Source organism: Lipophrys pholis (assembly GCF_963383615.2).
Source record: "Lipophrys pholis genome assembly, chromosome: 18".
NCBI lineage: Eukaryota > Metazoa > Chordata > Actinopteri > Blenniiformes > Blenniidae > Lipophrys > Lipophrys pholis.
In genome coordinates this window covers 16330987-16401423 of record NC_137646.1, presented here as the reverse complement: position 1 = coordinate 16401423, position 70437 = coordinate 16330987, and the positions used below count along the sequence as shown (strand labels likewise).

Genomic DNA, 70437 nt, shown 5'->3' with positions numbered 1-70437 from the left:
GGTGACTTGTCTGAATCACATCTTACACTTGAACGGCATCCATCACCATAGTCTGTGGGTGAGTTAATACAACAGGTTGTGTGAACCACGTTGAGCTGTTTACTGTATTAAAGTCTGTTTAATTTAATGAGTTACTTTAAAATATTTAACTCGTTGAAATAAAATGCTGCACATTTAATCCAGTTTTGTCCAGCACCCTGGCCACAGAGCAGCAGAATACCAAGCAACTATCGAACAATATCAAGGCAGAAAGTTTCACTTTGAAAAGTTGCCTGACGGCTTGTTGAAGTCAGCGAAATGAAAGTAATTTGCCTCCTTTGTAATTTAAGGAATTTAAGGCTCACAGAAACATTTCTGCTAAACAAAAGAGCAGGCTGCCATGTTGACTGACGAGTAGCTCATCAAACTGCTTGAACTGGATAAAATACTTGAAACTTGCCAGTAAATGATTCATTTTCTCCTCTGTTGGAACCCGGCCTTAAGCCCGCTGGTTCCTCCCGATCATTTGATCCTATACTTGGTTGTTTAAAAAGGGTCGCAAGACAGCAAGATACATTTTACCATTTATTTAGCAAAGAAAGTAAAGATAGCCATATCATTTTATGCACCAAACTAATTCAGCCAAGTGAACTTTCAGTCAAACTCAAATCCCACAAGGTCAACATCTTTTACTGTTTATGTCGACATATGTTTTATAAAGCTGAACTTTGGTCAAGTTTGCTTCTGGGTTAACATTTTCATTATCAACTTCATTCTTGAGTTGGTACTCGACACCTTAGTTAACTTCTCATTTAACATGGCACATGTTGCATAATTTAACACAACTTTAATTTTACGACAACAATTAAATAAGGCAGTTTTTACCCCTTTTTAATAGTTTTTAACTAAGTCTGCACTCCACTTTTGAACAAGAAAAAATTTTATATTTTAGGAGAAGTGTCGCGGCTAAGCATTGCTGGGCTGGCCTTTAACCTGCTGCGGCCTAGAAATATCATAGGAAATATTATTATTTCTTTTGTATTAACAGACATATTGGTTTCTTTTGTCAATATGGTATGTTTCTTTATTAACCTAAGTTAAAAAGTAAAAAGTCTAGTCTTTTATTGCGACAGCACGACACATTATACGGCATTCGAAAGCATAGTTTTAGGCAGCGAGCCGTCCAGCCGTCGTTTGGAAGGTAATTTTTCAGAAAAGATGGATGAAAAAATAAAGGACGGGTTTGATCAAAGCCGTCTAAAATATGCGTATAATGGCCATCACTACTTGTCACCATCTAATTTTGCTTAAATTCACCTTTTTTCGCCAAAATGTAATGAATTATCTGCTCGAGTGGACAACTTGCGACTGACTTCCAGTTTGTATTACACCTAGTAACCAGCAACGTGATTGGTCAAATGATACCATGTGGTATATGTGTATTGAAAGGCGGCCTCTGATTGGTTCGTAATTCTCTGACTCATCCTGACGCGTTAAAATGCTGGGGCAGAGCCGAGGAATTTGGACGAATTTTCTTTTCCAAAATGCTGAGAAATTATATCTGCAGAATCTACACAGGTGGGACAAATTCTATAGACCTATGATTGATCTCATTTTTAATTTCCAAAATGTTGACACAGGTTTGGATAACCGCACATTATTCAAGCTTTTCGTTGAAGAATAAAATATTCTTTGCTGTGAAAACAATCATGCTTGTTCCATCACCAATTTATGTGTGATGGTGACATTCTAAAGTTTTGGGAACGAGCTATAGGTGGAATGCAGATAACAAATAAGCATCTAATGTTCAATTAAAAACTAACTGGAGGAAAATTGAAGCTATTTCAGAGTTCAAAGTTTACAGGTGTACAGTTTCGGGATGCAGACAGAAGCAATGTGTCAGCTACAGGGGGCATAAAGAAGTACATGTAGTGAAGTTTGGGGTGAGGCGAGTCAGGTGCAGGTTCAAGTGAAAACCATCACCAATGAAAAGAAGCTATGACCTTAAAAGAAAAAAAACTTTTTAACAAAGCAAGAAAGTATATTAGATGCAACAAAAATGTCAATGAGAAAAGGAAATATATAACTTTTAAGAAGAAAAATCTACATGTCACAATGTAGTATTTAGTAGTCCAGAATGCATTTGAATGAACCATTTAAGGTCCATCTCCATCATTTATCTTTTTTTTTTTTTTTTTTTCCTTGGTTCCGCTGATAGGCGAGAAAACACAGAGAATCAGACGACCCACTGTTGCTAATCGACATTTATTTGATGTTGAAAGTCGCCTGTTGGTAGGTAGACGGACACACAACACGTGTTTCACACAACCCATGAAAAAGGACATTCCCGGGGTTCACGGTGACAGCACGAGTCTGGGTAATACGACACCAAATGCATGAACTAATTAGGAAAGTAAAAACTATTTTCAGAACTGATCTGGATTCGGTGGAATTTCAAAAAGATATAAGAATATATACTAATTCCATTATTGACATGGTTACAGAAGAAATGCAAGACGTGTATAAATACTATACATTTAAAAGGCTTTGGTTTGGCCTCTGGGACTTGAAAATGACACATGGTGTTTGGAAAAGAAGGCGTGTGTTGTGTAAAGTATGTAATTGCACACAATTATTCTCAAACATGAACCCCAAGCCACAAACCAGCCTGCAGGATAAAAAGGTGTGGGAAACCAGATGGCTGGCTGACAACTACTCAGTTGACTTGTTTTACTTGCAGATAACAAAGGAACGATAGATTTTGGAGGCAGTCTTTTTCAGTTTCGTTTCCTTTGAAAAGGAAGGTGAACAGTGTTTCAAATGAGCCATTATCAAGCAGGATTAACATCAGCTCTACTTGTATGTAGTCTTTGTATTAAATGTAAATTATTCCCATATTTTACTATATATCGGGTCGTATGGAAAAATCACACAGCACTTAAGTACAACTTAATTATTTCTCCTCCTTTTACGAACAACTGATGAATACAATGTATTAATGAAAAACAGTCCCCCCAAAAAAACTGCCACACAATTAATATCAGCGCACATTTGTCCCCTTCTTTAAATTAATTTCCCTCATTTATACATTTATACAAAACAAATGAATCTCAGTCTACATTTGCATGACATCCATCGCCATAGTGTGGTGGCTGCGATTCATAAAAGTCTGTTTAACAGCTCGCATCACTTGGCATGAGACAAGAGGACGTGTGGTGGTGGAGTAATCCAAGAGTCATATGTGGCCATTCACGTCTTTGCCCATGCTGAACGCACTATACGTCAGACTGAAGGATTATATGCTGCTTGTCCGTGACACTCGTCTCCAGCGGACAAATAACCAGCGGTGCCGCGTTTTTCCCGTCCTTCTCAGGGCCGAGGTTGAAGTATGGGTACAAAGGCTCGGTGAAGCTGCACCCGCTGAAAGAGTAAATGTGAGTCCCTGCTTCGGGGTTGAAGAATGACACCGTGCCCTCGTCATAGTCCAGTAATACACCCACTTTCTGGGGGAAATCCTTGAGGTGGAGGGTGACGGTGGGGCCGGTGCAGGCGCTCAGGCTGCCGCCATTCCTCCTGCAGACCGCCCAGTAACCGCTGTCAGGACGAACCATGATGGAACCCTTTCTGTTGATCGACTTGCGGGCCACGCCGATGTCCCAGTCTGTTTTATCTCCCACCTGAAAGAGAAAACAGTGAAACCCGTTCATGATCACTTTTTAGTTATACGACTCATTCATATTGTAAAGCTTTCAGCAATAATATTTTTATTATAATAGTTGTATTGTGCCGCCGTGAAGGGATCAATGAAGTAAATCTCATCTCATCTCTTCTCATCTCATCTCTTCTAAGGCCAATTGTCGGAGTTAACTTCAGAACAAATGAGGTGCTTCTCCTTCAGTAAACAGGAGCTTAGTGAAACAGCAACAGAGCTGGAGTCAAGAGCATTAACGCAAAGTTGGAAGGTGATTGCTGTGATGGGTCTATGTTAATGAAACAGCGTTGTTTTGCATAAAAGTTGCAGGGTTACATTGTGTATGATTGTAACTTTTAACATGTGTTATTTCGGTGGGAATATTACAGCTGAGCTGAAAGGTAGTAATTCCAGATAGATAGAGCTGTACTGTCTTGAGGGTGTGAGGACGACAAAGAAAGAAAACGCTATGTACAGATGGTGTCGAGGTAGAATGTACAGTACATTCGGTGATTAATCATAGCCTACTATAATGAACAATGAGTAAACGATGTAAAGGCAGTATAACATGTGTCATATTCTCTGTGAGTCTTGTAGAAGTTTCCGATACCAGACAGCAGACTGAATCATGCCAAGTCACTCTCAAACTTGAAGTTTCCTTAGTCAGAGACTCTTAAGTGGGATTTGCTTAAGTCCGCAGAGTGTGTTTTTATTTTCTCTTTGGAGTCTCCTACCTGAACGACCCAGCAATGTCTTCCAGATTTGAAGCTCTGTTTGCCCAAAACACAGGTGCAGGTGTCAAAACGCAGAGCGCTGTCTGGGCGTGGCGTCTTCTTCTTCTGGCAGCTCCCCTGGTCAATAAATGTCACGTCATTAAATGGTAATCAGCCTCCTGCAAACTAAACTTAAACCTAATCAAGTTGTCACCAATAAGGGCAGCCTTTGACTTATAGGCTCCGCCTCAAAAACATCTCACTGTTTTTGCAAGTAGAAACAGGTTATTAAGATTCCGACCTCTTTTCCGTCCGGAGACAGGACCAACCAGCCGGACGCAGTCTCCGGATCAAAGGTGATACTCACTGTGAGAAGAGGAGCACAATGAGCCAGGTCATGGAAACACACTATCCTATTGTTACGCACTAAGGTGTGAATATATCGGTTGTGACTCAGGTAGGTATTGAAAGTGCCTTTGCATATCATTTAGCATTTATCGACAATAAAAAGTTTTCAGAAACATCATTGCCTTGGAATTGGCTTACTGACTTCTGGTATTGAACAATCTGGTTTTTATCTAAGTTTTTTTGTTTTTTTTAAACAATAAAAAAGTGAGTATGGGATTTTTTTTATTTTATTAAATTTTTTTAACGTACCTTGATGCTTATGCACCTTTTCAGCCTCTGGGGGGAAAAAAGAGTGTAAAAATGTTATATCAAAGTATTTTTTACAGCATTCTCATGAATTATTAGATAGATTGCAACGTGACAACCAACCCTCAGCTGACAGTTGGTTTGTCAGTCCCTGGGTGATGTCAACGAGTTTAGCGAAGCCTCTCCTGACTATTCCCAAGCAGCTTTCTGAGTAGATCGACGGCTCAGGCCACTCTCTGGTCGGCGGGAGTCCTCTGAGAGACTGGAAGTTCTAAAACAGGGAGTGTGTGTGGGTTTAGAAACAGATCAGGTTTTTAAGTGTTGATCAAATCAAAACAGAAGTTAAGACGGCTAGACACCAACAATAGAAGGGAATAGCATTTCATTCCATTCATCCAGCTGAGCCGGATACCATCCATGACAATGCAGTCATACAAAGTCACACGCTCACAAAAACTCCACTCACTCTATAGATTTCCACGATAGTCCATTTTATTATAGCTTATTTTTCCAACTCGTCTTAGATTTTTACGTCACATTCAGTTTTAAATGAATGAAATGACTATATAAATAAAACAATGACAAAATAAAAAAGTTACAAAATTATACAATTAAGGGTCACTGGACAATGAAAATGCCATTATTATTATTATTATTATTATTATTATTATTATTATTATTATTATTATTATTATTATTATTATTATTATTATTATTATTATTATTACCCTCCTTTCCCACTCACGCAAAAAGCATACATCTAGATTAGAACATTTCAATTCTAACCTGCAGGACGTCCAGGGGACTTTTATTGAGCTCCAGGTGCTGCAGCTCGATGCTCCTCGTCTGCAGTTGGTTGATTTCGCCCCGGAGCTCCTCCAAGAGCTTTTGAGCCGTCCTCTCGGCTTCTTGTTGCCTCTCTTCGAGCTCCTGGACGAGGGCGGTTTGCTGTTTGTCGATGGCAACTTTCAGCCTGGTGCAGACCTGCTGACTCCTCAGGATCTCGCTCTCTGTGGTTTTCTGTAAGTTAAGATAATGGAACAAAAGTCAATATAGGAATTTTTCCTTTTTAAATGCAGATCTACACACCAATGAGGAACTTACTTTTCCAACATCGAGGGAATATCGGATCTCTGCTATTTTTCCTTTCCTCATCTGGATCATTTGTGCAATGTTGTCCTTTATGTCCCTCACCTTGGTCTGGCAAAAAAGTCAAGAAATTTTTAATTTCCTTTTGACCAGATCAAAAAAAAAAAACAACTGCAAATTCCCACACATCAAAAAAAAAAAATCCCTTTTTCTCACCTTGATCCTCCGGCCCTGTTTCTCTATGGGGACGACCTTGTGGTGATTGTGATCTCTCACACTGCATTTTGCGCACACAGGCTTGCGATCTTGCCTACAGTACATCGTCAGGGGCTTGTTGTGTTCTGCACACAGCTGAAAGGCAGAGGGGGTCGTGTCTGTCAACTGGTGACGCTTCAGGGCCGGGTCCATCTGGTGGGGCCCCAGATGATGTCCGCAGTAAGAAGCAAGGCACACCATGCACGACTTGACCGCTGCTGAGCTTTTACAGACATCACAGGGCACTTCTTCCTCTGCTGGGGCTTGTTTCACGATTTCCGCGTCCTCCTCGTGCCTTTGTGTTGACCTTTAAAAGTCGATTAATTCAGTCAGCAGTCACTCAGATCTCAGTGCGACTGACTTCAGAAGATGTGCGTACCTTTTCAAGAACTCAAGGATGCTTGAAAATTCCCGGTTGACCTTCAGTTTGGGCCGAGTATTGAACGTCTTTTTGCACAGTGGACAGTCTGGCGTCTCCTTCGTGTCCCAGTATCCTTCAATGCAGTCCTGGCAGAAGTTGTGTGCACATGGGATGGACACGGGGTCGATGTAGATGTCCAGACAGACACAGCACCGGAACTGATCCTCAAACCCCTCTTGGGCCATGTTTCTGACTAGAAATGAAATACAACGGGATTCAACACATTTCTCCATAACTTTAATCTAACTTTGCTTTTGCTTTGCTTTATTTTACTATGATTATTATTGTATAACTGCCTTTAGGTCAGTCTTTAAAGAAAACGCATGTACAAAATTGGCTCAGCTTTCCTTTAATAAATTGAGTTTTGAGTTGTTTGCTGGTACATTAGCAGTTCTATCCACAGTACAAATCCACAGGTATTAGATGAGTTGATTTAACAATTTGTAAAATCTTATAAAACATTTTTTTATTTTTTAAAGACACAATTTTTGGGGGGTTTTGACTCAGAAAGAAAATGTATGCACGGATTAACAATGTAAATGTAAAACCTAACTCAAAACAACTCACACAGTCCAATTTATTGAACAATTATCAGGAAAAAACCTGACAAAATGTAATGGCATTCACAACTATTTGTGTTTTTCCATGTGTTGTTTGAGAGAGTTTTCTAGTCGCATTAGTGCAGCAGCATTCATAGCCTCCTACCTATTTGAGTTGACATGTAGCGCGTCCTCACTCTCTTGCAGATGCAGCATGCACAGACACATTAGAGGTTTGAGAACTCACAGTAACTATCTTTTTACTCCACCCCTCAAGGTTTAACTTAGCTTCCTGACACATCCCCCTTTTTTATTCCCTCGTCTAGTTTTTCTGGTCCTTCAGCTACAACGTTTTCTTTGTTGTGGGAAACCTGATAGACCCTTTGCAGCTTTTCAATGTTTTACTCTGTTTTGCTTCTTCATGAGCAATGTGCATATTTAAGTAGGATGTAGATCATGGTCTTGTAGTCATTTTTTCTTTAAATTAATTTGTTAGCCTGTCTTCACGCCGCAAGAAATCCCCTCCATGGGTTCCTTCCTTCTGGGGGAACTCAAGAACTCCAGACGTCCGTGCAATAAAGTATTTTTTTAATTTCAGTTATGCTTGTGTCCCCTGGCTAGCTCAGTTGGTAGAGCATGAGACTCACAATCTCAGGGTAGTGGGTTCGTGTCCCATGCCGGGCGCCACCTTCCCGTGGGCTCACCACCTGCAGGAAGGTTCTTAAATGGTGCATTGTGATCTGGGTAACGGTGTTCAGACTGTCACCCCCGTGACCTGGAAACAGATAAGCGGAAGAAAATGAATGAATGAATGAGTTATGCTTGTTGGGAAAGGCTGTGTGACTCATTGCAGAGAAGATTATGGGCATATACTTGTATAACAGGAAGTGATTTGTGTTTTGTAACTTCGAAACTTTCCAGAGGCGACAGGTTTTAGCCTTCTTTACCTTCTTTAGTCCATATTAAGGTGTTGAGGAAGACGCTAAATTACAGGTTTACTTCCACTATAAAAGAAACACGCAATGAGTGGAAGCGAAAAGCAGAAAATTACAAATGACTTCTAAACATACTTCCCAATCATATAAGGATGGTTATAATAGAAGCAAATACCATTATTTAAAGACTTCTCTTCAAACTGGCATAATAAGAATAGAAATAATAATTAAAAGGGGAGGTTTTTCCTCTGGATGAGTGGCATACTAAAGGGTTTGCTTCACAACACATGGGGAACTTTTATTGCTTTTGTCAAGTCCACAAATTTAGCAGATGACAGTGATGAGTGGAATAAATATTTGTGACGTAAACCTTGTGGAGTTGGCAGAATGACAGTGACAGACTACAGTATCTTGAGCAAACATCTTTGACTTCAATACTTAAAGTCTGTGTGAAGATACAAACTTGAATTGTTACTGCTGATGTCACAGATTCAATTATGTTCAGTTTACTTCTCAGATATACTTAATATATATAATCTCAGTGTAACCTTAGAATGCTAAAAGTTGTAGTACAATAGCAAAGATCATTTTATCCAATTTATCCCATAGTTCAATAAGTATTTCTTATAATGTGACTTCATGAGTCAACAGCATGGCCACAAATAGAAACCTTCTAATAGTTCTGTACTGTATTTGTGCTTTGCATTGCAAAAAAAAAAAACCCAATATTTTACATAAGAAATAGTTTTGAAGAGACGCCAGTTTGGATGCTTGTTCCAACCAGTCAGGATTCAATCTGTGCATCAGGGTCTCACGAGGCCTGTCCCACTTCAAAATGCTCCCCCGCACACGGCCATCTTTTGTCCAAATTTGTCACAACTGTTGTACATTTCTGCAACCGTCAAGGTCTTTTATATTCACAACAACTCTCACAGGAGGAGTCGGGCGTCCATTGTCTGGAGATGTCGTGTCAGGTATTTCCGTTCCGTTCTGACAGCTGTACGCGATGAAAACACAAGCTGAAACGTAATGGAGAGAAACAGATTGTACCCAGCTGGATGACGAACCAACATGAGCTGCAGTACAACTGTGACTAAAACCAAAATTCGTCCAACTGGCAGGATGTACCTAAAAGAGAGCTATTATTAGTATTTTTTTCAGACAATATTGGAAGACTGCATTTAACGATATAATGACAGAACAATGTGTTGAGAGCTTCAGTGTCTGTGAATCAAGTCAGCTGAAGAATCCTAACCCACAAGCGGGCTTGGTATTTCTTCAAATGCTGAACTCTAGGTAACAGAGTCGTGACCAAGTCATGCAAGTCTCAAATCTTTGCATTCAAATCCAAGTTCCAAGTCCTTAACTTTCAGATTCTATTTACCAGAACCACAGAAGAATTATTATCTTTTCCGGGGGGTGGGGGGGCACCACTAAGTAGGATGTGGAGAAGTGGTGTGATGCAAAGATCTCCAGAACTATCTTACCAACAAGTGGAAAAAATAGCACCAATTTTCAGTAAATTATTGTCTTTTTTTAAATTGTATTAACATTGAGTTCAACATGTTTGTCGGAGTAGACATGGCTGGTGAAGTGTCAAAGACCCGCAGTGGCGCCTCGACTCCTGGCGACCGCAGTGCTAATGGCCGACAACTTCAGGAAGGAGTTACTGGCGTCGCGACGCCAGGACATCAGACTCATTGTCAGACAAGAGATAAGACGGGTGCTGCAGAAGGAGATGTCGCAGCTCAGAAACAATTATTTAAATCTTTTTTCTTTATCTTTTCTAGTCTTCTTTTTTTCCCTAACATGTCAATTGTTATTACTCAGTAATATGATTGTTTGTATTTATTACTGCTGCGCTACACTGTTGTTATCTTGTTCTGGAGATCTTAGTAGTTAGTTTGGAGTTAAACTTATTCGTAAACTTTAGTTTTATTTACCTCTCAGTAACTGACATTTTGGGAAACACTGGTCACCACTATTAACTACGAGCAGTTAAATTGAGCTGGTGACGGTGCTGTAAAGGCGCCATCTAGCGTTCAAAAAAGTGTACTGCTCCTAATCAATTTGTTAGAAAATTGAAGTATTTCATTTGTCATCATGTATTCCAGAAAATGCGCTTGTAATACTACCAATTGTCTGATGAACTTTATACTTTAAGGGCTTGATCAGCTATTTGTATCATGACACAAAAATGACCTTTTAAACTTGAAGAAGCTTGATATTTTTCGTTGCACCCTTCTAATACAACCTCTAAAACGAACACTCTTTTATTACAGCTTTTGTAGGCATTGTTGACATAGAAATACAAATCATTTTGCATGATTACACAGTCCTTTCAAGGTAGGAATCTTATTTTTTAAGGAACACCTGATTCCATTAGTTGAGTTACTGCGTGATATTTCACTTCAACTGAGAATGAATACAACACCTGATGAATGTCATTGAGTTCCCTTAAGTCCCGGAGAAAACTGAGACATGTACAGTGTGCATAAAATAGAACTGTAGAAGTAACGTATTTCATTGATGTAATGTTAAAAACCAAATACAACTTTAAAAAAAACAAAAAAAACACATCCATTCATCTTCAAAAGCAATATGAAACATTTAACCACCTTATCATTACAGTTTGACAGTTTTCCACAGAGGGAAACCTTTAGTGATTTAAATTAAAAGAATTACCATTTGGTGAGGATGCCGAGCCATCAGTGAGAGAAAACAAGAATTCCTCATGGCAATGTACAGCCACACCGCTATGTTAATATAAAGTATTTTTTCACAATGCAATTTAAGATGAGAGAGAAACCCCCACATATTAATCCTCACAAGTCTATGAAACAGGATTCGTTTTCATAAGATACTCTTGGACTGAAGTATTTGCCATTTTATTGAAGACATCAAATCAAATTGTGATTTAAGTCTGAGAATTAATGACAAAGCATTTGATTAAACGAAAGAGAATAATTTTATACCTCACTGATTTATTTATTTTTTTAACATTAAATGTATCTAAAACAACATAGTCTCCTCTGAGAACCTGACATTGACCGGACAGATGATCAGAGGCATGGTGTTCTTCCCATTGTCTTGCAGACAGGGGTTGAAGTATGGATACAGGGGCTCGGTGAAGCAGCACCCCCGGTAGCTGTAAATGTGAGTCTTTGCTTCGGTATTGTAGAAGGACACCTGCCCTCCCTCGTAGTCCAGGAACACGCTGACTTTCTTGGGGGTCTCGCGGAGTGCGAGGTTGACGGAGGGCCCGGCGCAGGCATGCAGACTGCCGCCCTTCCTCCTGCAGATCGCCCAGTAGCCCTTGTCGGGGCAAACCGTTATGGCGCCCTTCCTGTTGATGGACTCTCGGGCCACGCCGAGATCCCAGTCTGTTTTGTCTCCAACCTGAAACACAAGGTACAGCAGAGGAACAAAGTGGCAGGAACACAACTATAAGACCCCAAGAGACAATGTTGAAGTCAAGCTTGACTGGTGTATTTTTATGTATAATCAAGTTTGGAAGTAAATTTGTATTAGCCAGTGTCACTCTACTTGCAGTACAATACTTTCCAGTAACTGAGTTAAAGCCAATATCTGAAGCCGGTATGCTGGTGCAGCAGACGCACCCACCTCAGCTAGATATAATTCACAATGGAGAGAGCATTCAGATATTCATACGTTTCTTATTGATAAATAACCTCAAACGGACATTGAGTCATCAGCAGCGTGACACTGTTTTTGGGGTAATTTGTTCCATATTTCAACAGGTCTTTCAAGACCCCATATTATGCAAAATTCACTTTATAATGGTTTTCTAGCAGTGATGTGTTTGCCCATTTTTTTTTAATTCTCCTCACAAAAGTGACTCATTAGCATTTAAAGGTACAGACTCAGAAACAGCCTGTTTTCAGTCGAGACACTCAGAGGGACTTTTAGACTGGCTGAAATTCAAGACCTAGGCTGGATTTGGGGCAATGCACTTTGAACACAATGATGTTGGATCTTTGGCACCGATGTGAAATTCTTTTAAAAAATTGTATGATGACCTTTAAGGCCCTTGCAAAAATGGTTTGAATGACAGACCACTTCTACCATGAAACAGTATAGAAAATGGATGAAAAAAGGAATATATATAAGAAAATTTATAGGCAGCATTAATGCAAAACTAAACATGAGGTGAAAAATGTTCACTGATTGCATGTCGGTCACATCTCACTTTCATTAAAAAAAATAAAGTGAAGTCAGTTGAAATTGTGATAAATAATGGCATTTTTAATCCAATACTGTATTAAGCTGCTTGCTTCAAATTATACCCGTCGTCCTACCTGAACTACCCAGTAGTGTCTCCCACAGGTGAGGCTTTGCCGCCCCAGGACGGAGACACATGCGTCGAACCTGCGTGGGCCGTCTGGCACTCTCTTCGGCTGACAGCTGAGGCTCACCTGTGGAGCAGTCATCACATTACCTCAAAAACCCTTTTATTTTCTGCTCACTTCCTTAAATCTGATCAGTCCTGTTGAGCAGGGGTTTTTTTGGTTTTTTTTTTTAAAGTTATTGTCATCTCGCAGGTAGAATCTACCTGTTTACCATCCGGAGACACATCCAGCCAGCAAGCTGCAGTCCCAGCATCGAGAGTCACATCCACTGCAGACAAAGAGACAAATGGTAATCCATTGAGAATTTTTAACGATAAGACAAAGAAGAAATGCTTTTAAATTTAATCAGGTTAAAAATAAGGCTTTTAATGAAGAGGGCAATATTTAAATTCAGATTGAAGACTTTATAAAGTGTTATTTCACTAAGTTTCATTGACTTGTGACATGAGATGATTTCAGAACCAGTTTGTTTTTAATGTATTATTTCTATACTACAGTCACAATCTTTGTTAGTATGAAGCATTAGTGGGCTCATACATGCATACCTGCATATTTACTTGTTTTACCGAATTCTGTGAAGAAAAACGAGGGAAATGCTTCATCACACAACAAACTACGGCATAAAAACACAACACACTTGAAAATACAGTCAACATGAAACAGAACATTTAAGGTATTATGATGAGGATAGAAATGAGGCTATGATTTCAATAAAACATGAGGCTGACTGACCCTCTGCAGACAGTTCCCTCTCAATGTCGTGGCAGACGTCCGCCAGCTTGGTCAAGGTCCCCCTGATGTTCCCGATGTAAGTGTTGCAGTACACTTGCATCTGAGTCCAGTCTCTGGTTGACAGCGGAGCGTTCAGACTGGGGAAGTTCTAGAATCATGACAGTGATAAGTCAACGGTTTTCAGCAAATTACTGAAACTTACTACTTGAGAGCACTTCTTCACACAGTAGTAGAGTTATTATTATTAGTTATTAGCTCTGGCATTATTACACTCTTGCATTGCTTTTCATTGTTTCCCTCAGTTGGTACTGTATCAACAATGTACCCTTTAGCTATCATGATACAGCTGAGCTTTCGAGCCAGGTGTAGGAGAAAACTGCTCTATGTGCTTGAAGATAGCGCTTAATAAAATTGTGGAATAATAACAAAACATGTGAAATAAACTATGCGCATGCAGACAACGCCTTCAAAACCAGGCTAACCTTTTATTTAAGACTTCTAACCATAACCAATGGGTACAGGCTAATGCTATTTTAGTTTCCACCATGTTTAGCAGCATTGATTAGGCACTGATAGTTACTGCCAACACCAACGTAAGCCCCATTTATACGACAACGGCTGAAGTGAAAATGCCTAATTTCAGAAAGGTTTGCACGATTTGAACGTTTTGAAAATGATGCCCATTCACATGGAAACAGCAGAAATGCTGAAAACGATGTCGTTTTCATGTTGGGCCACTAGTGGGTGCTGATGTTTGTTTTTTGTAATGAAACCACACGTGCATGCAGAGAACAATGGCCTATGAACATTAACACTGGCGAGTACACGATCCATTCGTACGGACAGACGACTGAGTTGGGTTGCTATTACGGTGACGCTCAACTGACTCGGACCGCCGTTGTCGTGTAAACCGACACCAAAAGCTTTAGTCGCTCTAACCTGCAGAAGCAGAAGAGGGTCCTCTGTGTTTTCCAGCTGCTGCAGCTCTTTGCTTCTCCTCTGCAGTTCTCTGAGCTCCTTCTTCAGCTCGTTCAGATGCTCCTTGGCTCTTTTCTCCACATCGTCCTGCTTCTGTTGGATCTCGTCGATGAGCAGAGCCTGGTTCCTCTCCAGGGCTCTGGTCACCATGGCAAACACCTGGGCGCCCGCCCGCAGCTCTCGGTCTCTGTTTAACTGCAGATGAGACGATACAGTAAAAATAGCGTGGCGAAAAGTAAAATTGTGTGAATAATGCACTCATTGTTGGCAGGAGTGGGCGGGTTCATGTCCCTCTAAAGGTTAAATTGAGTTACAACTCCCAATAATAAAACATCTGGTACACAGGTACAAAAATTGAATTAAGAATAAAACTTACTTTGCTCATTTCCACTGATTCCTTAATGTCCTCCATCTTTTTGACTCTGGATTGAATCATTTGTTGAAAATCCACCTGGATCTTCTTCATTTGAGTCTGTAAAGAACAACAGTGTATTTAAAGGAAACTGGAAGTAGTGAGAGGGTCGACTTGAGAACGGGACAAATATTACATATAAGCTGTCAAACTGTAAAATCCCCAGTGTGTAGCTGGAAACGTTCAGATAGCTCAGTCGTATAGCCCGTGTGTTTTCCTTTACATTTTGCCTTGTCCAGGTTTATATGGATTCTTGTGTTTATTGGATTGTCTGGTTCACTGTCCCTCATCTCACCCTGCCTGTCTTTTTGTTCCCCTCTCATTGCTTTGTGTTCATGTTTTCCTGAGCTCCTCCCTCACTTGCTCGTCCCGCGATTGCTCCAGCTGTGGCTTGTTTTCATCCTCCTCCTGTGCATCTGTTTATGGCCTCCATTTTCTTCTTGCTCTGTCCTCTGTCTGTTTTTGATTACTTGCTTTTAAGGAAGTGCCATGTTTTAAAAAGACCCCGAGTTCAATAAAAATCTGTTTATTTATTTAATTTTGTTTGCTATAACTTTTAAATAATCGACCAGCGCTATGAGAAATTTCTACATGAAACAATAGCCTTTTTATCATGAACTTACCTCACCATGTCTCAAAAAAGCCTGAGTTCACCACAAATCTATGATATGATTGGCTAAATATGAGAGATGAAATAAGCAGAAATGAATCCCAGTGTATGAGATAGAAAGGAAAATATTTTCTTTGCCTTGATGCTGTTGCTCTCCGTTTCCATGTGTACCACCTCATGGAGGTGATGCTCTGTGCATTTGGAGCAAACGGGCATCTGGTCCGTCTTGCAGAACATGTCCAGGCGCTGGTTGTGGTTCCTGCAGAGGCGGCCGGGGATGGTGGCAACCGGAGCCGTGAGCTGGTGGTTCATCATCCCCGCATCCTTCAGGTGAGGAATCAGGTGAGTTTGGCAGTAAGACAACTGGCAGGCGAGGCATGACTTGTTTTTACGTGGCAGTTACCGGTTGAGCAGTGTTTGAAAAGATTCTCTTTGCTGGTACTGGCTTCTGTAGCTTCAGATATCTTTTTTAATGGGGGGGGGGGGGGGGACAAAAAAAAAAGCAAATTGTCATCAAATTTCACCACGCAGCAGGTATGAATATTGTGTGATAAATAATATCAGCAGACTTTTTGAACTGCTCGGTGATATCTTTCAGGGCTACATTGACTCTGAGGTCCGGACGTCTGAGGAAAACTTCTTTGCAACACGGACAGTCAGTCTTGTGTTTCTTCATCCAGTGGCGCTCGATGCAGTCCAGACAGAAATTATGTCCACATGGGATAGAAACAGGTTTGTTGAAGAGATCGAGACAGATCGGGCATCGAAATTGCTCCTTGGACATCATGGACGCCATTTTTCTGAAAGTTATTTCATATTTTGTATGTAATATAGATAAACAGTCGATTAACAACCAGCTGAGTTAAGTGGACGGAAGAATGAATAATGTTTTACCTGTGTGTGCCGGCAGATAGACCCTCTTGATGAGACGCATCGAGTGCAACTATCATCAACAAAGCTTCAGACAATGTGTTGCATTTAAAGGTTCCTCCCAGGTTAGAATACTTCAACAGGTAATTCAAGTTCGGTTTATCATAGTTTCACTTACAGTAAGTTACCGTGAAGAAAGTCTTCCTGTAACAAGTCTTTCTCTATTGAACAAATGCTTTCACTTTGAATTCATCAAGATATTCTTACATTCATTTGGGCCTTCAATCTGACATAGATATATATAAACTTTTTCCAATAACTGGGTTCATCATATTACGAAACACCATTTTCAAGCTCATTACAAATAGAATATCTATATCCACGTTTCTGTGGAAATACTGTGGAATTATATAATAAGACAGCATCAGAAACAAAGAACACGTGAACACCATGCAATAACCTTTATAGACATTTGCAACGTTCCTTGTGAAGCTTTGCGAGAGGTCAATAATATCACACACAGAGAGGTATCAGACGGTGCATGCAAAGATGTTTTTCACCACTTTTAACCACTTCACCAGAAGAGACCTCACTGTGTAAGCGTATTAGATGGAGGCACATCAGTTGAAGGGAGCCCCCATGCCAGTAAAATAATGTCATCAACGCCTTCGGTGGGCAGCCAGCCGATTGGACGCCTGCAGGTCTCAAGACCACCGCAGCTACAGCAACTCCGTAACTATTTCCACTTCATGCTTAGTGCGAGGATGTCATTGTGCGCATTAGTTCACCATTCAAGTAAGGTTCATGAAGTATAAAGTGGAACCAAGACGTTATTGAAACTGTATCTCTATTAGAAAGTACAATAGCCACGGTTTGTTCGGGTACATGTGAACGTGGCACAAGGTGTCACAGGTGAATCAGCGGTTAACACGCTCACCCTATGGTGAGAAAAAATATTGTGGGTTTGAATCTGGGCAGGCCTGTTCCTGTTTGCATGTGTGGGCTTTGCCCTTGTATTACAATTTCCTTCCACTGTCTAAAAGCAGGTATGTGAGTTAAAATGGTGACTTTAATGACTTTAAAACACTGTTTTGGCTTTTTCGCTTCTGAAAGATTTTGCATTGACACAGCGACGTTTTGAAAATCAAACATTGTAATTAGCACCCATTACAACAGCACAGCCAACACCATTTTCACCGTGAAGATGGCAATCAACCAAAATTCGACGGTGTAAAGCCTCAGTGCGGGCGTTTACTTGTTTTTGGTTTATTTGAGTTTTGCCCTCGATTTCACAATTGCTTACATTTTGAAAATGAGCTGATGTTTTTCAGCGCTAGAGGTATCTTTAATGACAATCGGGGTTATATTGTCTCCACAGACCAGACAGATACTCTCGCAGAAATGCAAGCCACAGCCTGGTCACATCCCAGTCAGCAAGTGAATGCCCTCAGATCGCATTATTCTCCAGTTAAACCTGTCTCTTAAAGCATTCATTAGAGGGTATGAGTGTGTTGAACGTGACCACACCTTTAGGACTGATTTCATTAATCAACAGCAGGTAATCTACATTTGACAGGAATCCAATGAAACCTAAAAATGTAATGGGCAGTATAATTATTTTCATCATGTTTATTTATATCTAAATACTAATTTGGGGATTTTGATGATGATTTCATTCATTTTTTCAGAATTCATTGATAGTTTCTGAAAGGTTTTTGAAAAGAAGCAGTGTGATGTGATGAAAAGTCAACTTCAATACAGAATGCAGTGGGAGGCATTTATATCATGAATAATGTATCTCATTTCTTGATGGATCCTAATAAGATATGTTGTTGTCAAAGGCTAGGTAGACAATACAGGACACTTGTTCACGTGAGCATGCACAGATTTAATTAACAAACGCACACTTTATTTTACCTTTATTTGTCTCCTTTGATGGAGAAACATGTCAAGTTTACTCGTGCTTTAGGGCCCTCCAGTGGACCAATCAATAACTACTTCAGACAGACAGATAATTATTTTCACACCACTGGAAAATCTCAACAAATAAAATTATGTTCGGTTTTACATACTTGCTTTGTAGCGAAACTCTTGTCTTTACGGGCTCAGTGTCACGTGAAAGAACATTTGTTTGGATGAGCTCTCATTTGATTTTATGGTTTGGGCACTCGTGGGGATTAACATTAACATACGGTGTGCACGAGAGCAGATTCCACAGCTTTGCATATGTTTACATTTTTAACAACGACTGACATCACGGGGGAAAAAGTTTCCCAACTGTCTGAGCGTCAAACACTAAAATAAGCACTTTCCCTCTCACAGATTATTCAGTGTGAGGCATTTATTTAGAGGACTGCCAACAGGTTTTACATAGAGAAAACTAAATAAGAATGCTTGTTTGACAGGCAGGTTCAAACCAGTATGGATATATAGTGGTGATACATAACCGGCTTCATATCTAATAAAATTATGTAAATATAATTTATTTTTTTTGCATGTCCCTTGAGGCGCACTGCAGTTTGCTGTTTTCTCTTCTTGGTCGAAAATTGCATTGCCATGTTTTTTTTTTATCCAGGAAATGTTTAAGTTTGCTCTGTCAAAGTTTATACCCAGCTTCTCCTCCATCTTTTTAAATTGAATTGTCATAATCTTTGATATCAATGTGTATTTTGGTTCCATTTCATATAAAACAGCTTGCTTTGTGCCTTTCCTCTGCAAACAAATCAGATAATATTCCTGTCAGATTTGAAGTGTTTGTGCACGGTAACCGGTTGGTTAAAAACAACTGACCCTTCCTACAGGAAATGTTTATCCAGCTTCTTTTCCGGACAATGTGAACTGCGACCGGAACTGGATCACTACCCACTACGTCTGTCCGGGGACAATCCCAGAGAGCTGATAGTCAGTTGAATCAATCGGCTCTGTTGGAGCAAAAGATGTTGGTGACGATCTCTCTGGGTCTGCCTGGACTGGAGCCCCTCCTGAGGTCACAAAACACAATTTCTCATAAGCAAAATATTCATGTGCATGCAGCACTAAACATGTCTTTAGAATTTAATCACCAGTATTGTGAACGAGTTTTGGACAAAATGTGAAGTGAGCGATTTCTCCATTATCTGTTCACTCTGCTTTCATATGATGCGTTTGTGTCGTCAAATGTTGCGGGGGGGGGGGGGGGGGGGGTGTTTGTTTTTTGTTTTTTGACAGTAATCATTTTCATATTTAAGAGCAAGGAAGAGCACATGGAAACACAGCAGTGTTTGTGTAAAAACGAGAAGTATACAGCACAAGTTGTTATCTACTATCTCAAATGTACAGTGAAATGAGGAACTTCATGATAAAGGATTCATTCACATAAGCAGGTCACCCATGTTGGGTCAGAATGACTGCTTCTGAAGAATAAATCATTTGGGGTTTTACATGATGGTATTGAGCATTTCCTAACATCAGTGTGTATGTTTCCTCAGGCCTACAAAAGCCAACACTATTGAGCTTCTTATAACAAATCTGCTGAATGGGATGAACTCATATCTGTTGGGTTTGTTTTTAATCTTAATCTAAAGCCTGTCACTTCTCCTTTTCAGCATGCATGTTTGATGCTAATACTGATTCAATATGACCATTGCAATTTCTGACCTAAATACTGCCTGTGACTTTTGTTCCAGACCAAACTTTACGTTTAAGTGTGGCAAAAGTATTTCAAACGTGTGGGGAATTTGGAGTAAACAGCTCCAAAGCGCTGGTGAGCGGCCAAGTCACACACATGTCACATGACCTGTAATCTGAAAATGAGCTTCAACGTCAGGATAACTGATTCGGTTCCAGTCGTCATCTGACAAAAAAAACTCCCAAAAAACAAAAACAAAACGTGGTACCTCTATTAAAGTGCTTACACTAAGCCTCCGCTGTGCCGTGAGGACATGTCTTCTGCAGGTGTCGATGAGGAAGAACACAGCTTGTATACGGGGCTGTTATCTGGAGTTGCTCCTTTAACCGTGCGGCATTCCTCCGCGCGGCCTGCATGCAACCTCAGGTGTGTCACAACTGGAAAATGTTAACCATTGGACTCCAACACCACACCCATGTGGCAAACACACTCTTACTTCCCTCACGTGTGAGAGCTACTTATTAAGTATTCCCATGATCACATACACACACTCTCATGCACTCATGTTTGGAGTTGTTTAATTCCAGCGAGAGAGAACTGAAGCGGTAATGGTGAGGCTGTGTTGTGAATGCTGCTATTGTAGGATTAGTCTGGAGGTAAAGAGAGAAACCAGCACAGCAGAGAGAGGGGGGGGGGGGTGATGAATAACTGTTGACGTGTTCCTGTTTCTCTCTTGTTCTTTTGATGTGTTCATTCATATGCAGCAGGAGTCACCTACTCTGACGCCGGCGAGCACACGACGGTGCCCTCTCAGCTTCAGCCCTCACAGGTAAGACTGAATCAAAGGGAAATTGGACTGTTTAAAAAGCTCTGGCATAAAGATCTTAAAAGCAGCTGCGCAGCGAAGATAAGACAGTTGTGAGCATGTGACTATAAAGGATTATGGAAATGACAATAAAGAAACGCGGCTGGAGTTTTTTTCTCAAGTAACTTTAAAACTGTTAAATGCTTCTCATTTATTTCCCATTGAAAGTTTGTGGATCATTTCGTTTAAAGATGATTTAGATGAAAGTACATTTCTCACTGTTTCACTTTGTTGAAACCTTGTATGTAAAAGCAAAGGATCATTTTTTTTTTTAAGACGCTTATTCTCAGCTCACCTGTTTGATCCTCAGTTACACACTGGAGTGTGGATAAAGCCTGTGACCCTGCGAAACCTGATCTGTATGTTGCTTAACCTCTTCTGACAGTCGCTGCTGCTTGTGTCTGCTTTGTAGCAGGCTGTATAAAGCTGCAGGTCGCACGGTAAAAACAGTAAAACACAGTTTGGTTCAGAGGCCTCACCAGCGAAATCAGACCAACAGAGAATTTTATGCCGTTTGAAAAACATCTGCTTTATCACCAACTAACAGCTTGAACCTGTTCCAACCATTTCATGAGAAATTCAATTGAACAAAATCTGCATGAATGAAGGAATAGTCTAATATTTTGATTTATGCGTTTGTTCAAAGTTGAAATGATTGTTTTAACAGTTTAGTGTGGACAATAAGTGTGAAAATTACTTGACACACAGTGATTTGTAAGCCCATTTTTGTGTGAATTAAACAAATTATTTTTATGTTTCTCACAGATGCTGGGGAAACTTATGCCCTCAAACCAGCTACATGGAAATTCTCACATAACTAAATAACTTAAATAAAGACGTCTCTTTGCTGAATATTCACTACACGTGTGTCTATTACGCTCTAAACGTCATCTTCTGTCTGACTTGATACACAAATGCATGTAAATTGTCAGTATTGAACTTATTATATGGCACTAATTTGAAATTGTAAGGTGAGACGAACTTTATAGCACTGGTTGGCTAATCATGGTTACATTATCTGGTTTCAAAGTAAATAAAACCTCTGAGGGAAATAAACTAAATTAACCAGGACCTGAAAAGTTTCATCCCTTGATTTTTTTCTTTTCTTTCCCGCTTTGTGGTTGGTTCCCATAAATCACTACTCCGAAACTAACTGCAGCAATTTTGGGGAGGATTTTTCTGTTGGCACATAGTAATTCAATCTTTAATATTACACTTGGAGAGTTTGGATTGATGGTGTTAGTCCACTGGTGTTATTGTGATAATCCCTGAAAAGAGCGGGTGTGTCGTGTGTGTGTGTGTGTGTGTGTGTGTGTGTGTGTGTGTGTGTGTGTGTGTGTGTGTGTGTGTGTGTGTGTGTGTGTGTGTGTGTGTGTGTGTGCGTGTGTGGATAGACAAGAAAACCGTGACTAACACACGAGAGAGCCATTTAAAGTGCTGGGCGTGTGAATCCTGAATTTCAAGTCGCTCCTACTTTCCTATATTTGCGCAGGTGCATGCAGAAGTTAGAAAAAGTTTAATCTACTTTTGTTTTGTTTTGAATGATTTATCACCTGAAGCCTAATGTATGTTGGAATGTCATCAGTGTGTCTCGTTCACCATCTGGCTCATCTGTCTTCCTTCTCTGCGTTTATATATATTTCTGCAGAGGATAATGGCGTCCCCTGGAAACATGCTGCCAGAAAAGCAGTTCCAGTGCACCATCTGTCAGCAGGTCTTCACCGATCCCGTGACGACCCCCTGCGGACACAACTTCTGCCAGGCCTGCATCCAGGGCGTGTGGGACGGCAGCAGTGAATGCCAGTGTCCCACCTGCGACAGGTCCTTCGTCACCCGGCCTGAAATCAGCGTCAACGTCGCATTCAAAGCGCTCGCAGACACCTTCAGGCAGATGATCGTGTGCTCGTCGACCTCCCCGCTGTGCGCGGCCAAGCCGGGCGAGGTGGCGTGCGACGTCTGCGCCGCCGCGTCCCTGCAGGTCAAGGCCCTGAAGTCCTGCCTGGTGTGTCTGACGTCGTACTGCGAGGCCCACCTGGCGCCCCACCAGACCGTCGCCACCCTGAAGATGCACAAGCTGATCGACCCGGTGAAGAACCTGCAGGAACGCATGTGCAAGAAGCACGAGCGGCTGCTGGAGATGTTCTGCAGGGACGAACAGAAGTGCGTCTGCCAGTTCTGCACCGAGACCGAGCACAAAGACCACCAGGCCGTCAGGATAGAGGACGAGAGCAAGGAGAGGAAGGTATCTCATCTTCTGTATTGTAAAGACTGAAATAATTATTTAAAAAAAAGAAAAAAAAAGAAAACGACAACATGATTTTAAGTCAACCGTTTCCATTCAAACCAAACCTACGGTACTTCTGGGATTTGTTTGGACTAATTGTATTTGTTTGGCTTGTACACAACAATATTCTGTAAATTCATGGTATTTTGATTATTAGCCTTCCATACATAGTAAGATACAAAAGCAAAATGTATTATATTTAAAAAAAAAGATCATATTATAATTAAGTGATGCACACTCGTTCTGTCTTTTCTATACTCGTACTATACAGACCAAGATGTTTCTGGTTCTTCGTATCTTCAGGTCGTCGGCCTCGTCAAACCAACAAACTCAGCCTTGCTGACGAACCAATGTGAATGAATAAACCTTCCAACAGTGTGACGTTCATTGCCATGAAGCATTGTATGCCACAAACAAGCTGCTGTGTCATTTATATAAGAGTGTTTTGGCCGTCACTATAAATTATGGTAACCATAAGAATGTATTGAACTCCATTGAAATAATAATAGTCGTTTTCAAGCAATGATATTTTCAGAGCTTTCTCAGACTAAAAGCCGGAATGTTGTCTGATTTTTCTTCAGGTCCAAATAAAAAAGACAGAGGCGGATTTTCAACAGATGATCCAGGAGAGGCTGAAGAAAGTGGAGGAGATCAGAAGCTGCCTGAAGCTCAGCACAGTAAGGAGGAAATGCTTATTTTCCGTCTCGGTCAGCTTGGATCAAATGAAGCAGAGTTGGCGAACTGACTGCAGTCATATATTTCCTGTTGACGTCACAGTCTGTCCTGTTCCACTAACAAACAAGGAGATCGAACATCCAGATTATAGAGCATCTTCCAGAACACGACAAGCTTTTCCTGGAAGTTCCGTTTCGACCTCGGTTTGCACTGTATCGTCCAGGTGAGCGCAGAGAAGGAGCTGACGGTGAGCGACCACCTCTTCGCCTCTCTGACTCGCTCCATCGAGGAGAGACAAACAGAAGTCAAGATGGAGGTCAAGGAGAAGCAGAGGGCAGCGGAGAGGAGGGCGGAGGAGCTCACCGGGGAGCTGCAGCTGGAAATCACCGAGCTGCAGAGGAGAAACGCCGAGCTGGAGAAGCTGAGGAACACTGAGGACCACCTGCACCTTCTACAAGTAGATAGAGGGGGGGGGGGGGGGGGGGGCCGCTTTGAGAGTTTCACACTGAAATGGATGTGTTGTGTCTCCCTGCCGTAGAGTTTCCCCTCGGCCACGTCGCCTCCGCCCACCAGAGAGTGGTCGGAGATCAGCGTGCATCCTGAACTCTGTGTGGGGACAGTGAGGACGGCGCTGTCGAAACTGGACGCCACCCTGAAGAGCGAGCTGGACAGTCTGAAGAAAGAAGGTGAACATGAAAATAAGCGTGAAGCGTTAACATGGTAAATGTCAATGAATTTAACCTGCCAGCTGCTCCACGGGTTCAATTCAAGCTGCTTGGCCTGACGGGGAGGAAGTGTGATGACGTGCCCGTTCACACCTGCACTTTAACACGCACTCCAGATGGTGTGGTCGAGCCCTGACGCAGAACGTTTACACGTACCGTGCGTTTTGGGGCTAACCACTCGAGGTGGAACTGCATTACTACGACCTACGTCACTTCCACTAAATTGCCCGGTTGCATTATGAGTCATTCATCTTGTGCTGGACGGTTCTCCTGCCGGGGACGCTTATAAGACACCGTGTCTCTGCAACATGTTCTAATGTTTGATTAAAAGACTCCGATTAACACTGCTACAACTTTTTTTTTTGTTTGGCAGAGATGAAGAGGATGCAGAAGTATGCAGGTATGGACACATTTACTGTGACTACAGATAAACCTCGACACCTTCTGTGTCAGCGCTCCTGTCGGTGTGTCCGATAAGCGCCAGCGGAGTTCAAGTTGTATCCTCAGCCAGATCATAAAAAGAGACATAACAAATCGAGCACATTGTAGTGACGTTAATGTGCAGGAATCCAGTAAAAGTTAAAGCCCAGCAGGTCATTTATGAAGTTTATAGTTGCTTTAAAAAAAAAAAAAAAAAAACCCTTTCATGACTTTATCTCCCAGTTGACGTGGTGTTAGACCCTGACACCGCGCATCCCAACATCGTCCTGTCAGCCGATGGAAAGCAGGCGGGCCGCGGCGAGCTGCTGCACGTCGTTCCCGACATCCCCCAACGCTTCGACCCCGTCATCTGCGTCATCGCCAAGAGAGGCTTCCAGTCTGGGAGGGTCTACTTCCAGGTGGGTTGCTTTCAAATTGTAGAACTCACATGAGATCGAGCCAGTTTGAGTCCGGAGTGTCACTCTTTATCACTTTCTACTTCACCGTTTAGGTGACGGTAGGAGAAAAGACCTTCTGGGACTTGGGCGTGGTGAAGGAGTCCATCAACCGGAAGGGCATGATCACCTCCAAGCCGGAGAACGGGTACTGGACGGTGCGTCTGAGGAACGGCAACGAGTACCGAGCCCTGGACTCCCCCTCGGTCCTCCTCCGCCTGAGGGAGAGGCCGCAGACTGTGGGAGTGTTTGTGGATTACGAGGCGGGCGTGGCCTCCTTCTTCGACGTGGACGCCAGCACTCACATGTACACCTTCACCGGGTGTCTGTTCTCCGAGAGGATCTTCCCCTTCTTCAGCCCCGGAGTTTGTGACGAGGGGAAGAACACGGAGCCGCTGATCATCACAGACGTGGACCTCGAGACATAAACTCGACCGTGATTCTTGCATTTCAGTCTGTGGGGGGAGTTTCATCTTACTGAGCTCATTTATTTAATAGAGGAGTCGTTCTCACTTTGGCTTTACTATAAATCTTAAAATGTTAACACTTTCTTCTTTGTGTTGAAGTGATTTTTTTTTTGATATGGTGACAGTGTTGAAGTTCACAGAACTTGATAAGAACTTTCCAGGCGAGATGTGAAACATCTATTAAACTTTGGAGAAAGTCCATCCGCTTCCTTTAAACTATAATGATTATCCAGTAAAATTCATCTCAAAAATGATTTATCATTTACATCATTAATTGTTAGAACTAAAAAACATCTTTAAAACTCAACTTAAGAATATTTACTTAATATGTTAAAGAAGGTTAAGATCGGTTTTAATCCGTTTTAATTCACTCAATGACGAGTTGAATTTAATATTCGAGCAAAATTTACTCTGTGCAAATTGTTATGAGGATTCTAAATCAATCTGAACAGTCTTCTGGTGTAGCTTGTTTATGCCAGGTGTATAACAGTTAATCATTAAAGAAAGCTTGCAAACGTTTTAAAACTGGTGGGTTATTTATTATTCTTTGGTCATTTTAAATATATACGTTTCTACAGTTATAACTTTTGACATGTAGGCCAGATACCCTCTGATAAAATACACAAATGTATATACGAACACAATCTTGAACTGAGCTTAAGAGAACAATTGGTGTTACATCTATGGGAAACTATCCTTACAATAACAATATAACTGGGGTGACTGGGGACATTATATGTGGATGTGGGAGCAGGTCACATACAGATAAAGTTACCAAGAGCATTTTTTTGAAGGATCAACAAATGATATAATAGGAGTTCTGTCTTTGCATGTATCAAATAATTAAGAACTGTTCATATGTACAATGACAGACGCAGCTCCAGACAGTGAAAAGCTGTAAAAACCTCAGAAAATATTGATTTTTATTTCAATACAATTCTTATGAGTAGTGGACACAACACTGAACACAAGCAGAGACATGAAAACTTGTCACGTCACTGCAAAAATGCAAACTAGCGTTGGATAAAAAGAAATATTGTCGGGATTAGTAAAAACATGCATAATGCAACAATTATAGGAGAAGATTTTTGGACATTTCGCTGTATTTTGCACTAGAAGGTATCATTAAAAATTGCTTTATGTTGAGATTGTAATAATTTTCAGCAGTAATTGTGTGGCTTGCAGAAATTTGATCATGTATACTCTGCACCACAACAGAGACCGTTTAGAAGTTTAAATTTCAAGGTTATTATGGTGCTATTATACCAGTTTGTCCTGCTCAAGATGAAGTTGGACTGTATATGGCTCCTAAATTAAACAGTTTAAATTGTCTTGTGTTGCATTGATCAAAAAATAAAATGTGGATTTGTAAACAACTAAAAAACTAAATCACTGTCTGTGCAACTCATCTTTACTTCAACCCCGACTACTAATATAAAAGAAGAAGGTTGCAGTTTCATATTTTGACCACTAGAAGCAGCAGAGTCTCTTTGGTTGCAGTGTCAAACTGTGGCCACTAGGGGCAGCACAGTCTGTCCTTTTGACGGCTCGTGCGCGTGCCTGAACGTCATGAAGGAAGGTGTAGCCTCTTTCAAGATGGCGGCGACCATAGACAACAGCAATGCCGTTCAGGCGGCCAAGAAAAAGCACCTCGGGATCCCCGCTGCGGTGTTTGTGGTGAGTAAACCGCGACATTTCTCACCGTGACGGCCTTTCACTCCCGACTCACGCCGGCTGAAGACGCGGTTTGTGGTTTGTAGCGGAGTCAGGCCGGGGTGGAGCTGGTGTGCTAAGCTAGCGGGGAAGCTAACAGTTTCTGGGCGGCTGCTCGCTTCCATCTATGGACATCAGTGTGTGTCTTCTCGTTTTTTATGGTTTGTAAGACATTTGTGTCCCTTTATCCGACAGCTACGGTGCTAGTGGCATTAGGCAGCCGTGACAGCCACCTCCATTAAAATATCCCCATTATTCACCAGTGTGGGCTACAACTATCAGGTTTCTTATCACTCAGCAGCACATTAAGTCTTTAAATTAGCGTTGCTTCAAATGATTAACCTATTTATATATTCTGATCTAAAGATTATTTTCATCTTCGATTTCAAAATGTGGCACCCCCAAAGGTTTCTAATAAACAATTTTTTGCAGCAGCAGGGAAATGACACAATGACAATGATGCAGCAGGATTTTCTTTGAATATCTGAGTTTAGAAAAATATATACAAACATAAGCCTGTTTGGTAAGCTTTAATAAAAGGTACATCATCAGAAAAGTAAATAAAGAGCAATTGTACTGATTGACTAAAGATAAACACACTTTTATATTGGTTCTGGGGTTGCATGTTCTCCCTCTTTCTCAGATGGTCTCACTAATAGTTTTTTGTTATACTCTTGTTCTAATAATGCCATTATGAGCATAATTCAGCTTAAAATTATTTTAATTGGATTTTTTAATAATAAAAAAAAATTCTTCATTATTGTCTTTCATTTGATATCCTGTCTCAGTGTTTTCTTCCCTCTGCTGTGGTTCCGCAGGATGATGTTGAGTCTTTCATGAAGCAGCCGGGCAATGAGACGGCAGACTCGGCGCTAAGGAAGCTGGACGAACAGTACCAGAAATATAAATACATGGAGCTCAACTTATCCCAAAAGAAACTCCGGTAACGTGCGACCAGTAGATGTCAATGTGTCTGGATAATACTGAGTTTTGTCAAGTCAACAAAGCAAAACGGTGCTGAAAAAAGACAATTTGTGATCTGTTTCTTGATTCAGAAGGACGTTTCTATTGTGGCAATACTTTGGTTTCCATCCATTTTACACACAGTTTAAAAACTACTTGTGAATCGATATGACTGACATTTCTTTCTTTTTTTTTCCTCTTTCATGCAGGTTGAAAAACCAGATCCCACAAATCACACAAACATTAGAAATCTTGCGACACATGCAGAAGAAAAAGGTGCGTAAAGTGATTAGCTTCTGTGTCTTTCTCTAACTCAAAGCGTTAAATGTCTTCTTCTGATAAGTCCAAAATAAAGTATAAACTGTTACCTTGATTACTCGCTCTCGAGTTAATTGTGCAAAAGCTGCAATGTCAAGGTGAGCTGCTCCTTGTTTTGCCAGGAAACGACAGAACCCATGGAGACACACTTCTTATTGGCTGACAATGTTTACTGCAAGGCCTCGGTGCCGCCCACCAACAAAGTCTGTCTATGGTTAGGGGTAAGTGGCATATGGATGAAGCGGAGTTTTAATGAGCTTGAGTCAGCCTTGTAAGTCGTCGTCTCACACTTCTGACGTCCTTTCACCTCGTAGGCCAACGTCATGTTAGAGTATGACATCGACGAAGCCCAAGCGCTCCTCGAGAAGAACCTGTCCACCGCGTCTCGTAACCTGGAGACGGTGGAGGAGGACCTGGATTTCCTGCGAGACCAGTTTACCACCACCGAAGTCAGTATCCTTCCACCGAGTGGTCTGGCCCAGTCGGACCGGCCGCAGATTATGACGAGCGTGTTCACCGTGTTTCTTCTCCTCGCTGACAAAAGAACTGTTTGGTCTGAGGAGAAATTGCAAAGTCTGGTTTCGCTTCATTGTTTAGAAGAAAAAGAAAAAAAGGCCAATCAGCTGTTGCATGAAGTAAAGCTTCTGCGTCATCGCTGTAAGAGTTTGGCTTAAGGGCTTTCTCTGTAGTTTCCATATTCTACCTGTTAGTCTCGTGATGGACTGACGGCCTGGGATCCACTCCAGCCTCCTGCAGCAGTGAGTTAGAGAAAGGTGTGTGTGTGTGTGTGTGTGTGTGTGTGTGGGTGTGTATGTGTGTGGGGGTGGGGGTGGGTGTGTGGGTGGTGTCTGTGTAGGTCGCTCTTGTCTGACCTGTCCACTCTAAGTACTTCAAGTAGATGGATCTGGTTTGTTTGTCCAGCACGTCCCACTGATGTCCTGTCTGATTATATTCTTGGGGATTTGGAGGCCACATCAACACCTCCAGAGGCTCCTGCAACCCGTTTGAATTTTATCGTGTTCTCCATTTTTATTTTTATTATTTTATTTTTTAGATGCTAAACTAAAGTCTGTTGTTTGCAGCTTTTCATTTGATGTTGTTTTGGCGTCCTTGCCAAGTCGGGCCTTTAATCAGCTGCAGGTCTTGAAAGTCAACAGACTCTTAGTTCATCTCCACCCGTGAGAAGAAAGAACTGCAGGTACGACTGAACGGTGTGTTTGCTCTGGTCATTCCTTGACTCCCCGTCTCCCTCAGACATGGCGCGGGTCTACAACTGGGACGTGAAGAGAAGGAGCAAAGAGAACCTCCTGAAATCTGCAGAGAAGTCTTAATATCGACGGCAGCGTCCACACCCCCCGTTCTGCTAACGATCTCCCCTTAGCTATACAGAAAATAAACAAACCGCGACCCCCTGATTCATGTGTATGTTGTCCCCGCAGCCCGGCACATGGAGGACACGTTGAACGTGTTTCTCAGACGCTCTGCTTGAACACGTCAAACTTGTTTTGGAGATTCGCGCAGGTGAAATCCAACGCACCCCGTACCTCTAGTTTGACTTTCAGCGTTCCCTCCATGAAGCCGAGCTCACTCTTCCACCACTATTGTTTTCTGTTGTTACTTTTTTAAGTATTTTTTCAAGTAAAATCTAACAAAACAAGGCAACGACAGTTTTTTGTATTCCTTTTAATGGTTTGACTACGCCTGTTGATTTTAGGGTTTTTCCTGAGGGGCTTTCTTGCATCGTCTTTTCCGACTCGTGCTTCCTCTTTTCCTCACTCGATGTCACACTTCTACCTTTTCCTCTGCTCACATGTGGCACTTTGGTTCTTATAAAACACTTTCTTTTGCTCTGAGGATGGTGATCACGTCCGGAGAGCAAAACGGCAAATCAACACTCGTCAGGCCTCAGTTTTCAGTCACTTCAGGTGGGGGGGGGAATCGTCCTCCAATCCTGTGTCTCCTCTTTCTCCGTCCCTCCACTGTGCACTCCAGTCATGTCCTCTTCCTCCTTTTTTTTTCCTCTCCTTTTTGCTGCTGTCGTCCTGTCAGTATTTATTTGTCTCTCACTGTACCCATCAAACAATGAATGAAGTAAAAGAACATTTGGGCAAAGAGAGAAGAGCCTGACCTGCTGCTCTGTGTGTTATTTATTGATCTTATATTGATCATCGTAAAGCAGAACGGCTGCCGGCAACACTTTATACTGTAAGTAACCAAATCAGTCACGCGCAAAGAGACATTTTACATCTTTATTCTATTTACACAACAGGCATTTTTAAACTCTAAAGAAGGTACAATGAAAAATTACTAAAATCAGAAGACATTAGAAAAACTTAAAATAGCTTCAAAAACCTAAAATATAAGACGAAACTGTGTGAGGGGGATGTACAAAAGGAAAAAATGCTAAAATAAGAACACACATCGTAACTGAAAGTTCATAAATGGAACATAAGATAGTTCTTTGCATATATATCAAACCTATATGAAACAATCTGTTCGCCTAATTGTGAAGGTTTGTAGTCAGACTACGGAGGATATTTGAATTACATGTATCAAGAATTTAAATATAGCAAATGTAAAGAAAATTGTAAGCAAGATATTCATAAACTGGCACTTGATTGAATTGAACTTGTAAAATCTCAAGTCATTTATGAATCTGAATGAAATTTCATTATGATAAATGTTACATTTCCTCAAATGTTGCCCGGCAGACCTCATCCCTCTTGTTTACCTCCCATGTTGTTCCCTTCCTATTATATCTTGTGCACAACAACCACATCAAAGAGTTAAATATTTGCATTTTGAAGCAATAGTCGAGTTTTATAGTTTGTTTTGGATGTTTCCTTATGGGTTTTTTGTATATAACAAATTGGCCAGAAAACATGGCAACACTGGGATTGTCATTGTTTTTTCACACCGAGTTGATTTTGTCATGATTTTCAAACAGTCACCTCTCGTGGTCTGTAAAAGAGAAAATATCCAGCGAGCTTCAGTTCTCTGGGTCAAAATGTCTTGTTGACGTCAGAGGAGAATGGACAGAAGAGTTCAAGATGATGGAAGGAAGCAGGAAGCAGAAATTCAAGCTTAGTAGCTGCTGTTCTGCAGAAGACCAGCAGGGGTCACTGCTGTCGGTTCTGAACAAGAAACTGAAGCTCCAGTGGCCTTAGTGAAAAGACACACATGTACTGTCACTTCACTTACCTTGTTGCGTCCTTTAGTCACTATAAGATGACAGAATTCGATTGTTGTGTCATTTCACCTGACGTGTGCTTTCTCTGAACATCAAAATAAGACGAGCAACTATAGAGATGAACAGAAACACTTTTATCAAGGCTAATTAGATGTGGAAAATAAAAAATGGAAAGCTTAGTTACTGTACAACAGCTGAACACATCCTTGACCTTCTTACTCAGGTCTCTGTTATTACTTTATTATAAGGTTGATTTTTCTTTTCACAGTTGTCTGAAATGTTGTCGCTGTGACATTTGGATCATCTTCTTCTTTCATTACAAACCGGCAGACACGTTGATTTTTCCAGTCACGATTTATTTTATTTAAATTTTTTTTTTTGAAGTACATTTCAGTTTGTTGATAGATAAGTAGAGCAGAGGACGAGAAACTTTCTGCTTCGACCCAGCAGGATTCAGGACAGTGATATACAGTTTTCCCTGTACAGCTCAGAGGGATGAAAAGAAGAAGTGAAACATCTTTTTGGGTTGCACCATGAGAAGTGGGACGGGGTGGGGTGGGGATGGGGTGGGGTGGGGGGGGGGGGGGGGGGTTCACACCGAGGGCAGGAAACGGCCGTCGTCACCCAGGAGATAACATGCTTTCTGAGTACAGGGCTGACTTTCACCAAGGTGAAGCTCCCTTGTGGGAATACCCGACAGAAAACCACCGGAGGATGCTGATTTCTTAGCCTAGTTTTCCCATGATGACTGGGGTTGAACATTGTGTTTGTCAAAGAAAAAAAGGATTATTTTGGGAAGTTTAGAGGCGTCGCATCTGAAAACACTATCGGCTTCACTGCAGTAAAACAATGACTTCTGCTCTTAATATGTATAAAACAACTATGAACACCAAAGAGCTGCTCTTTCGGCTTCGAGCTGAAGTTTACATTCCCAACAGCTACAAAGCTATAACGGCTTCAGTTTCAGCACCGAATTGCGTTCATTGACTCAATCCGTTGCAGCGTTCACTGTAAATACATAGTTTCCTCATACATATGTGGCATGTGCAAATCAGCATGGAGTTGTTGTTAAATCCAACATGTGAGTTTAAGTACCACGGCCTGTAGTTTAAGTAACCAATCAATTTAACTTTTTCTAGTGCTGACCGATTAATCTGCACGTCAAGTGAGACGCTGTGAGTTGAATCCAGTTACTCCAGCTTAGAAAAGGAACAACCCCAAAGACCAAAACTTATCATGACCAGATGTCAGGAAGTGGTGTCACTTCTTGTTAAAACCAACATATGCCATCTTTATCATTTGGAGTTTTTTTTTTTTTTTCAAACTAACCGTCAAGTTAGGGTTAGGGTTAGATGTCAAGTTTGTAGGGAAGTTAGGGATGCTCAGTATTATGACACAGATTTAGTATTTGCTCGTGTTGATTTTCAAGTTACAGCATGTTAAAGTCTGGGTAATGCTCGTTTTCTGCACCGTGTGGCTGTAAAGAGAATCTGCTGCTTTCTGTTGATCTTGGACCGAATGCAGGAATATATTTTAGAGTGACTCACTGCACCATCTTGTGGCACAAAGTGGCATCACTAAAAAAAACCTTATGTCCTTTAACAGGCTGAGCGATGGCATCTTGATGTAAATCAATCTTACAAACAACTTAAAAATATCTAATGGGCTCTCCCGTGATTTTAGCAGTCTAATGATGACGAACAAGGCTTCTGCTTCTTTTTTTTCCCCTTTTGCATTTCACCTTGCTTCAATCTGCCCGCCTGTCTGGTAGATGTTTATCTCAGCTGTTTCCTGCTGCTTTTCAGACGTGGTTGACAGCGTAAGCACTAACTAATAAACTAATCAAGCACAAATCTTCGGTAACTTGCACAACAGCCCCACTCTCCGCCTGGAAACAAGCCAGGAGGTGTTAGTATTCTGTATGTGAATGCATCCTGAGGGAAACCGGACCCTGCCAAGCGTTGCTGGCAAGAGGACGAGTCAGAGTGCCAGTAAGTCAGATCTCCCTTCTAGATCAGCCCCCCCAAATAAAAAAAAAAATCAAAACTGCACAGCTGTCACAACTGATTTCCGTCATTTGACCGACTGACTTCCTTCTTCAATCCTGTCGCACGTCCCACGCTGACTTTGTCAGCACCTCTCTGGTTCCGTGTCTCCTTCTCAACCCTTCTGCATCAGTGGGAGCCTGACAGCGATTGGACGCAGCAGACCGCAAGTTCAGCCCAAAAGTGCGTCTTTCACCATCTCGGTGGTGTCGTGCGACCCGAGCGTTAGAAAGGAAAGTAACTTTCCTTACTCACAAGTTCAAATGAAGACTTTATGAGCCGCTTTCAGGCCATCAGCAGCTGACGGGGCTTCTGGGTAAGAGAGAGAGAGAGAGGCCCCTCCGATGGGCACTGTAGTGTTTAATTGCCTGCAGCTGCTTATGTCATCCAGAGACTTGACACGAGTTTTTTGCAGGAATCAGCAGCTTTTGCTGTGTATCGCACATTTTCAGACGCCGCAGCTCGGAAAGGATTGAAGCGCTGAGGCGCTTCGCGAACAGACGTGTTGTTAATCGAAGGCAAACCGCGCCAGAGACACCAACATCTTACGACTCGGTAGTTTATTTCACTTTTGTAATCTTTTATTTAATTTTTTTTTTTTCTGAGACGTTTGTGTGTATGTTTTAGTGTGGGTGACCCAACTAATGTTCAGTGTTTTCAGTGAGTATATAAAGGCAGGTCAAGGTACCTTCCGATTCGCAGATAGTTTCAAAAGGGAAACGCTCGATGCTTCTGGATGATGAGAGTATAGCCATCACATGCATCAGAGCTTAAAGATGTGCATCTGGAGAGAACGGGTCTGAGCAGTCACACGGCAGACGGCAGCGACACACACCCACGCAGACACACACACACACACACACACACACAAAATAAAACAACCTTCAAAATCTCAAGGTCAGCATGGAGGATTTTTTTTTTTTGAAGACTTTCCGTGAAGCAACAGCATTTCACTGATAGGAATAACAGAGCGCGGAGGTAAATACAGGTGTTATAATGAAAAATGAAGCAAAGTCGTGTAAATCACCCTCGTCAAAGCTTCAGGAGCAAAGACTTTGCCCTGATTGGAAATATCTCTCATTCACACGTTCACATTCACACTTCCTCTATGACAGCTTGGTGTAAAATCTCACCTTCTCCCCCTGCTGATACATTCGTGAGAAGTTAAAAAAAAAAAGACTCACATTTCTTTGGACACATGTAAGAAGAAGACATACAGTGCAGGGAAACTGATGCATGGACAGGATCCTGGCTGGCCGACAGAGGACTGCTAGAATTATTCATTGCTGAAAAAAGATTTAATGAATCTGAGTGGAAACGGAATTCAGATTAAAGTAAATGAAAAAAAAAATGGTGTAGTTCGGAATTCTGAACAGATATCGGCACATATTCAGAAAAATAACAAACCCATCACGTTTTCTGTGTTGAAATTGCTAGAAAATAATAAACTTTATATTAAAAATGTAGTCATTTTAATTATGTGGTCTAAAATCGTTGTTTCTTTTAAGGTTTAAAGAATTTCAGTGTGTTTTCGTACAACGTGGCGTCAGATGGTTGGAAGACCTTCCCTGGAAAGCATCTTTGCACTTCTGGTTCTCTTTTAGTGAATTTGATTAGTTTGCTTTAATTAAAACCCTGAATTTCGGTCCCATAAAGTTTTCACATGTGATTATTGCAACATAAGATACACCACTTACATTTCTTAGTATCAACTTATACTTATTACTTAGATAGTGTTTTCCATGTTACGCCAACAGGAAGTTCTGCACTAAATTAAATTAGTGGCAGCTTTCAGCTTTTTCAGTCTTAAACCAGCTTGAAAGCTCCGGAGTTCATATGGAGGCTCAGTGACGTTCAGTTTCGGACATGTGGACTTTGCAGGTGTAAATAATCCTGCAAGATATTTGATGCTTGTAGTGTTAGTAGAAGCATTTTATCCATTGACTCGCTGGCGATGCTGTTAATCTTAATTTGAAGGGCTGGATTTCCTCAAGCATTAAAATGTCATAGTGGACGGTTGCTTCGGTTGTTGTTCCGTGAAATTTGTCATCAAGCTTTCATTTTGAAGTAGTTCCGAAGCCGCATTACCAAGCAAGGGTACAGTGAAATACATTTCAAACTGGGAGCTCAGGGGGAGTGTCGTTAAAGTCAAACTCCTGTGGGGGTTTTTTTGTTTGTTTTTTAGCCTTTGTTTTTTTTTACTCTGGTGAATTTAATGAGGCCTTGGCTTTTAACTTGTGATATTTTTAAAATGCAAAATTTGCGTATTTGCATGAATGAGTGGCTGTATCAAGTGTCTTTTCCTGTCTTCAGATGAACTCCCATCGATCTTATCAACTTTCTAAGTGTTGACTCTTATATCAGTCATTATCTCACTGAGCAAATCATACATCCACCATAAAACTTGTACTATTTTCTGCAACAAAATCAAAACCAAATATAAACTCCTATTGGGCTCTCGTTAAGGAAAGCTGCATGACCGTGACTTCTGTGTTAGAAAAATACCACATTCCTGCAGCACTCTAACGTTTAAGACTCTAAAACGACAACAAAGAGAAACGCGGGCGTGTGTGCACACATAAAGAAAGGCATGTAAATGGCTCGCTCTGGACACGCTTTCCACCCCCGTACTGCTCCCTGTGCCTGCATCTTGTTGGGTTGACTGACTGCTTCGCTTGATTACAATAGGCAGCGTGCATTGTGGGTAATGTGGTTCCATTGTTGAGTCTGTATGGCGGGTTTGTCTCGCCCTGCTCTGCTTGTTTTGCCGCCAATAGATAAAATATCCCCCACTCTGCACGTTTGCATTTATCGTTTTGAACGAGGCTCCACTGTCGGCGCGGACTTGGCTGTTAAGGTGTTGTCTGACTCCAGCGGTCCTATTAATCCACCTTGAATGGCATCCAGTGAAAAGCAGATAATTAGGAGTTTGTTTGTTTGTTTGTTTTTTTTTCTTCTGCTGGTCCAAGGAGTTGGTCATTTGCGCTGTACACGTCGTCTCTTCCTGCTTTAGGAAAATGGATGGATGATGGCGTTTCCTCATCGTGTTGCGTTCGCTGCAGGTGTGGCCACGGCGTCAATGTCATTGACGTCACTAGAGGCCAAGCCTGCTCCGCTGAGATGAAAAGCGACAACGGAGTCACTGGTCTGGGTGGGAAATTATCCTTCCTTTGTTATAGTCAAGGCCTCCAGGACACCTCCATTGAGCTTTTATGGGAGACCGTGGGCAGAGAAGTCTAAGCTGACTGGAATGCATCAAAAGAAACGTAAAAGTGGTCGCTCTCTATGTGGTCATGTAATTGCATATTGGGAGGAAAAGTTACATAGAAACGGAGGTGAAGAGATGAGATATTGGGGGGGCGGGGAGAAGAAACCATTTGGGAGTGTCATCGCATTGTGACAATGAACCAAAATGGATCCTCTTTCTAAGGCCTTCAGACAACTTTCAGGATGTAGTAAACGAAACTGAGGGAATCGATTCATGGCAGTTCTCGCAGGTAAGTGGAAATCTGTGATCCTTCCATTGCGGAATCAGGTGCGACCGCTCCGACCCTTCACCCAAGGTGTTTCTCTCCACCTTAAACCAGCTGCCCCGCTGAAGTTCCTCACATGTCCCATTCTGTATCCAGCCTGAAGAAAGATCATCAGAGGGTTAACCAGCAGTTCCAGTCGGAGGGCCGACGCCTCAGTCCTCTCTGAACCCCCTCGACTCCTCTCCAAACCCTCAGTCCCAGATCAGCAGAGGCAGCGACGGTCGCTCTTGGTCACCTCCTCGGATGAGTGCACCACGTTAGGAACAAACCCGCTTTTCACGCCCTCCCAGCCCTCCTGGATGGTGATCTCGCCTGACCGCACCAGGGCGAAGATATCTCTGGTCAGCTCCGTGAAGGCGTGCTCCACGTTGATGGCGTCGCGGGCCGACGTCTCCACGTAGCGCATCCCGTATGCCGACGCCAGCTTCTCTGCTTCCTGGCGGGAAACCTGGAAGATCAAGCGATACAATTACAATTGAATTCCATACAACTCTTCTTATTCACATTTGCAAGATGTTTGTGTGCTTCTCATATAAGGCTGTTTTGTTAAGTATGTCTTGAGATGCTACATGTTAAAAAGCTAAAACATTTTCAAATATCCGTTGTGAATTTCACAGACAAAAACTATATTCTTTAGATGGCACATCTTTTCTTAGTGAGAAACTTCTCCACATAGCATTTTAGGATCAAAGTTGTATTCGTGAATGTTTCACAGGAGAGAGGAGAGTGCACTGGAAAAAGCCAGCGTTGCTTCCACAGCTGCTAATGGAGGCGAAATGACCTCCCATTGATAATGATCCTTCGGCATCACAGCAATAACAGCTGGTAGATTGGCCTCCCCGTGCAACATTAAATCCTGGAAGCGAGCAATTTTAGAACAGAATGAATTGACTCGCGGAAGAATTTGCATAGTTTCTCACTTTGTTTTACTCTTATCCGAACACGTGAGCGAGGGCGCGTCGTCGGGCAGAGCTTTTGCAGCATCATCCTGCGACGTCGGAATTTCAGTCGTGATTTTTATTTATTTATTTTCACTCTCCGGCTGACAGCCGCCCCGAGAGAATCAAACAGCTTCGGAGATAAATGTGTGCTGATCTAAATGTGGACGCGGGTCTATTTTTAAAACTGCAAACACTGATAAATGACATATTACGTAACAATTAAAGGAGACACCGCCACAGCATACCCTCCTGAGACGTGACGTTCGCGAAGGAGTCAGTCGTCTGAACGGCTCTTTCGAGTTTACTGGTTTGCAGTTGCGAGTCGTCCATATGTGCAGGAATGACTAATGACATCACTGAGTTTGAGTTGTTTAGTGACCCACGTCTGAAAAGAATGAACTGACTCCAGCACCCTCATGGGTGACGTCTCCGTCAGTCTCTCCTCTAGAGACCACGTGACCGTCTTTTGAGGGGCTCTTTGAAAAGAGCGGCTCCTCGAGGTCCGGCTCCCATCAAAGAGCCACAAACCGTAACATCTTGCACACACCTGGCGCTGCGCTTCTAAGTCGCACTTGTGGCCGACCAATAGGAAGACGATGCTGTGCGGCTGGACGTGGCTGCGCGCCTCCTCCAGCCAGTCGTGGACGTTCTGGAAGGAGCGGCGGTTCGTGATGTCGAAGAGGAGGAGCCCTCCCACCGAGTTGCGGTAGTAAGCTCTGGTAATGGACCTGCAGGAGACGCAAAACGAAGGCAGAGATTAAGTAGTTCAAGCACATGAGAATTACTCTGTATGACTGGAGGAGGGAATCTTAGCGGTGGACAAGGTTTGTTCACGCATTAAATAACAGTTTTTTTCTCAAGGCTGTTTTGATTTAATGATATCAATATCAGCATTTATTAGAGACAGTGTCAGCTGAGTGGGAAAGAGAAAGGTGATGTTTGATTTTTTTACAGCAGCAGTAACTTGAGCATGCATGGTTTTTTTTGTGTATTTTTTTGGCGTATGTGCATCATATGACTTGCCTGAAATTGCCGATGGATTTCAGTTATGTAGTGCATTTTCACCACTTCAGTGGTCTTAAAACACTTACACTCACTTACATTCATTCAGATATCTGTGTATCTGCAACCCGCTTACTTAAACTGTTATTACAGGGACCTGTAAATCTCTATATCTTAATTTCCATCCTACGTGGCTCTCAGTCAATATGTTGTGCACATAGAGATATCAATATAAATACTAATCTGTGTAAATGCAAATGTAAATTCAGATCTGAAACTACCCAGACTCACACACAAACATCGAGATGCACACACACACACACACACACACACACACACACACACACACACACACACACACACACACACACACACACACACACACACACACACACACACACACACACACACACACACACACACACACACACACACACACACACACACACACATCCCTGTGAGAGGCACTGCGAGATTTAGCCAAGATGTGACGCTTTTCCTGCACACAAACACACAAAACCTCCCTCATGATGCATGTAACTGAGCCACGGTATCAAGAACAAGGGCACAAGTACAACGGGGAGGAAAATTACAGGCTTGAGATGGATGCGGATAGAGAGATGAGACGGAGGAAGAAGGGAGGCTCAGTGGACTGAGAGGGCACATTAAGAGAAGGAGGATGAGAGTGATTCATTTGATTTGACACACACACACACACACACACACACACACACACACACACACACACACACACACACACACACACACACACACACACACACACACACACACACACACACACACACACACACACATTTCATGTATATTTATGGAAGCAAGAACAGCAGAGATGATAAAAACACTGGGACGAGATGCACATCGTCGGGGCGAACGAAGGAGGTGGATTCAAACCGCAGCGTCACGTTTTCCCAAAATACCTGGCAGTGAGTCGTCCTTTCACACTTTTCTAAAATGGAAACTTTTTAGTCCACCTCTGTGAGACCAGAAGGATCTGATGATGTCTGTGTCACTAACCACACCTCAAAATAAATAACCTTCAGTTCAGTACATTAATTTCACCAAAATATCTGCTCAGTAGTTTTTCAATTAATACACAAAGGGGCTGAGTAATCCATTTGTTCGGGGACTATATTTAGCGGTGGATTAATTCAACATTTAGTGAGATTATTGGTATTTCTTGGGCACAGGTGGTGCTCCAACATTTGCTCAAATTAATGACGACAAATCTATCTAGGGGAGGTTTTAGGGCTTCTCTGAGAGGAGCTATATCGAACCTGGACTGATAGATATAGATAAGATCGTCTTAATTTGGTGAATCATTCTGTTCCTCCAGCATCATAGTTAAAACAAAACCAGTCCCTCCCACAGCAGTATCACGTCCCACTGAAGCGCCTCACTGATCACAAACAGCTAATAACAGTGTTTTGCTTCTTCTTTTGAGCTGCTTGACACTGTTGTGAATTGAGGAAGAATAGACGAGAGACCAAATGGTTGCTTTTGTTCCTAATGCTTACGACTGTCCAGTTTTCTTTTTTTTTTTTTTCAAGGTACTATTAAGTATTTATTTGAATTGTCCCTCACATACAGATATAATACAGAAAATCTCTGCTGTTTGTGGAGACCATTAATTGGAGGGCAGCTTTAGTTGTTCCTCTCCTCAAAACGACCTCTCTGTGTTTTGCATACCGGCAGTAAAAAAAAAAAGAAACGATCTGACTCGTCCTTCGGTCTCAGAGGGGACCGGCTGCAGTTGCCATGGAGATATTCGTCATGCTGACAGGTGAGACCCAACCTTCCTGTTGAGATGATGAGTTGTGCATGCACGTGTGAAGAAAATATACATTTTAAGCCCTGAAAGGAACTGATGATGAATCAGAAACCATTGGACATGTGATGAACTACCACAGGCCTGTCTTGTGCTTTCACTACTGGCACACGCCGGAAGAGGAACAACAACACCTCTCTCCTGCAGCTCACCTGAAGCGCTCCTGGCCCGCGGTGTCCCAGATCTGCAGCTTGATCCGCTTCCCTGGCTCGATCTCCACCAGCCGGGAGAAGAAGTCCACGCCCACGGTGGGGTCGGACACCTGGGCGAAGCGGCCCTCCGTGAACCGCCGGATCAGACACGACTTGCCCACCGTGGAGTCCCCGATGACGATCAGCCGGAACTGATAGAGCCATATGGCCTCCATGACTCGGCTCGTACCTGTCTGCCTCTCCTGCGCACAAGTGTGTCGGTCTGCCGGTCAGCAGCTGCGCAGGGAAGAGGAAGAGAAAGCAAAACAAACACGAGAATATTACATTTACGGCTTTTCTTTCCGTTTGCCGTCAGCAGGTCTGAATCAATAAGTAGCCAGACCCTGGAGTGAGAGTTTGGTCTTTGCCCCCAACCCCGCCTCATGCCACCATTTGACCAGCACACTTCCTGCTGCCTATGTGGGTCAGGTGCATCAAGCCCTCTGATGTTTTCGCTTCTTTACAGTGTAACATTTGATTTACAACGGACTAAAGACTTGGGATCTGGTGACGTCTGCAGGCATGTTTACTGAATATTCTCCAGCTATGACAGAGTTGTTATTTATCAATAACAGGAAAACTGGATGGCTCGATCACTGACAGCAGATCTTTCCAATATTGCAAAAGATTTTTGAACCAGAGTTTCATCGGTCTGTTTGAAAAAGAGTTTTTTTTTGCTCCTTGTCAGCTGTGATCAGCTCCCGTCTGTTTCCGCCCAAAGTTGGACAAAACAAGTAAATAAGATAAACGAATGAAGCCTGAATGCAGCAACTTAAACACTCAAGTATGTGTATGTGTATGTGACGTACGCTGATTTTCTTTCACTTGCACATCGTTATCTGGTCTTACTACTTTTAGAGGAAATTGATGTTGACATTTCTCAGATCCGCAATTGTTCTGTTGCCGACTAAACTGCTGCTGTAAGGTCAAGTGGCATTCAGGCAACATGAATCCTGGCTACGATTTGACTCAGTTGCTGAAATAAACCTTTTAACTGGCTGTTTGCCCACACATGTGCCTGCACACCACTGGCTCCCTCATTGTACCCGCTGCGTGATTCAATTAAAACCACGAGGTATAGGAGAAAATCCTCTTATGCTTTTTGGTCACTTGATGGCTTCAGTTGATGTTTCAGTGAAAGGCTGCTTCTTGGATTAATGGCCGTGGCCTAATGCTCTATTTGATATGAGGCTTTGCCATCTGAACGTGTGACTTCACAAGTATTTAGACCTAAACTGACGGCTTTTTTAGACTTAAGGCAATTTGTACGTTTAATTGTGACTTAACCATTGAGAATTAATTGATTGTTGTAGTCCCTACTCTAACATGAATACAATGGATGGACAGGTGAGGGGAGCAATGAATACTTTTGATGTTGACTGTGAGATGTTTATCTTGTAGCTCTTTAAATACTGTCTGCAACTGGCTTACAATGAATTCTACAAGAAAAAAGTATGATTTAATACAATATTTGATCGTTTCACCTGATGAAAAGGCATCCCCCAGACTCAGATGATTTTAGATTGCTATACAATTTTTTAAGCTCTCTGGCGCCCCCCGTTGGAGGCCTGTACCACATGTTGAAACCTTTGTGGGTTTATTTATATTTATTTATTTTCAGTATGCTGGGAAATGTGCAAAGCTCAACCATAAGAAAGGTGTAAAAATCGGAGCTTGAAATTGTTATTTTCATATCTATTCATTTACTTCTATTATATTTTTTGTCTCTGTTTTGTATTCTTAAGTTGTCTATTGTCTTGTTTGGATGGTATTTGCTGTTATTAATTATGTTTAATTTAACCATGATAAAAATGATTTGTACACCTTTTAATGATATTTTTAAATCAGTCCCAGACATGAGAGCAGTGAACCTTTCACAGAATCAGGGCTCAAATCCCAATAATACTGACTACCATTGATTCTGAAGAAATGGATGAAGTTTCATTGGGAGTACCTGTGATGATGTTCACGTAGTTATGTCAGAAATGGAAAACAATAATGTTATTTTTTCCTCTTATGTACAGTATAGCTATTTTTGTTTTCGTTTTACACTTGATAATAATTGTCATTACAACAGAAATCCATCGTGAGCTTCCCAGCTCTACACACAGTCCATCCACTGCCTGCCTCCGGTCATAATCTTTACACTACACAGTTATTGCCGATCAGGCCATCAGCAGCAGGCGGGCAGGGAGCCAGACGCACGCAGGCTCCCATCAGCCCCTGCGCCTCTCTGTGCGCTCCGGTTGCGTATGCAAACATTAGTGTCTGAATCCCCGGAGGACAGCAGCCTGGTGGGGCTCTGACACCAGATGGACACGACCCACTGTGCTTTACATGTTCAATGTTTACAGGGGTTTAAAAACGCCCAGGATCTGAACACAAATCACACATTTATAACAAGTTGTAATGTCAGTATGGTGCGGATCTTTGCATATCAGGAGTTTAAACTGTTTTGTAGTAGTACTATTATAACTATCATTATCATTATCATCTATTATTACCATTGTTGGAGGCGCACATCACTGCATCATCATAAGACAGCTCCGCTTTTAGAGATCACGTTTGCGCGTCGTGGTTTGTTAAATTAAACAACGGCAAAGAGTAGAAATAGTAGAAATTAGCCTACTTGGAGCAGGAGTGGAGTGTTGTTTAGGCCGGAATGGTCGCTCCTGTGGCCGCTGCTCAGGACCAGGCTGATGTGAGCTCCATGGCACCGAGCAGATCGACGCTCCGGGGGCGCAGGGACACAAACCGAACCGGCCACAAAAGCCTCGGTGTTCGTTCCTTTAATGCACCGGCTCGACGACAGAAGTTCAGCAGTAAAGGCCCCTGGTGTGAAGGGCTGCTTTCCTGGGTAATGTCAGGCCCGATGGAGAGAAAAAACGCATTCGGAGCAGGTGCAACGAAAACGAGGGAGGAAAAAACAAAACAACGGATCTTGCGCTTTTACGCGGAACCGCGAACAAAATCCTCAGTTCTCTGTTTCCAGCACAGGTGCCGATGAGGTGCTGGCTGTCAGAGGGGAATCCCGTGGTTTCATTCCAGTGTTTGCTGAGTGTTTGTGGGCTTTCGCTGCTGATGAAATGGCAGCAGGAGCAGCAGCATCATATAGCCTGACTCATCCCGCATCAGTACCATTACCGTAAAGGAGCGCGCAGAGGCGCAGCGGGAAGACGCGCTGTTAATGTGACTTCCAAAACAAAAATAACCCATCAAAATCATACACTTTATGTAGAAATATTATCTTACGGAACATCTTACTTATCTTTAAGGACTTTTGTGCTATAAATATACATCTAGCTGTGTCCCTGACACGACGACATTCGTCAAATTCTAAATGGAAAACGCACACATCAAACATAAAACACTGAGAATCGTGTTTTTAAATAAAACGGGTGTTTTCTTCTAGTAATGATATTTATTACTTGGAGCAAACAAGCGTCACTACGCGGACATGGACATGTGATTAAACACAGCCGACGGGAGTTGTAGTTTTTACGTAATACAGCGTATGACGTTGGTGCTCGCGCCATGTGTTAATATAACGTGCTTATACTGCCCCGTAGTGATGACTTACATTGTAAATAATCAGATTATTGAGTGTAGTTAAGCATATGAGTTTAAAAAACAAAAAACAAAAGCTTTCTCTACATTTATGGTGATCTGGAAAAAAAAAAAGAATCATTTCCCACATATTTTGGATATGTGCAATTTCAGAAATGCTCTGCTCCAAAACACTGATTTGTGACAGGTCCCGTTCTCATCGGACACAAAATATTGAGGCTGAGGAAACATTGGGGTTGAAGCATTTCTTTGTGGTCATTTTGTGTCTCTTCTAAACGGTCTCTGTATACTATATTTTTAATCTCTCTGTGGCAGTTTTGTGGTCCAACTTTGGACTGTAACTTGTAATTCTCGTCACATTTCTACCTTGTGCTCATCTTCAGAGAGACGTACTCTACTGTGTTATTTTTTTTTTTTTTTAATTTCCCTTTACAGCCCTCTGCAAGAACCTTTAGAGATCCTTTAGTCTCATTTGGTATGTTTTGCTTGTTTTGGAGGTCCATTACAGGGACATTTTGAGTCTCTGTGAGGAACCTTTTTCTTGATATAATACAATTCTTGGCCTGTGAGAAATGTGTACCTCTTGTTCCATCTGTCCATATTGACATACGACAATTCAAATCACAAACATAGGAATGACAGCAAAGAAAATGTGACATAAAAGCGAACGAACAATTCGTTTTTGATTCTTCCGACAGGTTAGATCAACCAACTCCTCTTGGTCACAATCAGAAACATCACCTCACTTTATGAGAAAACAAAGTACCTTTCAGTCTAACTCTCCACTGATCAAAAGAAGAAATCGTGAGTTTTAAATCCATCAAAGCTTCATTTTAGCTCCAAATCACAATGGTGCCTCCATTTTTGAAGTCTTTGCCGTCAGGATGCTGTCCGTCTACGCCACATCGCCCGGTGAGCTTCAGTCGACCTCTGGCTCCTCCCCGGCCTCCATTAGACAGATGTAGAAAGCCCTGAGGGACTTGAGGGTCACATCTCTTCCCTTAGGATCTTTGCTCGTCTGTCGCTTGTAAAAAGCATTATCGGAAATCACGCCCTCCTTCAGCCAGCCAGTAACAGAAGACCTGGAGAAGATCTGGAACAATGTCAGTCACATTCAGCATGACTACTTCAAAAAGCTGTGAGGACAATGCAACGACTCAGGATTAAATTGAATTTAAATGATTTTCTTGTTCTCTGTTTTCCAAGTTTTACCACTCAATTATCATCTCTTTTTCTCCAATAAAATAAAAACAGGGTTATAAACAAATGGAGGAAAATCATTTCTCCCCACGTTTGATATTTTATACGCTAAATCATGCAGCTATTTAGAAAGTGCTTTAGTGAATTCACTGCAAGTATCAATGGTGCTCATGAAACTATATGTGATGATCCAGAGAAGGCATGGCTCAGTTGTAGAGCGGTTGTCTCGCCAGTCAGAAAGTTGCAAGTTCAATTTCCGAATGCCGAAGTGTCCTTGGGAAAGACACTGAACCCCAAACTGCCCAGGTAAATGAGAGTGAGTGGTTGGTGGTGGTCTCATGCTGCTCTCCCTGCGGTCGTACTCGCCCTCTCTGCTCTCGTTCTATGTTCTCAGTCTCTCTCGGTCCTTGGAGAGCAACTGCTAGTTCACTCTTTTCAGATTTTACTGCTCTTCAATCTTCTTTTTGCCTCATTGTGGATCTGCTGAATGGTTGTTGGACACTGGCCGATGTTTATTATTAATATGAATCAATGAGTTGTGTTGTATTCTGTTGTTTCAGTTCAGATAACCAAAACACATTCAGCTTGTGTTGGGGGTGAGTAAAGAGGGCGCTCAGGTATTTGGCAGCACGCCTCTATTGAACACACTTGTCCATGCATTTGTATTCTAAGGACTGAAAATGTTCCCAACTTTTCAATATTCGTCAATGTTTCTAACTACAAAAAGACTGTTTGGGTTTCTTTTTGTTTACATTGTGTAGAGAATCAAAGTATGATTGGACAGCCAGAATTCCTCATCCTGGCTGTTCAGCAGCGTCTCCACACAGTTGAGCATGATGGACTCCGATAACATGTTGAGCCTGAACAGCTCGCACATGAACTTGATGTTTCCGATTGAGCGCCTTCGGGCCTTGGCCTGAGCTTCTTCCAGCTGCTCCTACAGCCGCTTGCGCTCAGTTCACTAAAGAAAACAAGACGAGCACAAATTAATATCAACTATTAATATTTGAGTTAGTAAGTTATTCAGACATATCTTTGCAAGAACTGTACTATAAATCTGAAGTTGAATTAATGCCTGCCGATGCAGCAGATTCCAGCTCGTTCTGCTGCCTCTCAAACTCGACATCGCCCTCTTTCTCTTTCTGGAATTCTTTCCTGCAGTGGCTTAACAGCAGGCAGCGAAATCTGACTGTGCTGTTTGGATCGTCTCTCATTGGGACATTTAACTGTGAACAACAGACAGAGGTTGAAGTTGGGAGAGGAAGCGGACCGCTAATAACATTTAATATTGAATAGAGTGCTGATTTCTGCAGTGTGGCACAAAGCTTTTCTACATTTATATAGCCGCAAATGAATAAATCATTCTTACAGTGACAAGGCAGCAGCACATCTTCCCATAAGTCATGGTGAAGCTTGGCTCGGCGATGGCCTTCTCAAACACCAGGTTCTCGACCCCTTTCAGCCTCTCCTCGGTGCTTATGTCCAGACCTGTCACCTGCTTCATCACCTGGTCAAATTTCTCTGGAGTCATCTTGTTCAGGATGCTGCAGGCTTTTCTGAGGAGCTCCGGGGGGGGGGGGGGGGGGGAATTAATGAGAAAAAATGGTTAATAACTGAGATCATTAATCGATTTGCTTGCTTACATGCACATCAAGTCAATATGTGATTTCTGGAGTTATCAGATTATTAAGTCATATAAACATAATGTAACGTGCTCAATCAGACATGATGGTTGTCTGATGAGGAGTCACTTGTTTTGGGCTGTTGTGGATGAAGCTCTTTCACTAAACACATCTTATGTGTTCAGTTTCTCTTGTTAACGTCTGCCAATACCTTTTGTGTTTTGCACTTTGTGATCGACCACAGGGCTCTGCCTCTTCAAGCCGGGCTTCCAAGCATTTTCTGATGTTTTTAACTGAACGTCCTGCGATGACATGTTCAGGATGATCCTCCTGGGAGGAGTCCACAATTTGCCACTGTTCATTCCCTGTGGAGGCAAAAGAAAGACAGAATACACACTGAATGTACGCAAAACAAAAAAGGAAAATTAAACAAATTTGAAGTAAATGTTTGGTTTGTTCCTCAAGTCATAATATAATAAACTCTCCTCTACATAAGTGTACAGAAGAGTATTCGGACCACTCATGAAGGGGGAAAAAATATCAGAGGTAGATGTTTTTTTGTTTGTTTAGTTTAATGTCGAATGTGAAGTGAACAGTCGACGGCTATGTTGGCAATCACAGTAATGCTGGTCTGCGTTCTGCCTAGACCTGATATACCAGGTATAAGTTGTATTTCCAGGCAATTATTCAAATCTAATTCTTCAAATCAGAAGAGTTGAAGGCACTTAGGTAAGATAAGTGCTATAGAGTTCAGTCCGAGCCGAAAGGGAAAGACATTGGCGCCGAGGTCATCCTGGTCTGTGGAAACAGTCAAAGGGCTGGTGGAGAATTATCAAGGACTGGTAGCGCCTGCTCGCAAATGAGAATAATGAAAATGTGAAAGCTGTCATAAAAAGCCAATGTGATGTCATAATCTCTATCTCTCTGTCTTTCTCTCTTTCCACGTGTATGTATTCATTCATTCATTCATTTATAACATGTAAAGAGTGTAGAATAAAGTCTATTGGTCAGCATTTGTATGCAGTTACTCTTCTCAACCAGCAGGTGGAGGCAGAGCGATTGTCACTGTTGTGCTGTTTTGTGAAGCTGAGGCTTTAATCAACTAAAATGTCAGTGATGAAAAACAAAAGCCACTCCAGTTCACTTTTACTACCTTTATTCCCCCCAAACCTCCAAGCTGTAATAAAAAAAATACAAGAATTTTGTTTCTTTAATATGGTCTCAGTCATTTACATATTCACATAGAAACGAATTCCAGAGCTGATTAGAAGAAAAGTGCTTTAAGAATCATAATTGAAAAACAATCAGTTTTTCATTAGGAAAAAAAATAAAGGACATAATCTGCAGGTATAACAAAATAAACCTTAAATGCACAGAATGAAAGGAAGTGTGATTTAAAAACGGGTGTCGGATCCATCCAACAGGTTTAATGAGCAGATCTGGTGGTTTTTACATCTCAGTAGAAAAAGATTTACAATAGTGACCTTTCACCAGATTAATAAATCTGCTTCTGTTGAAGGATTCCTCCATCTGTGATGCGTTGGGGTATTTTCCCTGACTCTAGAGCCCAGAAAAACAGCAGTGGAAAGTGTAACAAATCCCTCTTGTAGTAAGACCTTGTGAGTAAATATCAAAATGTGAGCATTTCTAGCCCGAACTGATGGTACGTTGGATAATATCTTTGGCGTTGCCAGATAGTGGAGAGTTTTCCTTAAACGTGACACTATCTGATCAAACGGGATCCATTTGTTAACGGCCTGGTTTTCTTGACACTAAAATACCTTTGCATTGAGTAATCTCAATATTCCTCCTGATATGAAGTACATGTTTGGTGTTTGATGGCTCCTCAGCCACGACAGGACGTTTTAATAAGGTAACCTTGGTTTTTACAGGAAGGACATGTTTTGTACATTTCTTACATTTGAACTACAATTACAAGGATTATTTAGCGAATATGATAGCTGGATCATTATATTATTCAATGTTGTGAAAACCAGACTCAGTGATGATGCACTGGCTCTAATTAACTTGGGAATGGACGTAATGTCTCTCAGAAGGAGTCAAAGTAGAGAACCTGTATTTGTTAGTGTGGAAATAATTATCAATTTAAATTATTTTTTTTTCTAAATGGAAAAATTGTCCCCGAAGATTGGTAAAAAGTTCAATTTTCTTTATTCCACATTTGATAACACAACTAAATACTGGTGTAATAATGTTATTTGCATAAAGGAAGTATCCTAATTGTGTCTTTTTGGACGCTCTTTGTGTCTGTTTGAAGTACAGCTGTACGGTAACCCTGCACTAGTTTGTATGTGCACAGTGATATTGAATGTTATGTCAAATGGAGAGAAATCTATGATGTTTAAGATATTATGAGAAGTGCAGCACAATTTTAATTCATTCATCTTGTGTAGATTTGAAGTTATAAGCAGAAAACAAGATGTTACCAAATATGGTCACGAGTGTTTAGGAAGTATTTGGATGTAAACTTTTAAATACTGAGGAAGATCTTGGTTCAAATGTTCTTGGTTAGGGTTAATCTGCAATAATGGAGGTCAAGAGGAAAAGGGGGAAATGAAGCCCCTCAGACAATTCAAACATCTCAACCATGCAGCTTCTCAGAGAAGGAGGTGGGGGTTCACATAGTATTTAAAAAAAAACAAAAAAACAACAACATTCTCTCAGCTGGGATTTAAAGAGGATTGCAAGACAACATGCATGAGAGGGAGCAGAGGGAAACAAACAAGAGGCTGTACTTCCATCTGAAGAATGTTATTTTGACCCACTTAGGGCGACCAGACAGAGGAAGGGAAGAATCAGCTCGTCTGTCTGCTGGATTTGGATGTGATGAGTAGCATCTTTATTTCTGTCGCCATGTCAGTGAAGCGCTCGTTATAAAGGAAATGCCCATCAAAGGGGGGGAAAGGCATTCGGTGAAATTACTCCTTCATCGGGTTTTAATTCAAAGAAAGAAGGCAGAAGTGCTGTAAAGTAAGACTTTTATCAACAATCAGAATGTGAAAAATGGGCTGTGTGTGTGTGTGTGTGTGTGTGTGTGTGTGTGTGTGTGTGTGTGTGTGTGTGTGTGTGTGTGTGTGTGTGTGTGTGTGTGTGTGTGTGTGTGTGTGTGTGTGTGTGTGTGTGTGTGTGTGTGTGTGTGTGTGTGTATCTGTGTAAGTGGAGCCGTCGGTGTGTGTCTAAATAAATGAACACAGCGTGGCGTAAGTTTTTCTTTCACTGGTGGAAAGATTGCTGCGTTTTCTGTCTGACACACATCCAATCCAGCATCTTTTTCACCAACATCCCTATCTATTACACACACACACACACACACACACACACACACACACACACACACACACACACACACACACACACACACACACACACACACACACACACACACACACACACACACACACACACACACACACACTGAAACCATGCAAACTGTGTGTGTAACCAAACAAGTGCCTGCCTCATGGCTGCCGGTCCTGTTTCCCTCCTGTAATAAAATCCCTGTGCTGTTTCATTTTTTTCTTTTTCTGTCTGCGGTTGCTTTTCTATGGTTGCTTGTGTTTGCAAGGATGCAAATGCACATGCAGGTGTGTTTGCCCTTTTTTTTTTTTCTTTTCTGGTTGTGCTTGGAAGTACTGCTGTGTTATAGTTTTCTTTGCACGCGGGGTCGAGGATGAGACCACACAATACCGAGATGACAGACACGCCAGGTTGAGGGTGAAAAGGTCTTTGTTCCCGATGCCCTCCCGTCTCCTCTTACCACAACAGATATAGGTCAGAGCCCCCGCGCCTCAACGACATCCATCTACAGTACAGGACAACACAGTAAAACATCTATAGGTGGGCTCGGGTGTCACTTTAAAGCCCCCTAGGATTTTTTTTCTCTCTGCAGAAAGAATAATACCTGGTGGAAAGTAAGAATAATTCTTAAAACCAAGGTAATATCCAAGTTAAGTGAGGTTATTTATGAACCAACCGCATCTGGAAACGTCATGGAGGTCCAATAGTTTGATGCAAATTTAAAAGGTTTGAAATGAAAGGTTGGTAGTGTCCAGTCTTAACCCTTTATGAGGCACTAATTACAATATTTTGTTGTTAAAGAGGACCTGCTCTTATTACATTTTGACTTTCTGGAGTCTGAGTAACACGATAGAATATTACTTATATACAATACAAAACTGCTGTGACGTGTGAAAATGACCAAAATGGCATTATCTTTTTCATCTCATTGTCAAACTAACCCCCTAGATGCGTCATAATTAATGGTACTAATGGTACTCATGGCTTCATTAGTTTCATACAGTTTTATTATAATCTTGTGAGTTTTGATGAGGGGTTATGAAAACTCCCATTTGAGTCGCAGTGCAGTTGAATATGGATTCACATCCCCCCTACATACTGATACCTCTACAATACAATATACTCCACCATAAGTTTCCTAAGAAATAGAGGTTTTTACAGGCTAATTCTTCAATTGATGTGAATAAGAATCAAACCTATTTCAGGTATCAACAAGGCGAGGAAAGTTTGTTTTCTCACATATACGCCTCTTTAAAAAAAATAAAAAATAAAAAATGCAGGTGAGACTGTGGAAAACAAAACTGCACCTATGATCCAGATAATCTGCCCAAATAAAGATGCAGTTGCTCGTGTCCAGGCAGTTGATTGCTGTGTTTACCTTTGGTCTGACTCAAGAAGAAACACTTGACATGGATTAGTGTGAAAATTAGGTTTATAAGGTACAGACAGCTTTGCAGCCTGTACGTGGCTCGAGATCGTCTGTTAATCAAATAAAAGTCTTATTCATGGAAAGTACATGGAAGCTTTCCCTTCAGTATATAAACAGAATTAAACATTAATTTAACATGGTTTTGTTGACATCTTTGCTTCTCGTTCTTAAAGCTGGGCCTTGCTTTACATGTACATTGTAGGCCAGAACTGAAACCGAACTCGTCCAATGTGGCTTTGGACTGTTAAACGTGTAGTTTTCACGTATGGAAAGCCACAAAACCACCACCCTCAGATTGATTTTTGTCAGCTGTTTTTCAGCCACAGGTTTCAACCGTATCACATGGCGGGACACCTGGATTGGACGTGGCAGCGCGGCGGACGTTATGACGTAAACTAACACCTCTTCGGGACTTCTTCAAAGTTCAAGTTGCAAAGTTCATTTCGGTGTCGCGGTCGGTAGACTTGAGCTCGGTTTCGCTTTCAGGGATTCGCGTCAACATGAGGTTTTCTGGGATTTGAACCAATAAGCTCCAAACAAAATTGTGCCAGAAAGTTACCTCATCGAAACAGAAAAGTTATGTGTCACATCTGTCTTCACGTGACAGAAAACCAGTAGGATTTAAAAAGTAAATCGTGTTTTAATTTCATGGCATGAGGCAGTGAGGTCGCAGATCACAATCAATTGAAAACGTTTCCATCAGAGCGTGTAAGAGAAGCTGCGGCCGCCACAAAAACCTTGTGGAAAACACAGAAAGCCCTCGACACGGATCATGAGTTTCAAGTGACCCTTACACCAGTCATAAAAATTTAGATTTTATTATTTTCCATTACTGTCGCTCTAAACCCCCTGAATTTTTGTGTCCTGCGGCTTTAACAGAGGCGCATTCTGTACTTAAGGGTTGACTACAAACAGTAATAGTTTTAGCGAACAGAACAGGTCTGAAATCTAATTTCTGGCGTTAACATACCAAAACTGACCCCCAGTGTGTGTTTAGGTGAAAAGTGTGCAAAGAGCAGCCTCCAGGCTGAACTGTTGCCCATCGGAAACATGGACGTCTGATGATATTCCCTTGTTTTGTAACTAGTATCAAAGTGACAGGGCAGGAAAGAAAACAGAATGAAGGTTTCTAACTGAAAAATGTTGACAAAACATATGAGAAATGCCATTTTTGATTAGTGACACCTGTGTGACGGGTCATGTTTTATTACCCTGTAGGAGAGAAAACCAACCGAGAACATGCAGGAGTGAGTCGCATGACCAACGCTCAAGGAGGCCTTAGTCGTTTGAATGCGGCCGTGTTCCAGAGACGGACACATTTTGCCCCATTCATGTCCAACGCTGCAGCAGATTCCACATTTCTTGATCTAATCCATTGTGTTCAGAAAGGTAGACCTGACTTCAGACGCGCCACAGAAGCACTCCTTGTCCAGGATTCCAGATGGGTATCAGCTACTGTCTTAAATAACATGTTCTGTGAATACAACTGGTTGAACTAAATTCAAACAAAAAAAAAAAAAAAGAAAAAGAAAAGAGAAGCACATGGAGATAACCAGTTCTCGGACAATCAGTGTCTTTGTGAAGCCAAAGAGACAGGAGTCTGTTTCCCGTGAGACCAGAGTCTAATATCGTCTATTAAGAAAACAGGAAGCGTAGTGTTTGCCATCCTTTGCAAATCTCCCATAAAGTTCCCGGTTTTCATTTTCCTTCAGTGCTGACTTGATCTGGAGAGGTACGGCTCCAAAAGAAAAAAGAAAAAAGAAAAGCCCCACAGGTGTGTCTTACTCGTCTTTAAAGGTTCCCTTCCAAGAGATCGTCTCAAATGTCTTCGTCAGCCCTTCTCATGTCAGTCAACTTGTTTCCATTAAGCCAGAGTCGGAGTGACGGAGGAAAGTCTTTCTCTCCTAGTCTCTGTTCAGACGCTGCTAAAGCTTTTTACATGAAAGGTGAAAATACAAATCACAGGACAGACGCCACCACTGTTTTGGAAAAAGGCCGCGTTTTGCGGAAACCGCGTCCATGACGAAAATGAAAAGAACTCGAACGCCAGCTTTGTCTTTGTGTTGTCCGCATGGAGCGAGTGAGAAAGCAAAATGGAAGCAGGAGGAATCTTTCACTTTTGCCACCGAGTCTCTTTCAGTTTCCTTGTTTTATCAACCAAAAAAGGGAATGAAAGAGTCTCCTCCATCTTTGTCGGCCGTTTCCTACCGCGTCTCTGTCAACGTCAGCACCCGGCCGGCACGTCTGACATGAAGTCGAACTCGTTCTGTCCGAGCCACAGCTCCGGCAGCTCATTGGCTCGGTCCAAACCCAGCTCCACCACCAGGGACATGAGGACCTCCTCGTCCACGGGGTCAAAGTCGATAAGTCCACCGGTGCCGGAGCTTTGGTTCCCCACGCCCATCCCGCCCCCCGCCAGGCCTCCGGACGGCCCCAGGAGCTGGCTACCCGGCCCCAGCTGCGAGGCGCCGAAGCCCCTCTGGGCCCCGCCGGGCGCCGCGTGTCCGGTGGAAGCGCTGGCGAGGTTCTGGTAGTGCGAGTTGAGCTTCTGCAGCTGCATGCTGGCGATGAGGTGCGGCCCCGTCTGCAGGCAGAACGGCTGCGGCTTGGAGAGCGGCGGCGACGACAGCGACGAGCCGGGCGACGAGGGCGGGCCGGCGGACGGGGAGAAGGGGACGACGGTGGTCTTGGAGGACGGGTAGTGGAGCAGTGAGGTGAGCGGGGAGGAGGAGGAGGAGAGGTCCTTCATCGCAGCGTGGGCTTTGCCAGGGAGCAGCAGTGAGGTCATCACCGGGAAAACCCGCAGCCTGCAGAGAGAAGGAGACGTTATCAACTTGTCACTGGGACGAGAGAAGACAGGAGCTGAACAGTTGGGCTGAAGAAAGGATGTTACCAAAGAGACAGTGAGAGAGATCACATATAATGTAATCACCACCTTCCTATGTTTATCCAATGATTGAACACAAGCTGTCCTCCTGAGGTTGCTTTCCCAGTAAGTTTTAATGATTTAAATGAGCTAAACTAAGCGTGTGCGCCTCTAAAGACTGAACCTGCTCCTTTAAAACAGCTCCGTGTGGCATATTTGGGCTGTATTTCCTCTTTATTTGGTGCGGCTGTTAAATTTTAGTGTCGGTTTTAAGAGCCTCTTGGTCCTCAGCTGTCCTTTTATCTCATGAAGAGCAGCTCCAGAGAGAAACGTCACACACACACACACACACACACACACACACACACACACACACACACACACACACACACACACACACACACACACACACACACACACACACACACACACACACACACACACACACACACACACACACACACACACACACATACACACACACACACACACACAGGCTCACACATGCAGGTGTGAATCAATGCTTCCCCTTTTCCTTTATTGTTTGCACATGTATCTTTTCGTCGGTTGCGTGAAAGGAATCGACCATAATGGGAGAGGCAGTGGCACAGCAGAGTGACTGTTTTCTGTTTGCTTTGGTGGGAGCGGGGACTTTCCCTCAGTCACTGCCTGTGACGACTGGCTCAAATCTGATGGTTACTTTTAACAAGATTGATGAGTTGCATGATGAGTTGCACTCCTGCGTCACAACTGCTGTTTCTTTTTATTGGTTGAATGCCTGAATTAAGCGACACGAGGTAAACAGACTTGTGCTTTAATGTCCACAGTAAAATAAATGTCACAATTGTTGTTGTTTGAGCTTTTATTTTGTTTTTTTAATGGGTGTTTTAAAAGTGGCCAAATGAGACGACACAGGCCTCTCTGGCTGCAACATACCAACAACACATCTGTTTTTACAGCCTTGTTGTGTTTATTCTCCAGTTAATTTTTAACGAAACCAACAAGACGCTGCCTGCTATGCTACTACTGATCGATTCTGCCCCATGGTGACCCTCAGAAATGCTCTTGAAGTAAAGTTAAGTGTTGATTTGCTTCATTATTGTTTATTCTGTGAAGCTTTAGACTTAAAATCTCATGGCAGATGTGTCGTTTGTACTAGCGTTCCTACGTTTGATACTGTCAATTGAATATAAGGGTACATTTTTATATTTCAAACAGTTTGATAGTTACAAATTGAAGTACAAATACTCGTGGAAAAACCTCAATCGAGTGTCAGCTTATTGTTTAGTTTTTTTAGATATATAACTCATGTCCACATTGAGCTGCTCTGATGGCTTGACTTGCTCAATGTGGGGGTGAATAAACCAATATTAGTGGCATATATTCACTCCAAAACAGCCTCTTTTTGTGTTTCAAAGTCTTACAAGTCGTTTTAATCCCCCCACATGTGCGTTTATTATCATGGGACACCCTTTTTTTAGAAGCAGAAGTAGATCACGGCTGGCATGAGTAAAACATCTGATGACTGAGGAAAGGAAGACAAATATCTTAAGTGGTCATTTATTAGTGTTTCCTGAAAAACACGCGGCTGCCTCAGACCGCAACAACACGGGCGTTGTTGACTTAACAGCAGCTCATGTTCTTATGACCCGGCGAGTCGCTGAAAGTCAGATGTGTCTGGGAAGAAAGAAAAAAAAAAGCACAACGGGGAGACCCCCGGTGCCTGAACGCCGGCATGACTCACTGCGTTTGAAGCCGATTTTGTGTGTGTGTGTGTGTGAGAGAGAGAGAGAGAGAGAGAGCTTGATGTCTGCTTTTCTTCCTGACCTATTGAGCAGCAAATTAACCATGAAAAGGCTGGGGAGAAGGCCTGTGGGTGCCAACGGGGTTAGTGGGTGTTTATAGGGTCTGTGTGTGTGTGTGTGTGTGTGTGTGTGGGGGGGGGTGTGTGTGTGTGTGTGTGCGTGTGTGTGTGTGAATGGAGAACACAACACAACAGAGCCTTTGAGGATCTCAAGGAGTGATTGGGTCACAAGGGAGGATAAATACATGTGGGTCCTGAGAACAGACCATATGTCTGAGTCGGTGTGTGTGTGTGTGTGTGTGTGTGTGTGTGTGTGTGTGTGTGTGTGTGTGTGTGTGTGTGTGTGTGTGTGTGTGTGTGTGTGTGTGTGTACCAAGAAAGTGTCACTGAGTTGTACAGAGGTAAAGGGGGCAAGTAAAAGGCAGTGTGTGCGTGTGTGCGCGCAAAAACACTCTGCGAGGCTCATGCCAAAGTCCCTGAGCCGGTTTATATTACACACAGTTCAAACAGCATGTGTGTCTGAACTACAAACACACACACACACACACACACACACACACACAAACACACACACACACACACACACACACACACACACACACACACACACACACACACACACACACACACACACACACACACACACACACACACACACACACACACATGACGCAGCTATCCTTTGAGTAAGTTAATCGCCTAATAGTATATGTGCTGATTTGCACACACATGCACACACACACATACACTCCTCTTCTCCTCCTCCTCCTCCTCCTCCTCCTCCTCCCAGCACTGGCTCTTATTTAGGGAGAACATAATTGCTACAGGCAGGCATGCAGCTGCACTCAACTGATAGAGTTAACACACACACAAAGATACCAAACAGCTGTCAATGGCAGGGTTGTGTGTGTGTGTGTGTGTGTGTGTGTGTGTGTGTGTGTGTGTGTGTGTTCATTATTCATAGACTGATTACTGTCAGAGCCAGGCTGCACATGGTGTCTCTGTTCAACAGCTTTCCACAACATGAGTCCAGGAGACGCAAACAAAAAGACCAAAACAACAAAAAAAAACAGCGAACCAGCTCAACCCTAGATGTGTTCCACGATCAAGCCGCAGTAAGCCCATCTCTGTACTGTTTACAGAGGAGACGTCAGGACGAATCACTGAGCCGGGGCTTTGACGCTTCCAAACTCGGTGCAGCCAACTGAAGTATCCAGACAGTGAAGGGTTAGCAAGGTGAGCCAAGGTCCAACTGGCACAAGGCTGACTGGTTATCTCGTCGTCATGAGCTTGGAAAAATCAAGGAAATGTAAGGAAACGGCCCGTGGGAACGTCTCAGACGACCCCTCGCTGTGCAGCGCTCTCTTTTTCGATTGATTAGCAATCAGATCTCCAAGGATAATTGATTGCACGGTCTTGGGGTCAGTTATTTGCAAGTGAAGTTCCTTCTTTCAAACCGTTTCAAAGTCGCTTCTGAGCCGTATGATGTAAGGCAGTGACTCACACCATTGGCTCAGACTTCCTTGCGTTACTTAACAGTGGAGAACATATCAAGAGGCTACATGTGAGCCATATTTGGGTAAAGCTTTCAGTCAGAAGGAAACGAGGTCAGAGCTTTCCACGGCTGTTCTATAGATATGAAGAGCAGAAAAGTCACTTGCTGGATTTCTCATCCAGACGGCGGAGGAGCCCCGTTACTCCAGCAACAACACTCCGATCTGCCCCCCGGTGTAGGTCGAGAAGCCGTGGACTTTGTTGAGAGTTTGAGCCAAAAGAGGCTCAATTTAACACCGTGGACTCTTGATTTGTTTAACTTTGAATTATTGGGTAGTGAACTCCACGACAAGTCACTCAGCTGAGATGCATTACAGAGGCTTAAATATGAGCCGCAACAGCGCCGCCACATAAATAAAATTGTTGCATAAAGCAAAATAAATGTGGAAAAAATGCACTGCTTTTTCCCCATAAATCTCTTAAAACCTAACTCCTGTTAGACCAAGTTTAACATTGGGTATTTGATTTCACTTTAATGCTTCTTAAAGAGTGAAATCCAAAAGTGTTCCCTTAAGAGTCTCTTTTGGTTTTGAACCACCACAGGCCTCAGGGTTTACTGATGTCACACTTTAGGAATTATGGGTATTTAGGCTGCCTACTGGAGGCAGGGAATAAAATAGGAAATACCCATAAAAGCAGAAAAAGAAAAGAAGGCTGCTCCTTTGATTCTTGTGAATATGATTGTGGATTTTAGGTTCCCCGCAGCACATACTGTATACTTTCATTATCACACATCTCCCTGTGGTTTAATCCTTGCGGTTTTATTTACTTGTCCAAGTGTTCCAGTAGTGAATTGCAGCCTTTACATAACCGTTTATTTGAGCACGAGGGAGAATGAGACTGAGGCTCGAGTGTCGCCGTTACTCATAATAACCCAAAGACGACTGTTTTTGTGCGAGGCGAGGATGAAGCAGAGCTGCTCCTCTCCTCCTCCTCCTCCTCCTCCTCCTCCTCTTCCTCCTGCTGGGCAGAGAGGAGGACAGCTCAGCGGAGTTTAGGAAGGATGCTGTGAGAAAAACCGCTGGAGGAGTGCCAGTGTTTTTTCCTGTTCACAGCTGACCCGGCTCATTGTGTTCTCCCAACACTTTTATGGGATTGTGCAATAGGCCCCGACCCACCCCCGCCACCTCCCCCTCCAGTAAATTATTTCATTAGCAGTCTAGGCTGCTGTCTTGGCTGCGGACTGGTCTGCATTTGTTTTAATTACAGGCTATGAAAGCTCAAGCCCTGCCTGCCAGATTAGTTACAGAAGATGAGGGCTCGAAGCTTAAAATGGCCATAAACGGTTGAAAATTGACCGTTAGGATTTGTCTGAGATTCAAGAAATGACTCCAAATGCTCACAGGATTGGCACAGAAAACAAGAAATGGAAGAAAAATAGGCAATTTTTACATGTAAAATGTGAAAGTCTTAAATATTGTGAGTGGTTTAGCTTCATTAATTACTGAAACAACAAAACAAATTACAAAACAGTTCATTCATCAGTAAACGTTACAGAGTCAGTGATCATTAATCCCATGAATTTCTTTAGTAGGAGTTTTTTTAGTCATTCTCTTTACTGAGGATTAAAGGAATAATCTTTTTTGGTAGTAAAAGATGACTTAAGTACCTTTATAAAGCATGAATGTCAAAGCTTCTATCCCTGGTATGATTTTTATGTTCAGATGAACTCCAATCTTAAGTTTTTGTACTTTTTTTTAGCATTTAATTGAAGTAAAATCAACATTTAACCTAGTAAGAATCCCTTGCGCTCAAACATAGACATCCATTATCAAGAAAAATTCTACACAGACGTTAAATCTGCTAAGTCTTCACCATCACCACACAAAATGAACACAGTTTGCATTCTTGACATTTCAAACAGCTGTTCGGGAAATATGACTGGAATGACAAGTGAAAATGACAGGGAGAGAAAAAAAACGATGTTAGTGTTTTGATTTGTGCTGGCAGCGTGTGAATAGAATAAGCACACACACACACACACACACACACACACACACACACACACACACACACACACACACACACACACACACACACACACACACACACACACACACACACACACACACAAAGAGCAGCAGCAACACCAGGGGTTTCAATTACACAATTAAAAGCCTGACGAGCAAATTGAAACGTCAGTGTGCGCGCGCGCGCGTGCGTGTGCGCCTTTCACTCACTCACTCACACACACACACCATATGCTGCACAGCAAGACGCATTCACCGCTTGTTTTAATTGCCTCCACATTGGAAGATTGTTAACAAAATGTCAATTTAAAGCTCAGACCTGCGTTTTTCTTAATTAAACTGAGGGGAAATCCAATTAAGTGCCATATGCACACTTTTCATGAAATCGATTTTGGATGTCAGTAAAAGTTGCAAACACATCAAGTTAAGTTTTCTTCAAGGAAAAATGGGAATAGCCCTTAAACGCATTTGGTAAACGTGCGTAAAAAGCGCACGAATCCCCCTATTATCTCATCGCAAAACACTGGAAACCGTGAACTTGTGCACTCCGGCGCTCGCTCCTGTCCCCGACCTCGTTTAAAATGTTATGTAAACATCCAAAGGAGCGAGAGATCCCGTAAAAAAAGAAAACTTTCACCAGACATGAAGGTTTGCGTGACAAAACACACACTGACAGCTGCTGTCATCGCGTACAAAAGACAACACACACACACAGAGAGAGGAAGAAGAAAAAGTGGACTGACCTGTGAGAAAAGTCCGGTGCAGCCTGGAGCTGCAGAGAAAAATAAAAAAAGTGGAATAAAGTCAGATTTGTGCAGCCGGAGTGTCCAGAGAGGTGAGAGGAAAAACAGAGAAGTGCAGCCGGTGGTGGAAGGAAAAGTGTGCGCACAGGATGAAGGTCTGCAGAGGCTCCGGAGGGTCTGTCAGCTCCTCAATGAGCTCGTTACCCGATAGAAAAGCATTTTGAGTCTCTCTCTCTCTCTCTCTCTCTCTCTCTCTCTCTCTCTCTCTCTCTCTCTCTCTCTCTCTCTCTCTCTCTCTCTCTGTCCTCAGTGTCGGGGGGTCCGGACCTGCTGCGGCCCACAAACCAGGGACTGGATCACCTCCGGATCCGGATTCACCCAAAAAGATTACAAATGTTTCCAAATTATAATCAGGATGTCACATCACCTACACATTTTCTGTTCGTCTTTAGATTTTGCTTATACATGCATTTATTGGTCCATTTATTTCCATGAATTCTTCTTTTATTATTATTATTATTGGTTTTGTGTGTGTGAGTTCTCCCCATGCACTCCTTTTATAATCCAAAACATGCATTTGGGCTGATTGGTGACTCTCTTTTATAAGTGAAAAAACTAAACTTTAGTTGCGTTTTGAGTGTCTGTTTACATGATAACAGTGCTCGGAGCCACTGAAAACGCAACTTTTTTTTGAAAATGTTCAGGCTGTGACTCCATCGAGACGGCAGAAACTACTCATGTGCACCACGGCAGAAGTAAATAGTTCTTCTGCACATGTGCGAGTCGATGGACAATACTAACAATGGTGTCCTCCGGAGCGTCATGACTCTCAGTCCACATTCTCACCGTAGTTTTATAGTTGAGAGTCACCCGCAATAGGCAATCCAACTTGGGTTTGCTTTTAGGGGCATGCATTACATGTTTTAATTTATAGTTTTTATTCATCTAATAGAAAATATTCATTTGGCTGCTCCATCTATTATTTGTGTGCAGGGCCCGCTGCAACATTTTTTGCCACAGCACGGAATCGATTTCCATTAATTCGAATATTACATATTTCTGATTTTCAATCATTTAAAACTTGTTTAACATGAAGGAACAAATGGATAATACTTACAGCGTGTAACAAAGAAGTAAAGAAGAAAAAAAACACAGCTTCAGTCACTTAAACCGTCACTCTTGTAATATTTTGTCTTTCTCTACAATGTTCCTGTCATAACTGTTGCAACCACTAGAGGTCACTGTGAATTCCACTGTCTCGTTCCAGCAGGTGCAGTTGAGTCCTATAATCTATCTATCATAGTGATAAAAAACACAAAAAAATAACCTCTAATTTAAACTGAAAACAATTGGCAAGTGTTATTAACAGCCAAGTGAACAAACGTGTGTGATAGAGTGTCATTTTTAACTTTAAGCCTGATAAAACAGTCAAGGAAGTAAAAAAAAAAAAAAAGAATGCACATATTTTAAAACTGCACCTCTGCAAAAAAAAAGAGAAAAGAAATTGATCCGGCTCCACGTTTGCTGGAATCTACCCTCCGGGTTTTGGGATATGCCACTCGACAGGGCAGATGTTGCTCATTCTGAACCCCATCAGGAGTAAAATAGACCATTTCAGGACCCCTCAGTCTTTGTCCATGTCACTCAGCCAAAGAGAGAGAGAGAGAGAGAGGCGAGAAAGAGGGAGAGACCTTGGTGGTCTGTGGGTCATTTGCATAACTACATGTTCTCTCTGGAGATGTCCTCCTGTGATTAGAGACGCTGATGAATGAGTGCCAAATGGTCTGAAGCAGACTGGCACACAAGAAATGAGAAACATTTGCCATATTTGATGCAATTCAACAGCTTTTATGGGGCTTTGACGATTTCTCGTAACTTGGTAATTTAGCAGCTTTTTTTTTTTTAAAATAGGAAGTGGCATCTGGAAAATGCTGAGCGCCATCCTGAGAAGGGTTTTTCTGTTTGTAAGTTTACTGTCGTTTTTTTTTTTTTTTTTTTTTATATTGGAGGGAAATTTCGGTCCTATAAGTTTGGTTTTATTGTGTCATAAAACATACACAACACACTATAAAGAGCAACTTTCAAGAGTGTGGCGGATGTGCAAGGAACAAACAGAGAAAACCGTTTAAAAATCAAACACTGAATGTGTTTGTTGAGCATTTTCCCTTTTCCTAATCAAAACAAAGCAGTTTTTGTTTTTACTTCAGGTCACGTTGCTCAGTGATCAGTATCTGATGCAGGAAGCGCCATGACTCCATACTGATATATTATAATATTTATTTATTTTTGTCATTTTTTTCAAGAATCCATTTAAAGGGATGTATTTTTGCATTAATAATTCACGGCAGATCTCTCTCCACACTGGCTTTTTTCAGAAGCAAAATGAGATAAACACATATACCAAGTATATTTTCCACCCATTTTCATGTTGCAGCTTCATGTTTTCTTGTTGAACTGATCCAATTCTTGTAGTTTGTGTCTTTTCCTCCAGGTGAACCTGTTCTAGTAAAAACAGTTTGTTCACTATATTGGCTGATTCTGGCAGACACACACATTCTCACCAAAATACAAGAGCAGGAGGATTAAAAACAGAAACTGGACTGCCCTCCCGAAAGGGGACATTTTCATGTTTGTTTCTTTTTTCCAATAACTGACCAAGTTGATGTACATTAATTATCTATATATTCATCAAGTATTCTTTCATGATGTGAAAAAAATATATATATTTGGGTTTTTATAAGCCAAATTATTATAGATTCTAATGAACTCATCTTATCACTATTTTATAATCTTTTTTGTTTTTTTATTCCCTCTCAGAAATATAAATAGTGTCACTCCAGATCATTGTTTCACAGCATAACCATAATCACATTGCAAAAAAAAAAAAAAAAAAAAAAAAAATGATAGTAAAGACCTAAAATCAAAAACCCGTGTCTGACTTGCATCTTTAATCTTTACAACTTTCCCTTATAATCACTCCAATTCTTGAAGTTTTGGTTGATCTTACCAGGTCTTCCTCCTCCAGCTCTAACTATACATAACTCCAATGAAAGTAAGACATTTTGAATGTTGAGTCCCAGTATTCTGGTTTATATCTTTGTTATTTCCAGTTTCATAATGATTCACATTGGACCACAATGCTCCACAGCTGCTGGAGTATTCTGGTTAAAATATATTGATATGACATTACAGCTGATCGTCTGAGGTCACACTGAACTCCTGTTACACTTTTTAAAGCTTCACCACTGGGAGAAGCTCCAAGGCATCACAGATTGTCTTCTCTTTTGGACCCCCCCCCCCCCCCCCCCTTTTTTTTTTTAATTCATAAGAGACAACAAAGGCGGTTTGCGGGGGAGAAGAAAAATCACTGAAAGTGCCTTGGGAAAACCTCCACCGTCCCCAAAACATAAAGAAACCCTCCCCCCCCCCCCCCCCCCCCCCCCGCACTCTGCTAAAAAAGCACAAGTCCAGTCCACATTCACCATTCATCTCCATTCATCTCAATAGATTTGTGGCGGGAGGACGTCATTACGCGCCTGCAACGTGCAGTCAGCGCGGTCAAGTGCCACGCGCGCGGCCTCTCTTCCGTTAAGCAGATAAAAGGTGGCATCTGTCTTTATTGTGCGAATAAATCCCCTCCGCCATTGACCGCGGACACTTCACATGTTGATGAGGAGGAGGAGGACTTATAGACGGAGGCCCCCGCCGCTGCTTTGTCCCCCCGGGGAGGAGACGTTATGCAAATCAAACAAACCGTTTGTGATTTGCTTCTTAGCGGACAAACAATTAAAGCATGTTGGTCAAACTGCCAGAGTGGGGTCTGGCTTCATGAGCCAAGGGCTGGTAGATTTCATCCATAGACGTCCATGCAATCAGAAATGATTTCCTGGAGGTTTTTTGGGTAATCTTAAGTTAAATCTCTAGACTTTAAAAGATGTCCAAACATGTTCATGAAAGTCAATCTCAACAACCATCATTAGACGTCCCAGTTTCAATGGAAGTCTTGATCTTAAGTTGACAAACTCAAGATTTGAGTCTACATAGGTTTGGAGTTTCTGTAGAAGTTTATGAAGGGTTTACATGGATCATAGTTTGCCCTTGACCTCCCCAGATTTCCAATTTCCAATCTCTTTGGTGGAAATGCCCCCATAGACTTTCAAAAATGTAAGTGGAAATAGAGGTTTTTAGTTACAAATCTTCATATTTGCATATATTTCTGGGGACCTCAGCAAAAAAAAAAAAAAAACCATTTTATTCACACAAACACAAACTTGCTTCTGAAAAACAAAACGAGTCAGGGTTTGCGAGTCTCATGCAAATGTTGAACACAACTGGCAAAGCCTTAAAAAAAACAACCGACGCCACAGAGAAACTGAAGAAGAGGAAGGACAAGCCTTCGGTTCATCCACACTTTCCACCAGTGTCAAGTGATACTCTATTCAAAGCGCTTGGCTGAGCGGTGGAGGCCCCCCCCCCCCCCCGCTCTGATTTGCATAGAAGTCGTTGGGGAAAGTGTAGTGTTCAGGGCGCAGTAAAAGGTGTGTTCAATGCAAACCAGAACAGGAAAAAAGAAAAAAAGGAAAAAGGGGGGAGAAAAAAAAGAAAAAATCTGTAACCGAGATCATTGAAATCACCTGTTCAGCTGTGACCTTTTCCCTGTGCTTTCCTTCCACCGAGTTCACAGGAACTCTAAACTCTCCAGCCAGGAACTGAAACGCCAACACCTTCGGATGGGAAAGGACCCAATCCAAAAAAAGCCTTACTCACTTCATTCCGTCCGCTTTCATATCGGAAAAAAAACAAAAAATAAAACAAGTCCGCATATGTCCAGGGGAAACCTATTTGAGCACCGGGTTGAATTGCGAATGAATGCTGGCAGAGAAGCCCTCCTTCACTGGAGATGTTGCATCACACCGCCCCATTCTGTGGGATTATGGAGATGACAATCTCTGCAGTCGAGGGCCGAGGTAATTTAAGTTTCAAGCTTGAAATGGAGGAGAGTTATGTAACATTCACTGTACTGATGGAGTTTTGTTTTCAAGTCCGTATGAACAATCACATTTCTGTGGTAAATATACTGGGGAGAGAAAAGATGAATCTAACAGCACATCTGACTGAACCTCCAAGTTGTTTCAGTGAAAATATGCTCAGCAAGCAAATAGGAATTCAAGATATTTCATCCATTCAATCAGGTATTGCATGTGTGCGTAGAGGCTCGGGGTTTCTGTGCTCAGAAAACGGACCAGAATGTGACCGCAGTCGCCTCATAAATCAAGAGTTAACATATTTCAAAGGTCATTGATGTGTTGTACAGATTTGTGAGAAAGCAATCAGATGGACATTTAGTAGAAAGATGCCTGACAAAGCACCAGTCACATCACTATTCTACTATCGACTATCTACTTCTATTGCAAAAACAAGTTCATTTTTTGTTCCTACTGGGAAGTTGGAATATTCCCACGTCTCAGTTACTCATGAACCCACCATTACGCCAGGCCTGGTCGCTCAGCGTCTCCGAATCTGGTCTGAATCCTCCAACGCTTGAGAGGACAGTTGACGGACTGGAGAAGGCGAGCAGTGACTTCATTAAACCTGGACTTTATTTATTTTATTTTTGCAGTTAAAAACAATGCACAGTCTTTACCATGGGCACTGGGTGTAAGTCACAGAGCACTAAAAGCCAAAATGTTTCGAAGTCTGTGGCGACGCTGACGACATGGGAAAAGTTTTTGTTTTTGTCGGACACACACACACACACACACACACACACACACAAACACACACACACACACGTATATAACAACCCAACTTGGACCCGGGAGGATCCTCGCTTGGGTGTTGTTGTGTTTCAGTTGTGCTTGGCCACATTTACGGCCATAAACATCCCAGAAATGTCCACCCGTATTTACTTTTTCTAAAATAAGAACCTCAACTATGGTTTTTGCCTGAAATGCAATCCAGGAATTCCAGCAGTGCCTTCAATCCTCCTGAGGGCCCCATAGGTTTTTTTTTTCTAATTTGACTCTGTGGAACACCCACCCCCCAAAAGAATACTGCATAAAAACACATACAAACCTCTCATGTCTGTCATGTTTACAACCCCAAGCCCGGTACCGTGTAAACCCTATTTGCCCCCCCCCCCCCCCCCCCCCCGCCCCCCCCTCCCTCAACTCCCACCTCCCTTCTCCTAGTTTATGAGATAGAATTTCAATCGTCTCTCCTTTTCCGAACTCGTAAACGGTGTAATGAGTTTCATTTGCTTCGGCTACGTGGGGCTCAAGCCACCACGTTGACCGCAAGCAGTGTTCATAAAGATCACAGGGAATCCTCTCACACACACACACACACACACACACACACACACACACACACACACACACACACACACACACACACACACACACACACACACACACACACACACACACACACACACACACACACACACACACACAATTGAGAGCTTCGCTTCTGCTCAGCACATGCCCGCCTCTCTGGCTGGTGGCTCCTTACATTTGGTGTGAATTTCCAGGCCATTAATTTAGGGAAGATCACTTCTAAAGGAAACTGCCCGACATTTGTGGTTCCTCTTTCAAACGCCCCCCATTAAAGCCTCTATTAACCAGCACGCACTGCATAAATCACAGCCTGGAACCAGCGCGCGGGGGACGCATGACAACAACACGCCCGTGGCATGTTCGTACACAGCTTTAATGAAAAAAAACAAAAACAAACTGTGTGTGGAAAGAAAAGCTGAATTTATATTTGTAAGAGCCATTACTTCACCGTTAAAAGTGTTTTATGACAAAAAACATGGCATTTATTAAAAAAACAAAAACATATTTAGAGAAAAAAAAAAATCGAAAAAGTAAGAGAAGTTTCCATGAATGAATATAAAAACAACCTAATTTTAGATTTGATTGCATGGATGTGCTAACATTTATTCAAAGGTCCACTTAAGAGGTTGTTTTTTTGTTTTGTTTTTAGGTTTTAAAGCCAATCCTGCCACAGAAGACAAGTAGTAGATACACTACTTTTAGAAAGCTCCTAAAATGTGAGTCTTTTAAATGTCCATCTGGAGTTCATTTGGAAAAATACAATTTGCGTGGTCCAGAAAAAAAATCAAATGCAGTTAATTTGGAATGTTTTACATCTATTGATGTTCAGAAATGTATTTTTAAATGTTTTTTTTTTTTTTTTGCGATGCCTTTGTAACCGAATGACTGGGTCCTATCAGTCCAGTGGTAATGTGGTTAGTTAACTCCTGGTTAGCAGAGAGTTCACCTTCACCGTTTTATTAGAAACAAAAGTCATAAATGGACCTTTTGCTATGAATGTTGAGTTATTTTTTAGGAAAAAACACAATGGTGTCAGTTCAAATTTGTACATTACTGGCTGTGGTACCTAAACTGGTGATAAGACAGTGAACTTGCTTGTGTGAGTTTTTATCAGTCCCATAGACATAAAGTCAGCTCTTCGTTTTTGTCTTTATTCTCCAGGATCAACAAATATCTTCAGTACTGTTTAGAAAAAGATTACTGGCTGGTATTGGATTTGTAGGTTACCAGCATGTGAATTAGATGTTGTGTTACTTCACTCTTTTATCGTTTCACTAGGGGAAAAAAATACACAAACTTCCTGGGCGAAAGTGTTTTTTTAATCGTCTGTGAAGATACCAGCGGCTGCTGGTGGTTTCCATAACTCTTATTTTCCAGCCCTCGGGGGGTCGAGGTGCTTCCTATCATCCCATAAGCATGGGATAGGTGAAACTCAATCGGCCTCGCCCCGTCTGAAACCACTGGAAACATTTATGTGAATGAACTTGTTTGAGAGCCTAATTTCTTAATGGGACGTCTGTTCATCTCCAAACTGAGCGTTTTTTTTTTCCACTGTGGAAATCCTCCACTTCATTAGGAGGATTTGAGGATTTCGGTTACGTTGCAGCGGTTAAAGCTGTGCCGAACAGCCACAGACACATTACAGACACTTCAACTGCAGGGATTAAACCAGATTGCTCAAAACGATGCACTATTTTTTCTATTTTTAGAGTTTGTCACTTACTGCAACAGGCCTGAAAAACTGCAATTTTGACCTCTTTTTTAAACATCTAAAGCCTCAGCCTCAGTATATGATCCTAATAATATGACAAATATTTTAATATATTGTTTATCTTTGTATGTGTGGTTGGATTAAAAAAATTAGGATCATGTAACTAAGATGATATTACAACAAATTGCTGCCGGAAGTATTTCCAGAAGAGAAATGTCCCAAAATATAAATGTAATTATACAAAATGTTATTTAATGACTACTATAACAGCAATATAACATGTCATTCATTCAAGTGTTTATTATAACAAAAAACAGACAGCCATTAAAAAAACACAGCAAGATATACAGAAGATAGTAAATCCATAGGTCAAATGTGATAAAGCAATTAAAGGGCTACAAACGTGACCATACATGCAGGCCAAACGTTCAGAATTTAACTTTTCGATGCTTCAAATGTATTTTTCTGAGCTCTTCTGTCCCTCCAAACCAGTTTATTTGCTGCTGTTTCTATTTAAATCCTCCTTATAAGTCATGTAATCGCCGTTATTGTCTGTCTACAGAAAAACCGTTTGAAACTTTTCCCTGCATATTTTCCATTTGCATTTCCAAACTCTGTCCAGATGTTTAATTTGTGGACTTTGCCCAGGGCCCAAAAAACAGGGTTTTTAAGATGGTGTAACCGACTATTTCCCAAAACTTTCACATACTTTTCATGACTTTCCGGACATGTCCAGAAACTCAAGGTTTCAGCAGCGCGTTTTGAGGGACGTTTGTCTGTTTTAGTGCTTATCTGTCCTCTGGGTGGGGTTGGGGTTGGGGTTTTAG

General features: G+C 42.0%; 5 protein-coding genes across 8 annotated transcripts; 2 read left to right on the top strand and 3 right to left on the bottom strand.

The window, feature by feature from the left end:
- Positions 1–2179: 2179 nt before the first annotated feature.
- Positions 2180–16374, bottom strand: LOC308123960 (uncharacterized protein). The gene is made up of 21 exons (XM_080486711.1): positions 16273–16374; positions 15948–16178; positions 15782–15842; positions 15517–15702; positions 14733–14828; positions 14318–14551; positions 13379–13526; positions 13192–13218; positions 12850–12914; positions 12596–12712; positions 11322–11675; positions 7508–7562; positions 6761–6995; positions 6343–6688; positions 6142–6237; positions 5824–6057; positions 5161–5308; positions 5041–5067; positions 4685–4749; positions 4405–4521; positions 2180–3656 (listed from the first exon to the last, which is right to left on the bottom strand). Exons 1-21 carry the CDS (start codon positions 16326–16328, stop codon positions 3255–3257), a joined length of 3300 nt encoding a protein of 1099 aa, XP_080342837.1. The 5' UTR covers positions 16329–16374; the 3' UTR covers positions 2180–3254.
- A 3947-nt stretch (positions 16375–20321) lies between these two features.
- On the top strand, positions 20322–27124 carry LOC308123788 (E3 ubiquitin-protein ligase TRIM39-like). 4 transcript variants are annotated; one of them, XM_080486463.1, is made up of 9 exons: positions 20322–20466; positions 20620–20684; positions 22369–22962; positions 23586–23681; positions 23903–24136; positions 24218–24365; positions 24778–24804; positions 25068–25243; positions 25336–27124. In XM_080486463.1, the coding sequence occupies exons 3-9, from the start codon at positions 22375–22377 to the stop codon at positions 25705–25707; spliced, it is 1641 nt and encodes a 546-aa protein (XP_080342589.1). In that variant the 5' UTR covers positions 20322–20466; positions 20620–20684; positions 22369–22374; the 3' UTR covers positions 25708–27124. The 4 variants fall into 4 exon arrangements, with proteins under 4 accessions (XP_080342589.1, XP_080342590.1, XP_080342588.1 ...); XM_080486464.1 differs by having other exon boundaries at positions 20367–20511; positions 20623–20684; XM_080486462.1 differs by having other exon boundaries at positions 20388–20511.
- Positions 27125–27288: 164 nt separating this feature from the next.
- Positions 27289–30867, top strand: vbp1 (von Hippel-Lindau binding protein 1). The gene is made up of 6 exons (XM_080485867.1): positions 27289–27423; positions 28278–28402; positions 28632–28698; positions 28863–28961; positions 29055–29193; positions 29995–30867. Exons 1-6 carry the CDS (start codon positions 27316–27318, stop codon positions 30069–30071), a joined length of 615 nt encoding a protein of 204 aa, XP_080341993.1. The 5' UTR covers positions 27289–27315; the 3' UTR covers positions 30072–30867.
- A 4014-nt stretch (positions 30868–34881) lies between these two features.
- Positions 34882–44611, bottom strand: LOC308123478 (ras-related protein Rab-39B). Its single transcript, XM_080485987.1, has 4 exons — positions 44118–44611; positions 41450–41725; positions 38997–39177; positions 34882–37956 (listed from the first exon to the last, which is right to left on the bottom strand). Exons 2-4 carry the CDS (start codon positions 41662–41664, stop codon positions 37711–37713), a joined length of 642 nt encoding a protein of 213 aa, XP_080342113.1. The 5' UTR covers positions 41665–41725; positions 44118–44611; the 3' UTR covers positions 34882–37710.
- A 7999-nt stretch (positions 44612–52610) lies between these two features.
- cited1 (Cbp/p300-interacting transactivator, with Glu/Asp-rich carboxy-terminal domain, 1) lies at positions 52611–61778 on the bottom strand. The gene is made up of 2 exons (XM_080486356.1): positions 61562–61778; positions 52611–55431 (listed from the first exon to the last, which is right to left on the bottom strand). Exon 2 carries the CDS (start codon positions 55410–55412, stop codon positions 54849–54851), a length of 564 nt encoding a protein of 187 aa, XP_080342482.1. The 5' UTR covers positions 55413–55431; positions 61562–61778; the 3' UTR covers positions 52611–54848.
- Between the last annotated feature and the right edge of the window lie 8659 nt (positions 61779–70437).

Coding starts and splice junctions, on each gene's coding strand:
- LOC308123788 (XM_080486463.1), top strand. CDS start 22,375: ATGGCGTCCCCTGGAAACATGCTGCCAGAAAAGCAGTTCCAGTGCACC. Junction 22,963..23,585: donor ACGAGAGCAAGGAGAGGAAG/GTATCTCATCTT, acceptor ATTTTTCTTCAG/GTCCAAATAAAAAAGACAGA. Junction 24,805..25,067: donor GAGGATGCAGAAGTATGCAG/GTATGGACACAT, acceptor TTTATCTCCCAG/TTGACGTGGTGTTAGACCCT.
- vbp1 (XM_080485867.1), top strand. CDS start 27,316: ATGAAGGAAGGTGTAGCCTCTTTCAAGATGGCGGCGACCATAGACAAC. Junction 28,962..29,054: donor AAGTCTGTCTATGGTTAGGG/GTAAGTGGCATA, acceptor TTCACCTCGTAG/GCCAACGTCATGTTAGAGTA. Junction 29,194..29,994: donor GTTTACCACCACCGAAGTCA/GTATCCTTCCAC, acceptor CGTCTCCCTCAG/ACATGGCGCGGGTCTACAAC.
- LOC308123960 (XM_080486711.1), bottom strand. CDS start 16,328: ATGATAGTTGCACTCGATGCGTCTCATCAAGAGGGTCTATCTGCCGGC. Junction 14,552..14,732: donor AATCAGTGGAAATGAGCAAA/GTAAGTTTTATT, acceptor TCTCATCTGCAG/TTAAACAGAGACCGAGAGCT. Junction 5,309..5,823: donor GTCCCCTGGACGTCCTGCAG/GTTAGAATTGAA, acceptor TCCCTGTTTTAG/AACTTCCAGTCTCTCAGAGG.
- cited1 (XM_080486356.1), bottom strand. CDS start 55,412: ATGACCTCACTGCTGCTCCCTGGCAAAGCCCACGCTGCGATGAAGGAC.
- LOC308123478 (XM_080485987.1), bottom strand. CDS start 41,664: ATGGAGGCCATATGGCTCTATCAGTTCCGGCTGATCGTCATCGGGGAC. Junction 39,178..41,449: donor GCGGGCCAGGAGCGCTTCAG/GTGAGCTGCAGG, acceptor CGTCTCCTGCAG/GTCCATTACCAGAGCTTACT. Junction 37,957..38,996: donor ACTTAGAAGCGCAGCGCCAG/GTGTGTGCAAGA, acceptor TTGATCTTCCAG/GTTTCCCGCCAGGAAGCAGA.